Source organism: Molossus molossus, unplaced genomic scaffold (genome assembly GCF_014108415.1).
Source record: "Molossus molossus isolate mMolMol1 unplaced genomic scaffold, mMolMol1.p scaffold_m16_p_4, whole genome shotgun sequence".
Lineage (NCBI taxonomy): Eukaryota > Metazoa > Chordata > Mammalia > Chiroptera > Molossidae > Molossus > Molossus molossus.
In genome coordinates, this window is record NW_023425377.1 from 74732157 (window position 1) to 74804245 (window position 72089).

A 72089-nucleotide genomic window follows, 5' to 3' on the forward strand; every position below is an offset into this window, starting at 1 on the left:
CCAGCTTTTTTTTCCTTTCCGTTTGCTTGGAAGATTTTTCCCCATCTCTTCACTTTCAATCTATGTGATTCTTTTGTTGTGAGGTGGGTGTCTTGTAAACAACATATAGATGAGTCATGCTTTTTTATCCAACCAGCTACTCTGTTTCTTTTTATGGGAGCATTCAATCCATTTACATTTAAGGTGATTATTGATATGTACTTATTTATTGCCATTTTTGTTTAGTGTGGTTCTATTTTTCTTCCCATTTCTCTTAGTAATTACAGCAGTCCTTTTAACATTTCTTGCAGTGCTGGTTTGGTGCTAATGTATTCCCTTAGCCTTTTTTTGTGTGTGGGAAGCTCTATTTTTGACCTTCCAATTTGAATGATAGCCTTGCTGGGTAGAGTAGTCTTGGATTCAGATCCTTGTTTTTCATGACCTTGATTATTTCATGTCAGTCCCTTCTGGCCTGTAGTGTTTCTTGTGAGAAGTCAGCTGAGAGCCTTATGGGCTTTCCTTTGTAGGTAACCTGTTGCTTATTTCTTGCTGCTTTTAGGATTCTCTCTTTGTTTTTAATTTTTGACAGTTTGATTACTATGTGTCTTGGTGTGGGCCTGTTTGAGTTCTTCTTACTTGGGGCTCTCTGAGCTTCTTGAACTTGAATGCCTTCTTCCTTCACCAAATGAGGAAAGTTTTCTGTCACTATTTCTTCAAATATATTCTCTAACCCTTGCTCATTTTCTTCTTCTTCGGGGACTCCTATGATGTGAATATTATTACGTTTCCAGTTGTCCCACAGTTCTCTTAAGCTGTCTTCCTGTTTTTTAATCATTTTTTCCTTTTGGTTTTCTGATTCGTTGATTTTTTCTACCCTGTCTTCTAATTCACTAATCTGGTCCTCAGCTTCCTCTACTCTGCTTTTTAGACCTTCCAACGTGTTTTTCATTTCTGATATGTCATTTTAAATTTCCAACTGGTTGAATTTCAACATTTCTATGTCTTTACTTATGGTGCTCATGTCCTTACACATGCTGTTGAGCTTCCTCAAGATCATGGCTCTGAATTCTAGTTCTGTTAACTTGCTTAACTGCACCTCATTTATCTCATCTTCGGTAGGGGTCTCTTGTTCTTTCATTTAGCTTTTGTTTCTGTTTTTCACCATTTTGGCTATCACAGTGGGCTTTAGAGTCTGCCAAATTTTCCCTGTGGGTGTTGGTGTTTTGCTCTTTGTGACTCCCTCTTCTGGGTTTGGATGAGGCAGGGAGGACCCACTTTAACCACCACTGTGATGTCTTAACTTTCCTCTAGCTTTTTTTGCCTGGAGGCTATTAGTCGAGGTCACCCGAAGAACCTAGGTTTCTGAGTTACCTGAAAAACTCACTCAGATGCTCAGTGTAAGAGGATTTCCCGAGGGTGGGGCAGATGCTGATTGTTAATGGACCTCAAGTAGCATTTCAGTGGCCTCCAGGTGGAGTTGAATCTCAGAGGGAGGGGCCGCCACCTCTCCCCAGGGCCCTGGGAAGGAGTAAGATGACCACAGTCCTGCGTGGCTGCACTCAGCAAAAGCTCTGAGCACCCTCCAAATCCCAAGTGTCCCCACACAGTTCCAGTCCAGTCTGCCTTCCCTCTGCCGGAGCCCAACGTGAGTGGCTGCTGCCAATTTAGCCTCTGTCCAGACTCTGCGTCATGGAGCTGCCTGAGACTTTTAACCCGAGGGTGCTGCCCCCATCTAAGGGCGGCTGAGTCTGTGAGTCTGCGGCAGCAGCCGAGGGCGTGGCACCCAGCTGAGTCCCCTGGTCCCAGTCGAGTCAGCTAGTTCCAGCCCAGGCCGCTGCGGACCATGGGCTCCCGGCCCCCTCTCACGTCTTCGCAAGCCTACCACGATTGAGTCAGTGTCCCTGGTTATGTGGTCCTCCAGGCTGCCTTTCGGTTGCCCCTTCCTGACGATTTGTCTTTATTTTTGTTGTAAATCCAGTTTGGTCCTGGGAGATGGTCTGTGTAGCTCCATTCACTCCCCCGCCATTTTTTCCCCCTATACTCTTAATCTAGAATATTACTCCTGCCTTTTTTTCCCCTGCATGACACTGATATTTTATTTTTTTTGGTACGTGCCCGTAGCGGGAACTGAACCCAGGACTCTCTGGTCCACAGGCCGACACTCCAACCGCTGAGCCAAACCGGCCAGGGCCATGACACTGATATTTTAAAGAATCCATGTTAATTTCTTGCCATATGCCCCACATTATGGATATCTCATAGTGTTTTATTTTATTTTTTTTATTTTGAGGGTACATTTATTAAAGCTAGGATCCATGAAACAAGGAAGGGCCTAGGATAGAAGAAGCAGCAGGAGAGACCTAGGTGGGACTTTTTGGTTCACTGTGAAGTCAGAGAAAAGGGGACTGTGTAGTTCAGGGGGTTAGCCCAGGACCAGCTGCTGCTGCCCATTGCTAACCTGGTTGCAAGTCTCACAGGGACCTTTAGAGTTTAGAAGATACATACCTGTGGAAGGAATAAGAGGGGAAAAGGAAAAGTGTGGGTGTTCTCCCAGGAGGGAGAGCCACTCACGGTTTTACTTTAGTTTTTCTATCACTTGCATTTTCTGTAAAGTGGATGTTAAGTCTGGAGTAGTGGTTCTTAATTGGGGGTTATTTTCCCTCCTCTGATTTGGGAATGTCTAGAGATAGTTTTGGTTGTCTTGGCTATTTAACACTTCAAATGTGGCTAGTGGAATTAAAAAACTAAATTTTTAATTTTGTTTAATTTTAATTATTAAAATAATCACATGGCTCATTGCTAGCTTATTGGACAGTGTGGGTTTACAGGTTTAATAAGATTAAGGGTAAATATCTTTTCAAGACAGCAAGAGAGGAAAAAAGAAACAAAGGGATTGCGAAACAACCAGAAAACAATAAGATGGCAGTAGTAAGTCCTTACCTATTCACAATTACTTTAAATGTAAATTGATCAAATTCTCCAATCAAAAGGCACAGAATAGATACATAAAAGACCCAACTATATGCTGCTTACAAAAAACCCAGCTCTAAGGACACACATAGGCTCAAATTGAAGGAATGGAAAAAGATACTCCATTCAAATGGAACTAAAATTTGCAGGGGTAGGTATACTTATAGCAGAAAATAATAGACTTTAAGTAAACAACTGTAATAAGAAACAGATTTATAACAATAAACAGGTCAATTCATCAAGATAATATAACAACTGTAAATACATGTGCACCCTACATCAGAGCACCTAAATATATTAAGCAAATACTATCAGTACTGAAGGGACAAATAGACAACTAAACAATAATTGTAGGGACTCCAAACCCCACTTTCAACAATGGTTAGATCATCCAGACAGAAAACCATTAAGGAAGTATTGGACTTAAACTATACTTTAGATCAAATAGACCTAACAGACAGAATAGTTCATCCAACAGGAGAATATACTTTATTCAAGTGCACATGAAACAGTCCCTAGGATAGATCATATATTAGGTCACAGAACAAGTCTTAGCAAATTCAAGAAGACTGAAATCATACCAAGTATGTTTTCTGACCCCAATGGCATGAAACTAGAAATCAACAGCAGGAAAGCTGGAAAATTTACAAACATGGAAATTAGATAACATAATCCTGAACAACTAGTGAGTCAAAGAAGAAATAAAAAATATATCTTTTTTGGCAATTCATAGGTTTATTGTAGAAAACAAAGACATGTGAAAGAGAGAAATAACCCAAAATTCCATCAACTACATAAAACCACTATTAATCATTTTCCAGTGTACATATTTTATAATAAAATAAGATCACATTATGTTTTATAATGTACTTTATACAACTCACTCAGCTGTTTATGTATTTAAATACTTTAATGACATAATTTTAGTAGTTGCATTATATTTGTTCACATTAACAAGTTATATTTTACCAGTGCCCTGTTGTTAGGGACTTGTTTCCAATCTTTCTTGTTATTGTTATGATACTATAGTGAATATCATTTTAATGACACTTCTTTTTTTGAAAATGATCTATTTTATTTATTTATTTTTTCTGGTTAAAACAAAATTTATATATTTATTTTTTATTTGTATTTTTTAAAATTTAAATTAATTTATTTTTGTTACAGATGTTTCTCATTTCCCCCCCATTGACATCCTCCTCCTGATCCTATCCCCCACAGCATTGTTGTCTATGTCCATTGGTTATGCATATATGCATATAAGTTCTTTGGTTTATCTCTTCCCTCCCTTCTGCCCCCCTCCTCTTGTCATGATAAATTTTACACCTCCATTGCATTTTTTCATAAGATATATACCTAAAAGTAGCATTGCTGAGCCAAAGATATTTGTATTTTAAGATTTTCTTGTTTGATTTGCCAAATATACTTCAAAAAATAGCAATTTATATTGCAATCAAAAGTAAAAGAACTGGTAATAACAAATCTTAGCGTTACTGCATGTAAAAAATACCTTGAAAGAAACAAAAATGGAAACAAAACATACCAGAACTTATGAGATGCAGAAAAGCAGTTACAAGAGAAAAATTTATAGCCTACATTAAGAAAAAAATATATTTTTCAATGACCTAAGTTTACACCTCAAGGTACTACAAAAAGAATAAATGAAGCCCAAGGTTAGAAGAAAGAAGGAAATAAAAATCAGAGTAGAAATAAATAAAATAGAGATAGGAAATCAATAGAAAAAGATCAATGAAACTAAGAGTTGAGGGTTTTTTTTTTTTTTTTTTTTGACAATATAGTAAATTGACAAACCTTTAGCTAGACTTCCCAAGAAAAAGACAGGATTCAAATAAAATTCTAAATGAAAGAGAAGACATACAATGGACGGGACGAGATTAATTTGAACAATTATATGCCAACAGACTGGACAACTCAGAAGAAAAGTTTAAATACTTAGAAAAATACAACCTACCAGAAAGACAAATATCACATGATCTCACTCATTTGTGGAATATAATGAACAATACAAGCCGATGAACAAAATAGACCCAGAGACATAGAAGGTAGGGTACAGACTGATAAACCTCAGAAGAGGGGGATGGGGAGGGGAAAGGAAGGGATAAGCCACAGAACTTGTATGCAGGTATGTGTAACCATGGACATAGACAACAATGCTGGGCAACAGGGATGGGTGGGATCTGGAGGAGGGTGTCAGTGGAGGAAAAAGGAGAAACATTTGTAACAAAAATAAACTAAGAAAAATTGCTCCCCCCACAAAAAAAATACAACCTACCAAGACTGAATCATGAAGAAATAGAAATTCTGAACAGACCAACAATAAGCAAATTGAATGAGTAATCAAAAACCTCCCAACAAAGAAAAGCTCAAGACCAGATGAATTCTGGGCACAGGTGAATTCTACCAAACATTTAAAGCATTAACACCAGACCTTCTCAAACTCTTAAAAATCGAAGAGGAAAGGATGCTTCCAAATTCATATTATGAGGCCAGCATTATCCAGATACCAAAGTAAAAAAGATAGCACATAGTAGCAAAGGTGAAAGTGCAATTGCTCCAGCAGGCAATGTTGTCTTCCAAGCCTCCTCTATCAACTAGTGAATCCAGTTAGTAAACCAAGAGCAGTCCAGTAGCATCTCTTTCTCATTTGGAACCAAACAATCCTGTTCACTGTCCCAGTCATTTTATTACTTTGTGTGAGGTATGGGGAAGCCAGATACAGATCAAGAGAGAAACCAGAGTTTTACAGTTTTGTTCTCTTCAGTTTCCTAGGGAAAACACAGAACTCTATGCAGCACCACTTAGGGGAAGCACTGGGGTTGGTCCTAAGACAGAGGAAGGGAGCAGAACTTTGGGTAAGCACTATTATTTGGTTTCCATTGGAATGGGTAAGGCAGAGTAAACAGGCTTAGGATTGATCAGCTAGCTATATATGAAAGTGGTTCCTCTATAAAATTTATGTTCAGCATGACTGTTAGAGATTATGGTTCAGGGCTATTTAAAATCTCCAGAAGCCCTCGCTGGTGTGGCTCAGTTGGTTGGGCATTGTCCCGTTCACTGAAAGGTTGTCGGTTCCCCACTTGGGGAACATGCCTGGGTTTCACTCTCACCTCGATGTTTCTCTCTCTCTCTCTCTCTCTCTAAAAATCAATTAAAAAAAATCTCCATATGTTTTTTGGGTGAGCCAGGGTTTACACCATTTTGTAGCTATCAAAGCATCAATTTGTAGGAATTAAAAGTATGGTTATTAAAACTTACTGGCATGAAGACAGACATAGAGAGCAATGCAAAAGAGTTGAGAGTCAGGATATATGGAAAACTCATGCCAAATAGATTTTTGACAAAGGTGCCAAGTTCATTCAATGGGGAAAGAATAACCTCGTCAACAGATGGTGCTAAAACAGCTGGGTTTTCACATGAAAAAGAATGAAACTGGACTCTTCCCTCATACCATATACAAAAATTAACTCCAAATGGATAAAAAACCTAAATCTGTAAGACTCTTAGAAAAAAATGTAGGGGAAAAACTTCATGACATTGGATTTAGTGATGGTTTCTTGTCTATGACATCAAAATCACAGGCTACAAGACAAGATAAACTAAACTTTATCAAAATTACAAACTTTTGGGTATCACAGGACAATAACAAAGGAGTGAAAATACAACCCACAAAACAGGAGACATATTTGGAAATCATATGTCTGATAAAGTATTAATATCCAGAATCTCTTAAAAAATCCCAGAACTCAACAACAACAACAAAATAACCCAATTCAAAAATGGGCAAAGAACTTGAATACTTGTAGGCATTTCTTCAAAGAAGATATACAGATGGCAAATAAGCACATGAAAAGATGTTCATCATTAATCATTAGGGAAATGCAAATAAAAAAGCACAATTAGATGTCACTTCACATCTATTAGGATGGCTACTATCCAAAAGACAAAAAATAACACTTGCTGATGAGGATGTGAAGAAGTTAGAACCCTTGTACATCACTGGTGGGAATGTGAAATGGTGTGACTACTATGTAAAACCGTTCCTCAATTAAGCAGAGAATGAGCATAAAATCCTGCAATTCCACTTCTGCGTATATATCTAAAAGAACTGAAAGCAGGGACTCAAGTAGACATTTTTTTTTTCTTTGTGTGGAGGGCTGACTTTCAATAGATCATAGGGAGGGACTGCTCGGCTACCTAGAAACATCAATAGACATTTGCACAATGTTCACAGCAGAATTGTTCTTAGTAGTCCACCAGTGCCAAACTCAAAATTTTATACAATTGTTTTAAACATAGCCAAAACACACATATTTCATAGCATTATTCACAATGGCTAAAAAGTGGAAACAACCCAAATGACCATCAACTGACAGAAATATTATTTATCAAATAAAAGTAATAAAACACTCATTCACACTACAACACTGATGAACCTTGAAAAATTTATGCTATGTGAACCCTCAGAAGAGGAGGTGATGGGGGGAGGGAAGAGATAAACCACAGAACTTATATGCATGTACACATAACTGATGGACATGGACAACAAAGCTGGGTACGGGGTGGGGGGTATGGGGAGGAGGGTGTCAATGGGGAAAAAAAGGAGAAACATCTGTAACAAAAATAAATTAATAAAAAATTTAAAAATATGCTGGAGGGGTTTGGACTACTGTAGACAATGGGTCTTATTATTGAAGTGGTGTTAAGGGAGAGATTGGGGGTGGCCAGAATTGCAGCAGGAGAAGAATAGACAGGGGCTCTTCCCCAAGCAAAGGAGGGTTCTGGAGGTGCTGATGATTTCCAAAGCCTCAGAAGTTCTGATCACATTTTGCTATCAGTCCACATGGGACTATGAGTTCAGACTGCATTTAGGGCACCCTGGCTGCAGGCCCATTAAAAAAAATTTTTATGCTATATTAAAGAAACCAGTCACAGGAGGCCATAGAGTATTTTTCCCTCGTTAATTTATATGAATGGTTAGAACAGACAAATCCACAGAGACAATAAATAGATTAGTGACAGTTTAGGGCTGGATGTGGAGCTGGGGGTAATGAAATTGTTCTAAAATTGATTGTAGTAATGGTTTCACAACTCTGTAAATATTAGAAGCAGCACTGAATGTACATTTTAAATTGGTGCATTGTATGGCATTTTAATATCTCAAGACCGTTACCAAAACAAAAAAAACCAAAACCCCCCAACCAAAATCAACCTATCTGGGTTTGATGCTTTTTTTTGGTAGTTTAATGTCTTATATAATTTTTTATATCTTAGTTTGCATTGATTTTGTATTTCAAGGTTTCTATGGTTTTTTTGAGCTCAGGATTTATTTTTTATCCTCTCATTGCATTGATGTGTTTAATAAAGTGAATTTTCCTCTGATTACTGCTTAAAAGGTATCCTATATTATTTAATACCCCAAAAAAGGGAACAACCCAATGTCCATTCATGGTTGAATGGATAAATGTTGACATAAGAGATGAAGTACCAATATATGCTATAACACCGAAAGAAGCCAGATACAAAGATCACATATTGTAAGATTCCACTTATATGAAATGTGGGACTAGACAAATCCAGAGACAAAAAATGTACATTAGTAGTTGCCTTGGGCTGGGGTTGAGGGGCAGGGGTGAGGTAGGAGATTATGGCTAAGAGGGTACTGGGTTTCTTTTTTGAAAACGAAAATGTACCAAAATTGATTGTGGTGACTGATGCACAACTCTGAAAGTACGAAAAGTCACTAAATGGCACACTTTAAATGGGTTAATTGTATGCCATGAAAAGTATACCTTAAAACTAAAGGTCTAAATAAAGAACTGAGTCAATGAAAGGGATAGCCCATTTTGTGGACGAACAGGCTTATGTTTGTAAATATGCACACCTCGTTGAACGGGGTCGAAGGGATAAGGGGAAGGTCCGTAGAAGAGCGTTAAGGACCTCTCTGCCGCCGGTACACTCGCCTTAGATCGGGCGGCCCGGAACCAAGCCCTGGGTCGGCCACAACCTAAACCAACATCTCGACGTCTCTCCGCTTCTCCCTCGGGCCTCTGCGTCCCTCGGCCTTCCGGCCGGACCTGCCCTCCAGGACTGTGGAAATCGAGGGTCTGTTCTAGACTCGAGTCCTGCGGCTTCCCCTCGGGTCTAGAAGAAGCCACCACCACCCACGCAGGTCCCCATTCCGGCCTCACGGCTGGCGGAGGCGGAGCTCCGGAGGTGCCGCCCCTTACGCGGGTCGCGGTGCGGCACCGGAAGCGGAAGTGCTCGGGTCTGCGTCTCTCTCCACGTTCCTCCCTGTGTCTGGATAGGTTCTCTCTCCGGTCGGCGTCCGGGCGCGGCGCATAGGCCCATCCGCTCAGGCTGACCGGCAGTCGCGGAGCCCGGTCCCCGCCGGCACCGCGTGGCCGAGGCTTCCCGTGGCTGCTGCGATTTCTCTGAGAGCTCCGCCTGCTCCGCCCGCGCCGGGCCGGGCCGCGGGGGCAGGGCCTGTTCTTCATCCGCCGCCCGCCTCTCTTCGAAAGCTGCGAAAGCAACCTTTCTGCCTTTTCTCCAGAGGGAAAGGCGTTCACGTTCTCTGGGCAATGTCCCCGCGTCCCCCTTTCCTGACCCCCTGGCGATCGCGGCGCGTTCCGGTGAGCACGGCCAGAACTGCCTCGCTGTGGGCGCGCGGTGTTGAAGTTTGGTGACCTGTTAGGTGTTACCTGGTCGTCCATTGACCATTGGTTAATATTGTGCATATCTGCTGTATTGCTACGTCTGTCTCCATGTGTGTTTATAAATTCTTTGAGAGTAAGGAGATTGGAAGTAAGTTGCAGAAATATTTGACCTTTAATAACTTGGTTAATTGCCTCACATGTACCAACAAGGTTATGTAATAATTCCTACAGATTAATACCCAAAATAAAAACTCTGCAGAAAAACGACCCACAGGTTTGAATAGGCTCTTCAATAAAGATCATATATAAATGGACAACAAATACGTGAACAGATGCTTTATGTCAGCAGCAACCAGGGAAATACAAATAAAAACGACAGTGTGATAGTACTACACACTGAATGGTTAAAAGTAAAACTAAAAAGAGTGACAGTGCCAAGTGTTGGTTAAGATATGCCTACACTGTTAGTGGAAACACATTTTTAAAGAGTATCAACTAAGTATAATCTGTTGCACATGTGCACCCATTAAACAAAGACTATATATAGCATCATGACATGGAATAGCCTAAAGTGGAAATAACAGTGGATGGAGAGAAGAATGGATGCACTGTGGCATTTTTTTCCCCTATGGTATACATTTCAGCAAAGAGAAAGACCAAATCCCAGGTAGATATAACCAAATTCCAGGTAAAATAACTTGGATGAACCTCAGAAATATAATGTTGAATAAAAACCAGACACACACAAAAATGCATGCTATTTGAAACTGTTTCTTTAAAATTCAAAACAGGGCAGGAGCCTAGAATGTTAAATGTCCAGATAGTGGTTGCAACTGGGAGGCATGGAGTTAGTGATTTGGAAAAAAAAGACAAGGAGTGTGTATGAGATGCTGGATATGGATATGTTCTATTTCTTGACCTGAATGCTGCTTACCTGGCCCTGATCAGTTCTTCACAATTCACTGAGATTTTTATTCATGATTGCCTCCCTTATTGTATATATGTAATCTAAGTTCAAGAAATGGAACTAAGTGTACTACCTCATAAGGCTGAGTGAGAAATATAGAAGTAGATACAATGTACAAAACGGATGAGTAAAGATAAAATCAATACTTAATGGAAAAAAGTAGAACTGATCAGTAATATGAAAAGGTGAAAAAGATGACATATATATATATATAATAGTTTTTGTAGTTAACTGTGAGATAATATGGAGGACTTCAATTACAACATAAACAAGAAACAGTACTATGATTCAGACCCTGTTGGAGTGGCTAACATGAGAAATGTATTTTGAATTTTTTCTAAAGTCCTGATATTCAAGTTTGAATGTCTTTCTGTCAAAATTGGAGCATGAATTTTTTGAGTAAGTGAGCTATCAATTAATTACCAGTCTTCTGAAGTGATTATTTCCCTATTCAATGTTTATCTTACCCCTATCCAGTCCAGTCTCTATATCAAGGTTATATTTGTGTATGTGTGGTGCTCTTTATGCTTCAGTGGGATTGATTATTTATACTGCTCATCACCAACTGATATCAATTAGTTATGACCTGCATTGCCCACTTGAACTGTGAGATCCTTAACTGTTTCCTCTTCAGTGGCTAGTATCTGGCCTGGCACAAGTAAGGCTCTTACTAAATATTTGCTGAGTAAAGGAAGAAATAAGGAACCGAGGGAGGAAAAGGTTCCAAGTCTAACCAAGCTCCAGCAGGGGGTACTCAGGAAACCTTCTGATTTCATAAAACCTTTTGTACTTCTCCTCTTCATTATGCCTAGCAGAGGGTCTGGACTGAATTCTGGTCACATCAGGAATAACGACAACCACAGGAGATCAGGTGCTTAACACACTAACCTGTGTCTACTCCAGGCTCATGCTTCCTAACTGGTGATTTTGGGTCAAGTTATTAATCATGTGTGAACTTTAATTTTTCCATTTATTTATTTTTAATCTTCACCCAAAGATATTTTTCCATTTATTTTTTAGAAAGAGTAGGAAGGAGAGAGGGAGGAAGGCAGGAAGGGAGAGAAAAAGAGAGAGAGAGAGAGAGAGAGAGAGAGAATCATTAATGTGAGAGAGACACATTGATTGGTTGCCTCCCATACAATACTGACTGGGGCTGGGGATCAGACCTGCAACTGAAGTATGTGCCCTTGACTGGGAATCAAACCCATGACTCTGGTCTGAGGGCCCATGCTCTAACTGCTGAGGCAAGCCGTCTAGGACAGTTTTCTCATTTATTAAATGACAGTATTAATACCCAATTTGGAAGGTTGTTCAGATAACTAAAGGAGTTTATATATGTAGAACTACTTAACAGGTGCTCAGTAAATGGCGATTTTTACTAATATTTGTGTAGTATAGTATTAGTTTTTAATGACTGTCACATGTTTCATCTATAGAGAGATGGCTAAAGAGTGATCTTTGACAATTGCAAAATGTCTGTTGCTTGATGATTGATGTGAACCAGCAACCCAGACACTCTAGTATATGAAAATAAATTGAGCTCAACCTCTTAATTTAAATTCAAAAGCTTTTCTGATGTGATCTGCTGAACAAGAAGTGCAACGTTCTGGGAAATCTCACTGTCAGATTCACAGTGTGCCAGCCATCGATCTGACTCGTGAATGGTGAGTCCTTTTTGATGCTTCTCAAATCATCGACTTTACATAGTTTCTTCATAAATGGCACATACAGTGCTCAGGGTCTGAGTGGTCATGCAGTGGGCCATGTAAGCGGGATTGAAATGGCCAGAGTGTTTATAAGTCAGGCTCCTGGAATTTGGGATGCAAGAAGGTGTGTGTGTGCTTTTTTGGGGAAAAATGTTTATGAATCTTATGTCAGACAGCTCTGCCCCTCTGTACGTTAATTTGTGTACTCTGAGATGGAATTTTTAACCTGTTCCTCATGCGTAGCAAAAGACTGAAAACCATTTTCTTGCTCCAGGTAAGTCAAGGCGCTTTCGTCATATTATGGAAGTACAGTGATACCTCGGTTCTCGAACGCCTCGGTTTTCGACCAAATCGGTATTCGACCAGGAGATTCGAGAAACTTTTGTCTCGGAATCCGAACAAATATTTGGAACTCGAACTTCCGAGATGAGCCGAGTTGAGCCGAATGGCGTTCATTCGGCCCAGCGCGCCTTGCTTGCGTCATCAGTGTGAGTGCAGAGAGAGAGTCACGCTTTGTGGAGAGAGTCACGCTTTGTGGAGAGAGTCACGCTTTACACTGAATTTAACCCTTAGACATACTGTACACTTTTATTTCTTGTTGAGACTTATGTTTTTCTACATATTATATACAAATTAGGCCAGTAAATAGGCATTTTCTGGGGCTTGGAACGAATTAATCCAGTTTCCATTATTTCCTATTGGTTTCATTGCTTCGGTTCTCGAACAATTCGGTTCTCGACCGTCCTCCTGGAACGAATTATGTTCGAGAACCGAGGTATCACTGTAGTATGTTTGTGGTGCGTTATGTGCATGGCATGGAACAGCTTATAGGCATGTGATTGTTGGAATTGAACTGGCTTAGAAGTCCATGCTATTCTTCTCTTTGAGGTCATCGTTCTTGGGATCCTTTCTGTCTTCGTGAGAGGAAAATTGAGGCAAAAATGGTTGCTGGGTTACTAATGGATTCTTCTAAGGTGAGTAGAAAGTTGACTTTTCTTCCAAATGTCATGCTTGTTTCTATCTGGTAGCCATGGTCCCAAGCTTCTTAAAGCAATTATGACACTACTTAAGGAATGACTCCTGGTGAATTTCTCCAGGACTCATGCTATCTCAGATTATACACAGATTACACTGGGAATGATTATTTAAAAATATATGTTTTTAAATTGATTTTTTTTTTTAGAGAGAGAGGTAACAGAGAGAGAGAGAGAAAGAAATATCAATGTGAGAGCAAAACATCGATTGGCTGGCTGCCTCCTGCACATCCCCTACTGGGGATTGAGCCCTCAACCTGGGCATGTGCCCTGACCAGGAATCAAACCGGCAACCTTTCTGTGCACAGGATGATGCCCAACCAACTGAGCCACACTGGCCAGGGCTGGAAATGATTCTTTAATCTTAAAGAATTTACTGATTCTTTCTGATCCTTAGTTATGCTTATTGTTTTACCCTGTATTAAGACAGATCTTATGGAAGGAAAGGAAAGTATCTAATCTTTTAAAATTTGTGTCACTGTGGCAATAATTCTTTTGGTATTAGATTTTACAAAGTGCTGCATTATGTTCAGTGCTAACCACAGCCTATAAATAGAGGAGAAATAAAGCAAGAAGAGCCCATGGTAAACTTGTGGTAAGATAAGTTCAGTTTCATGCCAGTGATACTGGTAAATCCATGTGACTGGATGTAATCATCACGAAGTATCTAAAGCTAGAGAGAAGTCTGGGCCTAGGAATACTGTAGGTTTCCCATCTACCTTCCTCAGTGCCTCATGAATCTTTCTGAGACCATCACCGAAGGTGGTACTTAGCTGAAGCCAGCATGTGTTTGATGGTTTAGCACTTACTGACCTTTGAGGATGTGGCTGTGGACTTCACCCAGGAGGAGTGGACTTTGTTGGATCAGACGCAGAGAGATCTCTATAGAGACGTGATGTTGGAGACCTATAAGAATCTCATTACTCTAGGTAAGTCTGACATTTTTTCTTTTTTTTTTATTCTCACCTGAGGATATTTTTCCATTTTTTGTTCAGGTAGAGTGGGAGGGAGAGAGAGGAACAGAGAGAGAGAGAGAGAAACATCGACGTGAAAGGAACACATCGAGTGGCTGCCACCCGCACAACCGACCAGGGCCGGGGACATACTGCAACCGAGGTACGCGCCCTTAGCGGAAACCGAACCCGGGTCTCTCAGGACCGCAGGCCGACGCTCTAACCGCTGAGCCAAACCGGCCAGGGCTGACATTTTTTCTTTACTGAGTCCTTTATGAAGCGAAAGTTTCTTAAGGACCTTTGCTATCAAATGGGAATACTGTGATAAACAACACTGACATAGTCCTTGGCTTCATGGCCCTTTACTTTCTAGAGGATTCTCTATGAAAATGAAGATCTATGTAAATAAAAGACTATTTCCTTTAGGCACCAAAAACCTTAAGACTTTAAATATGGATTAGGTTGGACATGGTTTTCAGGTCTGAGAGATCTCCAGGCATTTGAGGGTACAGGGAGTGAATGTGCTTGGATTTTGGTTCCTTTTAAAATCATTTTATTGGATTTATTTGAAAATTTGGTCGATAATTTTGCAGTTTGTAAAGTGAGACTTTACTGTCTTGAGCAACCCTGAAGGCTAAAAGGTTGGTTCTTGATTCAAGGACATGTTTTTCATGTCTTGCAAGATTCTCTTCATGTATTTTTCTCTTATTCAGGGTATGAGTCTTGCAAACCCAGTGTCAGCTCTGCACTGGAAGGAGCAGAAGAGCTGAGGACAGGAGCCAGAGTTCTGCAGGGTGAGTTCACAAGCAGATACAGTTTTGTGAAGAGCAGTGCTAGCCTGGGAAAGCAGTACATTTGCAAATGTCACTTGGCAAACTTTTAAAGGCATACTCTTTTTCTGAGAAGACTTAGGCCACTTGGTTTTAGGGTTTCCTCAGGAACCATCTACTTCCCTGTACCCTTAATTTCCACTGATCTCAACCTTTTTTTGTTCTCTCAGAAAGACTTGTTTGGCTTATTTGAAAATTTCATTACTTGCAGGTAGCTCTTTTCCCAGTACTACAGTTTTGACAGCAAACCCTTATCATTGCCAAATTCCTAACACAGCCAAACTCTTTGTGTGCCCTCTTTCTTTTTGTTTCACCATTTTTATTATGTTTCATTTATATTTAGACATACATGTGTGCCATATGCTTTATTTTGAGATAAAATACACATAAATTAATGATTTCAGTGAGTATAATACATTGATATTAAGTACATTCACATGGTTAGGCAACCATCAGCTCTTTTTAATTTCAAAATATTTTTATCACCTCAAAAAGAAGCCATGTACTCATTAAGCAATCAATCCCCGTGTATCCTCACCCCTAATCTCTGCAACCACTTTCTGTCTCTATGGATTTACCTATTCTATAGATACCTTATAAGTGGAATTATACAAAATGTGAGCTTTTGTGTCTGGTTTCTTTCACTTAGCATAATGTTTTTAAGGTTCATCCAAGTTGTGGTATGTATCGGCACTTTATTCCTTTTTATGGCTGAGTAATGCTCAGTTTTCTGACTATATTATATTTTGTTTGTCCAGTTATCCTTTGATGGACTATTTTGCACCACTGGCAATTGTGAATACTGCTGCTATGGACATTTGTGTACAAATATTTGAATACCTGTTTTCAGCTCTTTTGGGTACATAAGTAGGATTGAAATTACTGGGTCCTACAGTCATTTTGTTTTAATTTGATACCAAACTATTTTATACAGAGGCTGTACCACATTACAGTCCCACCAGCAATTAGTGACTTTTCATCCATTACTTTTGTATGTTCTACATTTTTTGTAGTACAGCCCCTGAAACGTGTGTTCTGTTAGCTTAGTTTTCAGAAATTTCTTAAATGCCTGGAGTCAAGAGAAGAAAACTAAAAATTATCTAAAACACTCTCTTGGTGATATACAGTGGCTTCTTTCTTTCTTAAGTGTTCCTTGGATGTTGTACCTATTGACTAGATTCCAAATTTGGCAAGAGTTGGTTCTGATAGTTTTTGTAGGCTTGTTAGTTGTTTTCTGGCTGGAAGGAGCCCTGGAGTTCCCTATGCACCATATTTTGTGAGGTAATTTTCTGTGCCATATGTTTTTAAACAACTTTATCTCACAAATTTTCTCCAAACTTTAATTTTTTTATGTTCCTTCAGAATTGGATTTACAACTCAAAACCAAAGTTTCCACACCTCTTCAAGATATTTCTGTGGGAAAAACACCAAATGGAATACAATTGGTAAGACCTCCAAGAAGTAACTTTTGTCCTCCACATCAGGACCACAAATACAAAATCCATGCAAATGATATGAGATAAATGCCATTTACCCAGAGAAAGCAGAGTGAGTCTATGAAAAGATTCTCTGAATATCAAGAATTTCAGGAGCACTCTAAACTTACTTCAGATCTGTTTCTCCACAGAGATCTCACAAGTAAACATCTACGTATATGTAACTCTGTTATTCAGATTTACATGTATATAAATATATGTAAACACAGTTTAGTCTAAATAATTATCAGAAAAACTCTCTAAGGTACTCTGTAAAAGTAGAGAATATACTCCAGGGTCCTGGCCTTATAGCTTATTCAACTTAAAATAACTAAAAAATAGGGCAGGAACTCCATACACTTAATGGAAATAGGAAAAAAATTGATTATGATAAAGTTTCTAGTGCATAAAAGTTGTGATGGTGACATTCTGTTAATATAATGAATGTGAAAAAGTTTTTAATGATCATTTATATCTTAACAGGAGGGAAGCAATGCTGGAGTGAAACAGTATGGTTCTAACCAATGTGGAAAAATATTTAGTGAACACTCATTTCTTATGACTCACATTAGACAGAAAACTTCTAAAGGTTATCAGAATAGAAAAGTATTCAAAAAGGACTTTGATCAAACCTTCAAGGAAATCCACTTTGGGGAGAAAACTTATGTGTGTGTTCAACATGAAAAGGCCTCTTGTCAGCTTTCAAATCTTACTGGGCACAAAAAAACTCAGACACAACAAAAATTGTGTGAATGCAAAGATTGTCAGAAAACATTTGTTAATCAGTCATCCTTAAAGGTACATATGAGACACCATACTGGAGAAAAAACATATGAATGTAAAGAATGTGGGAAAACTTTCACCCATTCCTTATACCTTACAGATCATATAAAAATTCACAGTGGAAAAAAGCCCTACGTATGCATGGAATGTGGGAAAGCCTTTACTCGATCCACAGGACTTATTTTACACATACGAATTCACACTGGAGAAAAATCATATGAATGTAAGGAATGTGGAAAAGCCTTTATTCATTCTTCGTACCTTATGAAACATGGAAGGATTCACAGTGGAGAGAAGCCATATCTTTGTAAGGAATGTGGGAAAACTTTTACCCGTTCCTCAGGACTTGTCTTACATATGCGAACACACACGGGAGAAAAACCCTATGTATGTAAGCAGTGTGGGAAAGCCTTTAATAATTCTTCAATGCTTAATCAACACATAAGGACGCACACTGGAGAGAAACCATATGAATGCAAGCATTGTGGGAAAGCCTTCACTCAGTCATCAGGCCTTACTACTCATGTAAGAACTCACACTGGGGAGAAGGCCTATGAATGTAAAGAATGTGGAAAAGCATTTGCTCGTTCCACAAATCTTAATATGCACATGCGAACGCACACTGGAGAAAAGCCATACAAATGTAAAGAATGTGGGAAAACCTTTAGATATGCCACATGCCTTAATATTCACATGCGAACGCACACTGGAGAGAAACCATATGAATGTAAGGAATGTGGGAAAACCTTCACTCAATCTTCAGCACTCACTAAACATCTAAGAACTAAGGCATGTGAAAAACCCTGGAAATCTTCCTCAGACCTTAGTATTCACATCTAAACTCATCTGGATAAAGACCTTATGAAAGCAGCTCATTCTTCAGTGAGGCACCGAGCAGCTTCCCCAGCAGATGCAGAGAAGCATGTCTTTGTAGAGACTCTGACTGGTGAGACTGTAACCCTCAAGGTCATTTCTAAGTGACACCATTGAGAATGTCAAAACTGCCCTGGCCAGTTTTTCTCAGTGGTTAGAGCATTGATTCCCTGACCAAAGAGTCACAGGTTCAGTTCCAGTCAAGGGCACGTACCTCAGTTGTGGTTTGGTCCCTGGTCCTGGTCGGGGTCATGTGGGAGGCAACCAATCAATGTTTCTCTCTTGCTCTCTCCCTCCCACTCTATCTGAAGATAAGAGAATATCAAAACTAAAATCCAAGACAGGGAGGGCATTCTGCCTGACCAACAGCATTTGATTTTTGCAGACAAACAGCTGGAGGGTGGTTGCAGTGTCTCAGACTATAATATCTAGAAAGAGTCCACTTTGCACCTAGGGCTTCCTTTGCAGGGAGGAATTGTCGAGCCCTCCCTCTGCCAGCTTGCCCAGAAGTACAACTGCAACAAGACAGTGTGATGCAAATGTTATGCCACCTACACCTCTGAGCTGCCAACTGCTCCAAGAAGAAGTACAGCTACATCAGTAACCTGCATCACAAGAAGAGGGTCAAATAAGGCCTCTCCACCACCTTCTCAGCCCACAGGGCAGCCTTTTACATGAATCTTGGCTCTGGAGCCTCAATGAAGTTTATCATTGGGGGAAAAAAAAGACCTTATGAAGGTAAAGAATGTTAAAAAAAACAACAACTTTAGTCAGTTTTCATCCTTACGCAACATCTGAGAACTTACTTGGGGCAGAATTCCCATTCATATGAGGTATATGGGAGAGCAGTAATTGTTCATACCTTACAGAACATATAAGAACTCACACCTGAGAGAAAACCTGGTTATAAGGCATGTGAGGAAGCATTTTTGGTTAATTTTTGTTCTAACATTAATTTTACATATCTAAAATTGCCATAAATGCCATGTGAAGGTGAGAATAACATACAGCCTTAAGCAATTTCACATTCTTTAATAACAGCATGTGACAACTCACATCGGGGAAAAACCATCTGTGTATAATGAATGTAGTATTAAACTATGTAATGTTGAGGCCTTAATATCCACATGAGACTTCAAATTGGCATAAAGCCCTGAGGGTAGAAGATACAGGAAGACCTACACTTGCTTCCCATATCTTTTAGGAACTCAACACTTAAAAACTTGTAGTGGAGAGATGCCCTTCATATGTAGGAAATTTGGGAAAACCTTCAGAAATTATTTGAAAGTTTCAATGTGCAAGAATTCTCACAAATGTAAGAAATGTTAAAAATTGTTCAAGTGGTCTGAGTAAATCATAACATGCAGTGATACTTTATGTGGGAGGTACTATATGTGGGAGAGCTTTATTTCTGCCTCATGTTAATGTTCTTTGGTAATCTTGCAGAGACAGAAAATGTTACGAATGTTAAACTATAGGAATGCCTGTGTGTGTATGTGTATTTTTTGGCTTTCAACCTTTAGTAAAATGGTAATTCACATTGGAGAAAAATTGTGATTGATGGGCACATGGGAAATGATGTATACATTGTATAAATCTTACACTACACACAAAACTATGCCCTAGAAAGAAGCTATATGACTATAAAAGTGTGGGAATTTTTTTTTTTGTTAATATATATCCCTTTATAGATTTGTAAAGTAGTTCTTGGAGGGATAAACTATGGATGTGAGGGATTTTGGAAAGCTTTCAATACTGTTCTTCACGTACTTTACACAAGAGAATTCTTCATGGAGGAGAAATTGAAGTGATATGAAAATGAGGTTGTCTTTCTGTGTGTCTTAATCTCAGGGAAAGCACCCAGTCCCTTAATTCTCTGTGGTAGTTTTGTATTATAAAGTTTAATTGCTTTTAAAGACACTCTAGAACAGTGGTTCTCAACCTTCCTAATGCTGTGCAACCCTTTAATATAGTTCCTCATGTTGTGGTGACCCCTAGACAAAATTATTTTTGTTGCTACTTCATAACTGTAATTTTGTTTTCTGATGGTCTTAGGTGACCCCTGTGAAAGGGTTGTTTGACTCCCCAAAGGGGCCGTGACCCACAGGTTGAGAACCGCTGCTCTAAAATGTCTGCTCTATGATATTTCATATACTGTAATGGTGTTTTCATTATGGTTTAGCTTTAAAGACTTCCTCATTTATAGTAGACTATGAAATATTTGGATATTGGTGATGTAGGGGCATTTTATAATTTTGGGGGGAGTACTGATTTCTAATGTATTTGCAAGTGGGTCATAAAATGGGCTATTTATGATATGCTTTTTTGTTTATAGGAAAATGATCTCTGGCTTTGTATGGCAAGCAGTATCTAGTTGTCTCTTATGTATTCCTTGTCCTTTGGTATCTTATAAATAGAATCCAGGTTATCTCCAGGAGGTTAAAAACATTCCACTTCTTAGTTTTTCTTGGATTTATGGGAGGCTATATTTCACAGTTCTGGCTAATAAGAAGTAGGCAGAAGTCATTGGTATGGATTCTGGAGAAGCTGTTCATCTAATACAGTTATTTCTCTTTAATTATTGCCCTTTACCCACCTCCCCCCTTCCTCAAAATCACCTTTCCTGGATTTTGGGTGATAAATTTTGTGCTGTAGGGACAGAAACCACAGACAAATATGGTCTGGTTAAAAAACACAGGCACACTTTCCCTGCATTAGTGTCTTTGCATGAGTCATTGAACTGCCTGTTTCTAGACTTCTTGGTACATGAGAAAAACCAGTTCCTTATCAGGCTGAGCACTTAGACATTTGAGAGTCATCAGTGTATAGATGGCACTTAAAACTATTAGGTTAGATGGTTTTACTTGAGGATTGGGGACTTTTCTTTCTCACACTGGAATGCTAGGCTGAGGGGCCTGATTGGAGCTGCCTCTTGCTCCACAGGGGGTACCTCTGCAGTTGTCGAGATATCCCTCCCAGATTTTATCTGCCACATGTGGGCAAGGGACTAGCCTGTTCCTTGTCCCCACCCCTCATACTAGTCTCTCTGAGGCTTCTTTAATTCCCTAGTTGTAGGACTTCAATTCAGCCAAATTTCAGGTGATTCTGAATGGTGGTTGTTTGGCAGTTTGTTATTTATTTCTGTTTAATCCTTACCCGAAGATATGTTTTTATTGATTTTAGGGAGAGAGGAATGGGGGTGCGGTGAGAGAAACATCGATCTGTTTCCTCCTGTATGCTCCCTGAACCAGGGATCAAACCCACAACTTAGATATGTGCCCTGACTGGGAATTGAACCTGCAACCTTTTGTGTATGGAATGACACTCTGACTGAGCCACCTGGCCAAGTCTGTAGTTTAGTTGTAATTTTGATGTGGTTGTGGGAAGAAGCAAGTACTACATTTACCTATGCTGCCATCTGACAGTCTTATGGGAGCTCCCTTGTATGTAGCTAATTGCCTTTCTCTTGATTTTAATATTCTCTCTTTGTCTTTTTGCATTTTAGTTATGATGTGTCTTGGTGTGCGTCTCTTTGAGTTCCTCTTGTTTGGGACTCTTTGTGCTCCCAGGATTTGTATGTCTATTTCCTTTATTAGGTTAGGGAAGTTTTTAGTCATTATTTCTTCAAACAGGTTTTTAGTTTGTTACTTTCTTTTTTCCCCTTCTGGTACCCCTGTGATGTGAATGTTGTTATGCTTGATGTTCTCCCAGAAGTCCCTTAAGCTATCCTCAGTCTTTAAATTCTGTTTTCTTTTTGCTGTTCCAATTGGATATTTTCTGCTACCTTGTTTTCCAAATCACTGATTCATTACTCTGGTTCATCTAATAATCTGCTGTTGATTTCTTCTAGTGTGTTTTTCATTTCAGATATGATATTCTTTATTTCTGACTGGTTCTCTTCCATGGTTTCTATGTCCTTCCTAATTCTTACTGTCTCTTTGTGAAGTTCTCATTAGCATCATCTATTCTTCCCCTGACTTGAGCATCCTTATCACCAGTGTTTTAAAATTTGTATCTGGTAGATTGTTTGCCTCCATTTCATTTACTTATTTTTCTAGTGTTTTCTACTTTTTTTTTTTCATTTGGGATAGTTTCTTTGTCTCTTCATTTTGGCTGCCTCCCTGTGTTTGTTTTAATGTATTAGGTAGATCTTCTATGTCTCTCAGACTTGGCAGAGTGACCTTAGGTTGTAGGTGTATTGTGGGGCCAGTGGTGCAGTCTCCCTGAGCCAGGTGCCTCATCAGCATCCCTTATTTGGGTTGTGTGTGTGCCTTTCTGTTGTAGTTGAGTCTTGATTGCTTTTGGCATGTCAGTGGGTGGTGTTGACTCTCATGCTGGCTTTGAGGATTGGCCACAACCACAGGATATGAACTGCTATGTGTAGGCTGACTCTGTGGTGTAGAATTTGCCCCAGCAGGGGTCTAGTGCCTGCTGAGATGACTATTTGTGTGTGCTGCTTGTTGAGCCAATCAGGTGGTGCTATGTTTTGGTCTGAAGTTGGCCACCATGTATTGGGCCTGGGGCCTTTTGGTCTGGTTCAGGTCCAATTCAGTTGCTCATTTTGACTGGCCTAGAGCTACCTGCTATGAGCTACAAAGCACTCTGCAGTTGGTAGCTGCCTATGCTGGGCCTGGAGGTGAAACTGTCTCAGGCAGGATGCAAGTTGGGCGAGTTGGGATCTCAAGAGTTTAGTAGGGTGGGCAAGTTGTATTCACCAGGTTAGTGCAGCTTCAGATATAGTGTCAGTGCTGAGCCTGGGGCCACTCAGCAAGAGTTACAGTGCACACTAAGGCCTGCTGCCTGCCTGGATCCTGTGGACCGTTGAGAATCCTTAAGAAAGACTTCAGGGTGGGCCAAGGCTAGTCTGCCACAGAAAGAGCCTTTATCAGTGTTTGGGCCGAGGTTGGCTGCCTTCTGATGAAACCTCTGGTGGTGCGCGGGTTGGTTGGGGCAGTGTCCTAGGGAAATGCTGGGGTGGAGGTGGGGGAGTGGTGTTCACCAGGTTAATGGAGATTCAAATTTGTCTTTGTGGGGAGAGAGCTCAACACAGGTGAGATGGTGTCCACCTGCTGGCTGTGTAGGAGGATGACTTAATACAGGGACAATGGAGGCTGTCTCTCCAGCCCTCAGACTGAAGCCACATGACTCATATTTCCCTCTATGTCTTGGGTGCCCTCTGGTATGCCTTCTCTCCCCTGGAGCCCAGTGTGAGTGCCTGCAAGTGAGTGAGTCTGTGCACCAGCCCTTTATTGTGAGAATATACCCTGAATAATTTTTGCACTACAATAATTAGTACATAATATTATTGTCTCTCAGGATGGTGACTGTATAATTTTTATTTTCCTGGGTGTGCTGCTGACATGGTAAGGAAGATGAAAGTGTGAATTTGTCAAAGAATTTACTTATTCATAAGCATTTACAGGTGTCTTCAATTTTTAGTACTGTGCTACAAGAGGGAAATAAACAAGAAGAGCTTATAGGTTTGTTGTATTGAGATAAGTTTATGTGCTATAGGTTCCATTAAAGCCATAACTGAAGGAGATCGACCATGAGTGAATGTAAATAGAATAATACCAAGGACCACTGTACCCTGATGGAGATGATCAGAGATCTTATATTCTCTATTTTTATTGGGTCCTCCGCCATCATTTCCAAGTGAACATTGGTGGAGATGTTATTTTGCTGAAGCCAAATAGTGTGTGATGGGTTAGGACTCAGTGACCTTTGCTATGTGGCTGTGAACCTCATTGAGGAAGAATTGAGTTTATTGGGCATAACTCAGAAAAACATATACAAAGACATGATGCTGGTGAATTGCAAGAACCTGCTCACTGTAGATAAGGCTGCCATCATTCCTGCAGTGTCTTGCTACACACACACACACACACACACACACACACACACACACACAGTTACTGAGTTGCAGGATAAGTGGTGTTAAATCTGAATCTAATAAAACTAACAGACACTAGCCTGTACTCTAGTGGGTTTTAATCTGGGCGGTTTCTTTAAAGATGTGGTTCTAGGGCCCTGGCCATCTAGCTCAGTTGGTTGGAGCACCGTCCCACACACCAGAGATGCAAGTTTGATTCTTGGTTAGACACATACTTGGGTAGCAAGTTTGATTTCCACTGGGGCACATATGGGAGGCAACTGATCGATGTTTCTCATATCTATATTTCTTTCTCCTTTTCTCCCTCTCTAAAAATCAACAAACGTCCCTGGGTGAGGATTTAAAAAATGTGGTTCTAGGACTTACAGAATCACCATCACTCTCTTAGAAATGTGTTTTCTCAGCCTCTACCATTGACCTACTTGGTCAGCTCTGGCATTGGGGCCCAGTCATGTGTACTTAATGAACACTAAATATTTCTTATGGATATCAAAGTTTAACAGTCACTGGTACAGTGGTTTCTTTGTGAGAATGAACACTTTTTGTATTTACTTTATTTCCCATTTCAATAAAAGCCTTAATGCATTATAAATCAGTACGTATATCTTAACATGGGTTTCAGAGGCCAGATATAAATGATCTTCTTGTGGCATAAAAAGAGGTAATATTTCCTTTTATTTTTTTGTTTTTGTTAATTCTCACTTGAGGATATTTTCTGCATTGATTTCTAGAGAGAGTGGAAGGGAGGGGAGGGGAGAGAGAAACATCGATGTGAGAGAGAGAGAGAGAGACATTGATTGGTTGCCTCCCAAATGTATGGGATTGAACCTGTAAACCAGGTACATGCCCTTGACCGGGAATTGAACCTACATCTATTCGGTCCTCAGGCCGATACTCTTAATTGCTGAGCCAAACTGGCAAGGGCCAGCCTATTTTAAGACTGGACTTGAGGCAGAAGGATTCACCATTCAACTTAAATAAACAAAGCTGGAGATATATGAATGAATGGAAATGGCAAAAATCATAATCATTGTATTGATATTTTGATTTTGAGATGAGTAGGATTAATGAATGAATCTGAGAAATCATGATCATTTATGTATTCATCAACATGATAGAATACACAGTGGGTGGGAACTTTGTGACTATAAGCACTGTGGAAAAGACTTCAAAAACTCATGTCATAGGACACAGAGGTGATCTCAAAATATAGGGAACACTCATGAGGGTAATCATTATGGAAAAAGCTTCCTTGCTCTGCAGAAGAAAACCTCTGCTGGAGAGAAATTTTCCATATTTAATCAGTGTGGAAAAACTGTCAGCCTGACTCCAAACATTGGGTACTAGAAAACTAGCATGCAAGAGAAAGCCTTCAAATGTAGTGACAGTGGGGAAGCCTTTGTTAATAAAGCTTACCTTTTGGCACATGAGTAGTCAGAATGAGAAAAACTATGAATGGAAGGAATGCAGGAGAGCTTTTATTAACTCCATAAACATTGGTGTCACTGTAGAAACTCAACCTGCTAAGAGATGTTATAAATGTAAGGAATGTGGGAAAATCTTCTGATATTCATATTTTAAGTTCACATGGCAATCTACACTGGAGGAAACCCTATAGATGTAAGGACTGTGGAAAACCTATCTTCAGTCTTCTCATACGAAACCTTATACTGGAGAGGCACTCTCCATATTCAGAATATATTCTATCTACCTTCACATTACATGTGAACCCTTATTTGAGAGAAATCCTATGAAGGTAAGGAATGTGGGAAATCCTTCACTGCCTCCGTGAGCCTAATTCGGCATGTAAGAATACATACTAAAGTGAAACCTTATACATGTAAGGAATGTGGGAAAGCCTTGTAAAGACATACAAATGCACAGTGAAGAGAAACCTAAGAATTAAACAATGTGATAAAGCTAACGGTTTTTCAATTCATTTTACATACATTAAAATTTTACCCTATAAAGATGTAAAAAGTGTGGGAAATTCTTCTGTTCTCTCAGTTCCTTTTGGTTTTATGACAAATGTGAGTCACAGTCAAAAGGAAGTGAATGTAGGAAATATAGGATATGCTACCCTGGGTCTAAAATCTAAGGGTTTGTTGAGATGCATAGAGATCTGGGTTGTCCTATAGATCTATTTAGTCATTAATGATTTGGCCCTTACCATTCCTGTGCATGATGTGCTTATCTTTGCACTGATAGCCAAGCCAGAACAGTCTAGTTGCTATACCTTCCAGGTTGCAATTTGGGCAAAAATGGGCCTACAGGATTGACTTTTAACCATCTTCTAATCACCTGGATTCTCTGGTTGGGTTAATAGGCATTTTTATAGGGTAAAATTGTAAAGACAGTGACTGCTTCACTGTCTATACTGCTCACTGAGTCCATTTACATTGAGTCACTCTGGCCAAGGCAGTGTGGGAGGGCCTCCCTTGCCAGAGGCTATGTTTGACAGGGACGTCGATACCCTATGGGGAAGTGTTCAGTGACATAAAAAAACAGTGAACTGAAAGCACTCTCATGGTTAAAAATTGGCTGCCTCCTTAAGGGAACATAGCAGTGGGGACTGCATGATTGCCCTACTGTGAACAAAACTTAGTAATGATGATGGGGACAGGTGCGCTCCCACTATTCTCCAGCTTTGCCTGCGTCATACAGACTTCACATTGTCCTGTTCCATCCCAAATGAATTTGGTCCTGGCTGTCTCCCTCAGTCCCCAGTATTGCCATCCACTGAGGCTCCCATGGGAATTGTCCCTTGATCTTTTGGTGACTACTGCAGTCCGTGCAGCTCTGGCCCTTCACTTTCAGCCCAGACCTGCCTCTCTCACAGACCATTGCCTTATTTTCACCTCTTCTATTTCCTTGAGTCCTCTGCCACTTCTCACACAAATGGTGTCTTGTAGGTCCCTGGGGAGGTGGACTTTGCAAAGGAAATTGCTGCCACTAAGCTGTGTGTCTTTTCCACAGGATACAACAGCAGGAAGGCATCCCTTTAGTACAAGAGCCTTGAGGTGGGGCAGAATTTTATTCACTGGAGCTGAGGAGAACAGGGTCAGCTTTTGCATTTGTTTTCAATCAGAGGGAGAGAACATACTCTTCACCAGGTTAACTTCTGACCCTTTGGAACATAGCTCTTTTCATTACTACCCTTCAATGAAAAAAAGAATCACTTTTATTAGTGGAATCAATGTCATCATTTTTACTGAGTGGAATTGAAAAGTTAATGGGACTGGTGGAGAAATTCCATTTCTTTACTATCAGTCTGTGTGTCTTTCAATCTAGAATGAATCTCTCACAGGCAACATAGAGATGGGTTTAGTTGTTGATTCCCAATATTGAATGCCTTTCACCCATTTCCCCTGGTTTTTCTTGATACTGTGGAATGAGTGTTGTTTTTTTTTAAATCGTCACCCGAGACGAGAGAGAGTGGGAGGGAGGGAGAGGAAGCACGCATGCGTGGGCAAGAGATCTACGTGAGAGAGACACATTGATTGGTTGCCTTCTGCCTGCACCTGAGCAGGGTGGGGATTGAACCTGCAACCCAGGTATGTGCCCTTGATTGGGAATTGAACCCTCAACCTTTTCGTGCACAGGCTGATGCTCTAACAATTGAGCCATATGGGCCAGGGCTGGAATGAATACTTTTGTTATTTAAATCTTCTCAAGATACTGTAAAGAAACCCCTCCAAGGCCATGCAAATCCAGTGTCTCAGAATAAACTTAACCTTAGAGAATTTCTCTGAGTTTTACAGGTGCCCAGGGGACCTCTTGCATGTAAATGGTGTGATTTACTCTGCTGGCTACTGCCCAACCACAGGAGTTCCACCAAAGGACAAGGTAGAATGGGACCAGATAGCCAAACACTGGCATGGGACAAAATGACCCGATCAGTAATCAACACTGTCTGTGGACAGGTTTGATCAAAAGGGGGAAATATGAAACCTGAGGAGAAATATGTCTGTCATCACAGACTTCTTGCAATTAACTGGGCCCAAATTTATAACCAGAGTCTAGCAGCCATTGCAGGGGCCTCCCACATATTCTGCATTTTAGGAAAATCCACAGAGTGAGCTTTCACCCTCCTGTATTATGCTGTTGACTGTTGCCTTTCTGAGTCGACCACTTCAGGGGAGCCCTGGTTTTGTCTTTCAGCCAATGGATTGAGACCTGTCCCACCCAATCAGGACTATGTATGTGAATTGTGTCCTCATTTGCATCTATACCAACCAATTAGAGCACACTTTAGACCAATCAGAACTGCATAATTTGGAAACTTCATTTACATAAAATTGAGAACTTGGGCAGGAACTTTAAAAAAATATGTTTTAATTAATTTATTTTTTTTAGAGAGAAGAGATAGAAACACCGATGTGAGAGAGAAACATCAATTGGCTGCCTCCTGCACACCCCCTACTGGGGATTAAGCCTACAACCTGGGCATGTGCCCTGACTGGGAATCGAACCAGGACTTCTCAGTCCATGGGATGATGCTCAATCCACTGAGTCACACCGGCTGGGCAGGAACTTTTTTTTTTTTTTATAAAAGACAGCTTCCTCTTTGTCTTGATGGAGCACAAGTTAAGTTACTAACTGAATCTGTGTTTCCCAGGCTGCAGCTCCTTTGTATCAAATAAATACTTTTATTTTTATTAGAGTCTAATAGGAACTTGTTTTACAATATACAGAAATAACCACACTTTTGGCAACTAAGAAAGTACTTTATCTTTCTACCTGTATATGATTAAAATAAAGAACAGGTAAAGGAAAAGACAAATTTTCAGATGACAATATTCTCAAATGAGAACACACAAAAAGAAGAGGCCTTATGCGTACATAAGAAGAGGCCTCAACCAACTTCCCCTCAGTGTTCACTGGAACACTCCCTCCAGGTCCATGAGAACTGGTGGCCTGGGAGTTGGAGCAATGTGACTCACACAGTGGACTTTCTTTTCCTGGAGAGAAACCACAGAGGTTACTTAGAAGGTTCCTGAAGAGAGAAGCACAATGGATGAAAAGCCCCACAGATGCACCCTCACCACACTTTCCAACCCAGCTCAACATGGGGCTGAGGGCCTGGCTGTCACAAGTGAAGGGAGCCAGGCCTGTCTAAGAAGGCCACTCCAAGGTGGGGGCCAAATCTGTCTTTTTAATGTCCTCCTTGCACCCCAGGGCCCTCCCTTCACACAGGCCTCCCTCAGAATGGGCTCAACTGCTCAAGAACCAATGTGAATCACTCCAAGGGGCTGATGCTACTTCCAATCCTTGATTTCTAGGCCCATAATTTCTATAAACTAGAGATACAGCACATTATTATTGTCATTGATTGAAGGTGTATTTCACATCCTGTGAATTATGTGGCCAGATGTCCTGTGTATTCTAATGCTTGCACCAAATATGGTCTGCATCTTTGAAATTACATGTGTTTCTATAGCATCTATTAAAGAAATGTTAAACTCTCCCATTCTCTGTACTTCCTTTAGGGTACATTTTACCCTTGTTCTCTCCTTCCTTGACAGACTGTATAGGTGATTTATATTTGTAACCTATATTTATTTCCCAAATACTCTTCCACCAACTTTAGCTGAGTTATTTCTACCCCTACACCTCAATATAGAGGTAATAAATGGAGCTCCCCCAATATCAACAAAGGCTTTCATGTCACCAGCGAAGGTTAAGGGATGTTTTTCAGTCCCTACTTGGTTAGTCCTTTCAACAGAATGCCAGCTATTAACCTCTCTGCTTTTCTTCAGAAAGGACCTCTTTGCCTGCACAACACCATGGACACCAAATTATTCTTAAAATCTCAGGTTCTTCAAGGTGAGAACATCATAGCAAGTTAGTTTCTGGGTTTGGTTCCTGAGGAAATTAAACATCCCTTTGGAGACACCTTGTCACTTTTAAGTTTAACCAAAGAGAGAAAGAATTCCTCCTTGGAGAAAATACCTTCTTTCCCCACTGTGCATAAACAGAGCACTGGCTGAAAATTTTCCATTCTGTTATCTTTGTGCCCCAAGGGAGCTGTGTTATTTGGAGAAAGTAAAGTCAACAGAACAATTTATTTAATAAAGAGCTCTGAGACTTCAACCATTGAGATGATAGTAACATATCCCTTTTGCCCATTTCCTAAAATTCTTTGATCTCAACCTATGTGAAAACCCAAATGGGCTTCTCTGGGACAGACCTCAAAGAACAGAGAGCTTCAGTGATAACCATTAAAGAGGGTCATTGTGTCCTAGTGAGGGCTGGCAGAGTAAGAAGAAAAAGTGGAGAGAGAGTGCATACTGGTCTTTACCTCTATAATGAGACAAGAAAACGCTACAAAGGTACAGTCTCTGTAGTTTTAAGGTACTTTAGTTTCTATGGGAACTGGTCTTTTCCAACTCTTATTCTGTTTTCTTCTCTCTCTTTGTGGACTCTAGAGACTCTCTATAATGAGAGTTACTTCCCAGAGAATCTCCAATTCTTCTCAACTCTTTCCCATAATCATAGGCTCTTCTCGCATATTCTGTGTCCAGTTATTTATTTATTAACTATTCATGGAGATCCATTACGTATGAGGTATTGTTTGTTTTCTTCCTCATGTAATTGTATTTTTCTGTTATATTCCCTATTTTTGCAGCAGAGTGGAGTTACTCATAGAGCTTAATAGTTTTTACTGTGTAGTGTCCACAATATTATTGACACACAATGTACTTGTTTCTGATGTTCAGTACTCAGACTAGTTTCTTTTTCTCATCTTACCAATCTCTTGAATGTTCTTGTGACCATCGATATTAAAACGATTGGTGTTGGAGACTACTGATTCAGGAATAACTGATGCTGGAGCAGACTGCCTTGGCCTTTTCATGAATTTAACTCAACTATTTAGTGTAGAATATACTGTTTGCTGCAGCTTTAAAACAACTGCTTTACTGGGTTAAGAAATTGTCCTCAGTTTCCTCACTTAGTGAGAGGCTCTGTCCTGGTTGTTAAGCACAGTAATGGCTGCTACGTTTTCCCAAATACATTGTCTATCGTGATTATGGTTAAGAACCCCCTCTTTTTGGTGAGTTATGTTAGCAAACATTTTAGTGCTAAACCAACTTTTCATACCTAGAGTGGGTACTACTTATTCATGATATATTATTCTTTTAAAATAGATACGAATGCATTCTAGTCAACTTTGCTATTTTGTGTGCATATGCAGGCATGTGATGTCCTTTGAAGATCACTTTTTTTGTGTTATAATTGATGTTTTGGTCTCAATCTTTATTATGTATCTAACATTTGTATGTGTTGAGCACCTATGCCAGGCACTATGCAAGTCCCTGGAAGGCAATGGTGAGCAAACCTGTCATGACATCAGATCCACAAATAAACATAAAATTGCCAGCATGAGAGGCACCTCAAGGAATACTTCAGGATGCTTGAGAAATGGGCCTCACACACTCTGTCCCCCTGACCCTCACCCTCTGTTCTCCATCTCAGTAGCCCTGCAAATCTTTCATTCCCAACCTTATTGACCCACAGGGCAAAAATGGATTCTGTCCTCTCAGCCCCAAAGGAGCCCTTTCCTTATTTTCTCTGATTAACAATTACCCATCCTTCTTCTCACAGTTCAAATATTTACATCAGAGAAGCCTTGTCTACCCACCTCCCCAGACTAAATGGTCCTCAGTGATTTCTTTCTCTTTGTAATTAACTGCTTTCTCTAGGTATTTATAATGCCCATCTTTTTTTCTTTTTTCTTTTTCTGTCATGGTGAATGTAAACATTTATTTGCATCTTAAATTTGCCATTTAATCTTTTAGGGATGCTTTGATTTATAGAAGCTTTGAATATTTTTAATCAAAGCTATCAATACTTTTTTTTTCTTACAATTAACTGCTGATTTTTAAAGCAACATGTGTTTACTCAAGAGCATGTATATACTCACACACTTGCTTTGTATTTTATTTTAGTGGTTTTGTGATTTCTGTTTACCCTCCTTATCTATGCAGTCCTCCTGCCTCCCCCTATCCTTGGAAGAATACATCTGGCAGGCAGCATCTGAAAGAGAAGCCACAAGGATTGTCACTAATTAGAAGTGCTGCATGGTGACAAAAGAGGTAACAGATTTGTTGTTTTTCTAATGATCAGACTTCCATCTTTGTTGGCTGACCCAGTTTAAGGGGATTATAGATCAGTGATGGCCATGAAAGATAGATTTGTTGTGACATTAGGAACAGAAGTTCACATTTATCAGGTGTCCATAGTATATCACAAGAACCACACTACAAAATAACATGCATCATCTCATTTAAATCACTCATTAGTCTTATAATGTAGAAAATATTTATGACTCTCATTTTAGAGAGGAGGTTATATGCAGCTAAGAGAGATTAAAGAACTTTGTCAAGGTTACACACATAGGAAGTTGGTGGACCAAAATTCTGTTCTAGGAAGTTTCACTCAAGATCCCATTTTCTGAATCACATCTCTGCACTGCACTTTGGGAGAGTTATATATCAAAGATTGTTGTAATAAAAGGAATAGGTTATCATTAATAATAGCTATAATTTACTGAGATCATACTGTGCACAAAGGCTTTTTTTAATACATAGAAGACAATATCAGTAACAACATTTTTAGAAATAAAATAAGGCACTTGAGAGTTAACTGTCACATCAATGGAAAACATTAGTTCATAGAATTAAGGTTGTTTGAGTAGAGAATCCAGGAATTAATGTCTGCTATAGAGCTATTTAAATGTACTTGCCTCCTCCCACAACCACATCAAAATTACAACTAAACTACAGAACAACCATCATTCAGAAGCCCCTGAAATTCGAGCTGAATGGAAGTCCTAGAACTACAAAATTGAAGTAGAAGCCACATTGAGACTGGAAGGAGGGGCAGAGATGCAGATGGGCTGGTCCCACACCCATATGTGGTGGGTAAAAATGAGGAAGGACACCTTGGCTAGGAAGGTCCTCTTTGAATGAGGGGTCCCCGTCCCACACCAGGCTCCCAGCTCAGGGTTCAGTGCCAGGAAGAGAAGTCCCAATACCTTCTGGCTGTAAAAACCAGCAGAAATTGAGGCCGAGGGAGGCTGAGGATTCTGGAGCCCCAAGCAGCACCTCTTAAAGGGCCCGCTCACGGACTTATTTGGACTTGTACCCTCTAGGCTCCAGCATGGGGGAGGAAGCTTGAAGGGCACCAGAGACACACAGGAAAGAACTGAGTTGTTTGGCATCAGGGAAGAAACTGGAGAGGCAGCTTTCTCTCAGACAGATGTACTGGCAGAGGCCATTGTTCCTTTGGTGAGCCCTTCCCCCACAGGACTGGCAGACGGGTGCCATATCTGGGACTCCAGCAACCTGGTTCACACTGTTTGCTCTGCCCTGGTGATTTCCTGAGGCCCCGCCCCACCCAACTTTCAGGCCCACCCAAGCTCTTTCTGTGGCTTTACCATAGAATTGGCCTGTCTTGGCTTCTGCTTCAGATTTTTCTAAATTCTTTCAAACAAGCAGCATCTGGCCTCAGTGAGCCTCATACCTCTTGCTAAGTGGCTGCAGGCCCAGCACTAGAAGCGGTCAGCCTTGGTTCACAGCTTGGCTTTGCCTGGGCACCTCCAAGCCCAGCACAAGAAGCAGCCATCTGTAGATCACTTTGTAGCTTATGCCTGGTTGCCCTGGGTAGAACATAGGCAGTGGCTGACCCGGCCCCAGAGCCAGCACACCCAGTGGACAGCTTCAGACCACTTCAAAGCACCACCACCCAACCACCTCCAAAAGTGACACACTCAAGGAGTGAACTCATTGGGTGTCAGAGCCTTGCTGAAATAAGTCTTTCTCTGTGTGGTGGGCCCCTGCACAACTGATCATCCAAGGTAGTTAGAGGTCAGTGGTCACTGGGCACAGCCAGTCCTTGCAGCCAATCAGCCTGAGTAAATCCCTCCCATTGACATGTCAACAGCAATCAAGACTCAATAATAACAGAAGGGTGTACAGTCCACACTAGGGGTACACCTAGAGGGCCCAGAAGGGATGATCAGGGAGGCTGTGCCACTGGACCCTATAGGATACCTACAACAATAGGTCACCCTATGAAGCCTAGGAGACATAGTAACTCTACCTAATATATAGAAACAAACAGAGAGGCAGCCAAAATGAGGAGACAAAGAAACATGTCCCAAATGAAAGAACAGAACAAAACTCCAGGAGAACTAAATGAAATGGAGATAAGCAATCTAACAGATGCAGAGTTTAAGACATTGGTTATGAAGATGCTCAAGAAGCTTAGTGAGGACCTCAAGAGCATAATAAAGAACCAGTCAGAAATGAAGGATGCACTAACTGAAATAAAGAATAATTTACAGGGAATCAATAGAGTATGTGAAGCCAAGAAACAAATCCAATCAGAACAGCAAAAAGAAAAAAGAATAAAAAAAAATGAGGATCATGTAAGAAGCTTCTGGGACAACTTCAAGCATACCAATATTGGCGTCATGGGGGTGCCAGAAGGAGAAGAGAGCAAAAAATTGAAAAACTATTTGAAAAAATAATGACAGACAACTTCCCTAACTTGGTAAAGGAAACAGACATACAAGTGTAGGAAGTGCAGAGTCCTAAACAAGATGACCCAAAGAGGCCCACACCAAGACACATCATAAAATGCAAAAGGCTAAAGACAAAGAGAGAATCTTAAAAGTAGCAAGAGAAAAGCAGTTAGTTACCTACAAGCTCCCATAAGACTGTTGGCTGATTTCTCAAAAGAAACTTTGCAGGCCAGAGGGAGTGGTAAGAAATATGCAAAGTGATGAAAAGCAAGGACCTACAACCAAAATTACTCTATTTTGCAAAGCTATCATTTAGAATCCATGGACATATAAAGAGTTTCCCAACATGAAAAAACTAAAGGAGAGCATCACCACCAAACCAGTATTATATAAAATGTTGAAGTGTATTCTTGAAGAAGATAAAAAATATGAACATAAAATGGTAATAAATACATATATATCAATGACTGAATCTACAAACAAAATGAACCTGCAAAACAGAAACAGACCCATAGATACAGAGAACTTTTTAAAATCCTGACCCGAGGACATTTTCAGGTAGAGCAGAAGGGAGAGAGGGAGGAAGAGAGAGGGAAACATTCATGTGAGAGAGACACATCGACTGGTTGCTACCTGCACAACCCCAACCAGGGCGGGAATGAACCACAATTGAGGTACATGTCCATAGTGGGAACTGAACCTGGGACTCTCTGGTCTGCAGGATGACGCTCTAACCACTGAACCAAACTGGCCAGGGCAATAAAGAGAACTTTTTGTTGGTTGCCAGATGGGAGGGGGATTGGGAGGGTGGGCAGAAAAGGTGAAGGTATGAAGAAGTGCAAATTGTTTGTTACACTGATGAACCTTAAAGGGAAGGGTGGGGAATGGGAAGAAATAAACCAAAGAACTTATATGCATATATGCATAACCAATGGACACAGACAATAGTGTGGGGAAAGCAGGAGTGGGGAGGAGTGGGATCAATGAGGGGAAAAGGGGGGGACATCTGTAATACATTCAACAATAAAGATAAGTTTAAAACAATAAAAAAATAAAGTTTGTTTAAAAAAAGGTTATTGATAATTTAAAACAGGCTAAATAATTACATTTAAAATGAAAATGGCTACCATTCGTCTGAGTGAATCACTGTCATTGGAAGAACTAATTGAGGGAGAAGAATGTCCTTGCAAAGGTAAAATCTAAAGGTGACAACTAGCTGATGTGCCAGTTGGCAGTTCACTAAACACTGCTTTTGCATTTTTCTCCAGCAGACACACCAGCTACATGGAAGTAGAAAACCACACTAAAGTATCAGAATTTTTCCTCCGGGGTCTCTCAGAGGATCCTGAACTACAGCCCTTCTTCTTTGGAATGTTACTGTTCATGTACCTGGTCACTATACTTGGAAACCTACTCATCATTCTGGCCATCAGCTCTGACTCCCACCTGCACACCCCCATGTATTTCTTTCTTGCCAATCTGTCCTTTGTTGACATCTGTTTCACCTCCACCATCATCCCAAAGATGCTGGTGAATATCCAGGCTCAGAGCAAAGCCATCTCCTACGCCCAGTGCTTCATTCAGGTGTATTTTTTTATGATTTTTGCTGGAATGGACAATTTCCTCCTGACTGTGATGGCCTATGACCGCTATGTGGCCATCTGCCGTCCTCTGTACTACACAGTCATCATGAACCCACGGTTCTGTGGCTTTCTGGTTCTGATGTCTTTGCTTCTCCTTTTCTGGGTCTCCTTGCTTCATATTTTATTGATGAGGCAGCTGACCTTCTGTACAGGCACTGAAATTCCACATTTCTTCTGTGAACTAGCTCAGATGCTCAAGGTGGCCTGCTCTGACACTCTCATCAATATCATCTTCTTGTATGTGGCAACTGCCCTACTGGGTGTGTTTCCTTTTGCTGGAATTCTCTTTTCTTACTCTCAGATTGTCTCCTCTTTAATGAGAATGTCCTCTGCAGTGGGAAAATATAAAGCATTTTCCACCTGTGGGTCTCACCTCTGCGTGGTCTCCTTGTACTATGGGACAAGCCTGGGTGTCTACCTTAGTTCTGCTGTGACCCATTCTTCCCTACACAACTCAGTTGCCTCAGTAATGTACACAGTGGTCACCCCCATGCTAAACCCCTTCATCTACAGCCTGAGGAACAAGGATGTCAAGGGGACCTTGGGAAGGCTCCTTAGGCAAGGAGCCCCTTGTCTGTGATGGGTCATTCATCTCAGAACTAAGTGGACATTGAAATCCCCAAAGGCCTATGTTGTGGATTTAAATCTGTTTTTTTTTTCTCTTTCTTTCTTGAAACACATGCTTCATTTCTTCTATTCTTAAAGCACCCAAGACTTTGTTTTTATTTTATTTTTCAATCACAGTTTACATTCAATATTATTTTGTATTAGTTTCAGGTGTATAGCACAGTGGTTAGACAATCATGTACTTTACAAAGTATTTCTTCTGCTATTTCCAGTACCAACCCAGCACCATGTTATTGACTATATTCTCTGTGTTGTACTTGACACCCCCATGACTGTTTTATAATTACCAATTTGTACTTCTCAATGCCTTCACCATTTTTACTCAGTCCCTCATCCCCCTCTCCTCTGGCAACCATCAATCTGTTCTCTGTATCTATGAGTTTGTTTCTATTTTGTTTACTTTGTTTTTGTATTAGTTCCTCCTCAATAATCTCCTTTTGTATTTTTCTTCTGTTTGCAGCCCATGAAGTTTATTTTTTCTTATCACCATTCCTGAGATTTCCAACATTATATTTGAAGCACTTACAGGAAGTGCTGACATGGTCCCCCTCCCCCGCCAATTATTCTCTCAAATGTTGATTTTCTTCACCTTAATTTGGTTGTGTGTTTGTTTTTATCTTGGAGAAATGGAATAAAAATCACACAGTAGTCATAAAAAGTGCTTACTTTGCTTTACTTTGCAGGACTGTGCTCTTTGCTTTACACCTGCAATTTTCAACTGGTGTGCTGCAAGAATTTTTAAAACATGCAATATCCCACTGCTTAGTCAGGGGCACTGACCTCTCTTCCCTTAGACTGTCAAATAAAAAAGTGACAACAGCCAACGCAATAGCTGTCCAGCATAAATGAATCAAAATTATACCTATTTTTTTGGTCAGATCGGCAAAAAATATTTTTTGTTGTGCCATCAAATTTTAGTAATTATGTGCCGTGAGATGGAAAAGGTTGAAAATTGAAGCCTTACATGTATGACTTTATGTGGTCATGACATTTCTTTGAGCAATTTCATCTTATTTACCCCACTTTTCAGAGAAAGAGATTGGAGTTGGGATGGACTCTAACCTGACACTGAGCCAACACACCTGAGCTATCACACCTTTCCCATAAACAGTGATGTGATTTTTAACTTCAAGAATAGGAATCTAAATTTGAAAGCTAGTTTGTTCAGGTGATTAATTTTATTACTCTGCACAGGATAACTCTTAGATATTGCTCCAGTCTTTGTCTTTTTCTTCCTTCCTTTCTTCCTTTCCTCTTCCCTCTCCTTGTTTTCTTGGATCTTTTTCCCCACCATTGTGGTTTTAAGATACACTCCAAGATCCTAAGACATGTACTAATGAATACAATAGAGTAAAACTTGTTGTGTTAAGTGGTTTATCTTTGGGGGAAGGTACTCTCTGGAGGCATGGTAGTTACATGTTGTGGAACGTATTCAGAACTTAGTTCACTTTTTGAGAAGAATGCTAATAGAATTAAGTTTGTAGTGAAGGGTGGAGTAGTAAAATTTGTCAGCATTTCTCCTATGTTTTCTGAGATCCTTTCAGTATCTGCATTGCATACCAGACTGACGGCCATGGTCAGCCCCAGGTGGAGCCTGCTTTTCTGAGTGCATGATGGCAGAAGTGACAGGGAATTGTGCTCCATCAGGGACAGCTCTTGATGAAGAGATGTGGGCTACCCCATTATCCTTCACACCTTAGCTGGGATAATTCTGAAGTCTGGATCTTGTGTCACTTTCTAGAATTTCCCTACAGGATGAAAACTCAGCTTACTTGTTGTGGGAACTGACATAAGGTAAATTTTATTGGATGTATTTTCTTCCCTGTATCACATCTTGTCTGTCTAACCCATGTGCCATATTCCTTGCTCCTTCCTATAAAGTACTTACACATGAGTCCTTGGCTCAGCTGTCCACTGGCACAACTGAACATAGGGCTCAAACACTGTGAGGATTTCCTCTCAGATGATCAGCTTTATATTCTCAGACTGGTTACCTCTACATAAAAAGAGACATGGGAAACAGCTGATCTCACTAGTCATGTCTGATAACTTCACTGCTTAATAGAAGCTAGATTTATGTAAGCTCCTCTATGTAAAAAAAAAAAAAAAAAAAAACTTAGAAAAAAGATTCTGACTGGCACAGGCATGTCTTCTTTCCATGTTGGCCAATCATCTGTGATCAGGAGACAGTGTTACAGGCATCCTCTTCAGAACCACATTTGTTTATTCAATACATCAAACCTATTTTTACTGATTATTTACTATGTGTCAGTCATTATTTTGGGGTCAACTACCACAGGATTAAGAGAATCACGGGCATGGGAGCGAGCAGGTCGTCATATTAAAAATGGTGGTCTTCATAAATCTCATTGAGAAAGTTACATTGTGAAGATGGTGAATGATTTAGGTGAGTGCATATCTGGGGAAACAGTGCCCCAGGCAAGGGTGACATTAATACAAAGACCCTGAGGTGGGAGGTTTCCTGAGGGCAGTGTGGCTGGAGCAGAGCCAGTGAGAGGGAGCACAGCAGCTAAGAGGACAGGAGCCTGGCCATTGTGGCTCAGTGGATAGAGTGTTGTCCCATGGACTGAGACATTGTGGTTCGATTCCCAGTCAGGGCACATGACTGGATTGTGGGCTTGATCCCCAGTAGGGGGCATGTGGGAGGCAGTCAATTACTGTTTCTCTCTCACATCTATGTTTCTTTCTCTCTGTTCCTCTCTAAAAAATCAATAAAAACATATTTAAAAAATAAATAAAAAACCAATAATGCTAATGGTAAATTAAAAAAAAGGAGGACAGGTATCAGGGATGGTCATGCGAGGCTTTCTCTGCCACTGAAGGACTTTTGCTTTCATTTACTATGAGTGACTGGGGAGTCATTGCAGGGGTTTGAGCAGACACGGGACATGATCTGACTTAGGATTTTAAAAAATCATTATGGCTTTTGGGTTAAGCATGGATTGTAGGGTGTGAGGTAGCCTGCTTGAAGCTGACTTATGCTATCCAGGTGTGACATAGGTAGTTAGGACCAGGTTGGGGATAGCAGCGTAAGAAATGGTCAGTTGGACCATATTTTAAAGGTAGAGGCAAGAGGATTTGTTGTTAGTCAGGATATGAGTGTAAGAGAAAGAGAGAAGCCACTAATGTCTCCAGAGTTTGGGCCTGAACAACTGGAAGAACGGAAGTGCCTCCACTGAGACGGGGAGGCTGTGAGTGGGGCAAATTTGGAAGGAAAGGGAACATTAGAAGTTCAGGTTTTGAAATATCCAAATTAAGATATTCCAAATTGATAAATATAAGGTTCCCACTTATGTTAGATAACAACAGCAGTCAAATTCACTAGACAGAAAGGTTAATATAGGTTACAAGGGGATGGGGGGGGGTGAGGAGTTAGTGCTTAATGGGTACAGATTTTTCTTTGGGGAAGATGAAAGATATCTGGAGATGAATGGTGGTGATGGTTATACAACAATGTAAATGTACTTAATGCCACAGAACTGCATACTTAAAAACAGTTACAATGGTGTATTTTAGGTCATGTATATTTCACCACAATAAAAAATATGGAGATGTTTGTTTGATATCCCAGTGGAATCTGCAGTTTGTGATATGGTCTGTATTGAAGGTAAAAATTGGAGGGTCATGGCACATAAATGGAACAGACTGACAGATCTCAGAAGGGAGGAGTGTGGGGAGAACGGGAAGAGATCAACCAAAGAATATATACGCATGTACATATAACCCATGGAGACAGACACTAATGCAGCGAAGGCCTAGGAGGGACCGAGGAAGGGTGCAGTGAGGCAATGGGGGAAAAGATGGGGGACAACTCTAATAGAATCATCATCATCAATAACAAAAAAATTGGAGGATCATAGACACACAAGCAATATCTGAGGCCAGGAAGCTGGACAAGATCACCAAAGGAGCAAGCGTGAATATGAAGGGCCATGGACAAGCACTGGGGTACTCTGCATGAGGAGGAGACTACAGAAGACTGGGCAGGAAAGTAGGAGAGCTGGTGTTTGGAAATCTAAGTGGAGAGAGTTTATCAGTAAAGACACCAGCAATTCTTCTCAAGAAAAAAAGGTGTGACCGCTTACGAGGTGCATGACCTTCCAGACAGAGCCAGAGTTGTGCACTGCAAACATAGAGACCACCTGGTCAGAGGGACCTTAGTTTTTTTTTTTTTTTATCCTTACCCAAGGACATTTTTCAATATTTTGTTCAGATAGAATGGGGGGGGGGGAGAGAGAGAGAGAGAGGGAGAGAGAGAGAGAGAGAGAGAGAGAGAGAGAGAGAGAGAGAGAAAGATCAACGTAAAAGGGACACATCGAGTGGTTGCCACCCACACGACCCAACCAGGGCTGCGGACAAACTGCAACTGAGGTACATGCCCTTAGCGGGAACCAAACCCAGGTCTCTCTGGACCGCAGGCCAACGCTCTAACTGCTGAGCCAAACCAGCCAGGGCGGGACCTTAGATTTTGTTGAACATGTTTCATTCCCAAAGCCGTGGAAGTCTGGCAGAATTCCAGGTATTGTCAGAAAGCTTCCATAAAGATTTTATAAAGCAATGTTTTAGACTGTTTTCCTAGTCTCCTCCAGTAACTACCACCTTTCCATAGCCAGGTAGGAAACAGACACATAGGTGAGAGCCACGGTGATCTTGTCTTTGTTTCTTATCTACTCTCATAGGGAATGCTTTATTAAAACAACCCCAGAAGTTCTGGATTTATTAAGACTAGTTGTCTAAAATTTAGTTATTAGTGCAGCTGCTTCATAGTGGTATTTGGGGAAAAAAATCGGTGTCCTTGAATAACACAGGTTTGAACTGTGGGGGTCCAATTTATATGCAGATTTCCCCCCATTAATACCTCTACTGTTTTCAATCTTTGGTTAGAAGTCTGTGGATGTCATGGACTGATTGTATGTATTGTTCTATACCATTTTATATAGGGAACTTGAGAATACATGGATTTTGGTACCCACTGAGGATCCTGGAACCAATCCCCATTGATTACTGAGAAACAACTATGTTTTGGGGGAGTCCAAAGTTATACACAACTTTTTGACAGCATGGAGAGTTGGTGCCCCTAACCCCTGCATTGTTCAAGGGTCAACTGCAATTATAATAATTTAACTGGAGTAGAATATCTGTCGTATTTATTTTCTTTCTTTCTTTCTTTCTCTCTTTCTTTCTTTCTTTCTTTCTTTCTTTCTTTCTTTCTTTCTTTCTTTCTTCCTTCCTTCCTTCCTTCCTTCCTTCCTTCCTTCCTTCCTTCCTTCCTTCCTTTCTTTCTTTCTCTTTCTTCTTTCTTTCTTTCGCAGTTTTTCTGTTATCTATTTCATTTTTTAAAAAAATTCTTTATTGTTGAACGTAGAATGTATTACAGATGTTCCTCATTTCCCCCCCCTTGACCCCCTCCTCCCCACTCCTGTGCCTCTCCCACCTTTTCCCACACTATTGTCTGTATCCATTGGTTATGCATATAAGTTCTTTGGTTTATTTCTTCCCATCCCCCAACCCCTTTCCCTTTGAAGTTTGTCAGTCTAGCAATTAATTTGTACTTCTTAATCCCTTCACCTTTTTCACCCATTCCCGCAACCCCCCTCCCATCTGGCAAGTAACAAAATGTTCTCTGTATCTATGAGAATGTTTCTGTTCTACCTGTTCATTTTGTTTGTAGATTCCATTGTCGATAGATATGTATTCATTGCCATTTTGTTTGTTCATATATTTTATCTTTTTCTTCAAAAAGACCCTTCATCATTTCATATAATAATGGTTTGGTGGTGATGAACTCCTTTAACTTTTTCTTGTCTGGGAAAGTCTTTATATGGCCATCGATTCTAAATGACAGCTTTGCAGGATAGAGTAATCTTGGTTGTAGGTTCTTGCTTTTCATCACCCTGAATATTTCTTGCCACTTTCTTCTGGCCTGCAAAGTTTCTTTTGAGAAATCAGCTGACAGCCTATGGGAACTCCCTTGTAGGTAACTAGCTGCCTTTTCTCTTGCTGCTTTTGAGATTCTCTCTTTGTCTTGAACCTTTTGCATTTTGATGATGATGTGTCTTGGTGTGGACCTCTTGGGGTTCATCTTATTTGGGACTCTCTGTGCTTCCTGGACTTGTGTGTCTGTTTCCTTCACCAAGTTAGGGAAATTTTCTGCCATTATTATTTCAAACAGGTTTTCAATTTCTTGTTCTAGCTCTTCTCCTTCTCGCACCCCCAAGATGCAAATGTTGGCACGCTTGAAGTTGTCCCAGAGGCTCCTTACACTGTCCTCATTTTTTTGGATTCTTTTTTCTTTTTGCTGTTCTGATTGGGCGTTTTTTGCTTCCTTATATTCCAAATCGATAGTTTGCTTCTTGGCTTTACCTACTCTACTATTGAATCTGTGTAAATTATTCTTTATTTCAGTTAATGCCTCCTTCATTTCTGACTGTGCATCCATCATTTCTGACTGGTCCTTTATTATGCTCTTGAGGCCCTCTCTAAGTTCACTGAGGTTCTCACTAAGTTCATTGAGCATCCTTGTAAGCAGTATTTTGAACTCAGCATCTGTTAGGTTGCTTATCTCCATTTTGCTTAGTTCTTTTCTTGGGGTTTTGTTCTGTTCTTTCATTTGGGACCTGTTTCTTTGTCTCCTCATTTTGGCTGCCTCTCTGTGTTTGTTTCTGTGTATTACTTAACGAGAGGTATGGGGCTATCTGAAACCAGATGCTGCTGGTTTGAAAGAATTTAGAAAAAACCTGAAGCAGGATCTAATACAGGCCAATCTTATGGTTAAGCAAGTGGCAACAGCTTGGGTGGGCCTGAGAGTTGGGTGGGGCAGGGCCTCAGGGAGTCACCAGGGCGGGGCTACCAGTGTGAGCCAGGTTGCTGGAGTCCCAGATATGGCGACTGTCTGCCGCTCTAGGGAAGGCTCACGAAAGGAACAAAGGCCTCTGACAGCACGTTTGTCCTGGAGAAAGCCCCTCTCCAGCCCTTGCTCCAGTGCCAAACAGTTCAGTTCTCCCCTGTATGTCTCTGGTGGCCCTTGAGCTGCCTCTCCTCCAAGCTTAGAGGGAGAGAGTCCGATAAGTCCGTGCGAGGGCCCTTTAAGGAGCTGCCCGGGGCTCCAGCCGTGTCAGCTTCCCTGAGCCTTAGTTCCTGTTGGTTTTTCCAGCCAGAATTATGGAGACTTCTCTTCCTGGCACTGGAACCCTGAGCAGGGCACCTGGTGTGGGAAGGGGACCCCCTCAGTCCTCAGGAAGGACCTTCCCAGGTGAAGTATCCTCCTGATTTTTACCCACCACATGTGGGTGTGGGATCAGCCTGTAGCGCCTCTGCCCCTCGCGCCTCTTCCCCCCCTACCAGTCTGGATGTGGCTGCTGCTTTAATTCCGTAGTTGTAGGACTTCCATTCAGCTTGATTTCAGGCAGTTTTGAATGATGGTTGTTCTGTAGTTTAGTTGTAATTTTGATGTGGTTGTGGGAGTATGCGATACTGCATTTACCTACGCTGCCATCTTGACTGGAAGTCTGTCATATTTATTTTCAATCTTTTGAAAAAAGCATAGGTTTTTAGAAGACTGCTCCATTCATTTTATACAATAAAGATTTATTGAGAACCTACAATGTTTTAGGTGCTAGGAACATGGTAGTGAAGCAGTCTGTTATCATATAGCTTACTTTCCAGTGTAGTAAAAAGAAAACAAAGATGTGAATCAATAAAAACGGTTCCACTGTGAAAGATGCTATGGAAAAAAAATTAAGTAGTATGAGGCAGGGAATCAAACAGATATTTCTATGAACACTCACGTTTACAGCCACAATACTGGCAATAAATAAAAACTGTGAGCAGCCCTGGCCAGTTTGGCTCAGCAGTACAGCGTTGGCCCACGGACCAATGAGTCATGGGTTTGATTCTGGGCAAGGGTACGTACCTCAGCTGCGGTTGTCCGGGGCCCTGGTCAGGGTCGTGCGGGGGACAACTAGTTGATGTTTCTCTCTCACATCGATGTCTCTCTGTCTTTCTCTTCCTCCCTCCCACTCTATCTGAAGATAAATAGAAAAATATCCTCGGGTGAGGATTAAAAAAAAAAGTGTATGCAACCCAAGTATTCATCAGTGGGTGAATGGATAAACATACAATAGAATATTATTCAGCCTTACAAATGAAGAAAATTCTGACACATGTATAATATAGATTAAATTTGAAGGTATGCTAAGTGAAATAGGACAGTTCTCAAAGAACAATATTGTATAATTCCAGTTATATGAGGTACCAACAGTAGTCAAATTCATAGAGACAGAAAATAGGATGGTGATTGGCAGGGGCTGGAAGAAGGGAGGGATCGGGGAGTTCATGCTTCATGGGTAGAGTTTCAGCTGGGAAGATGAAAACGTTCTAGAGATGGATGGTGGTGATGGTCGCAAAACAGTGTGAACGTTTGTACTGTCACATCACAGAACTGTATGCCTAAAAATGATTAAAATGGTATATTTTATGTTATGTATATTTGGCCACAATAAAAAAACAGAATAGCACAAAATAATGGAGCAAGATTGTGAGATTTCTTTCAGATAATATTTTCAATATCATTATAAAATAATAGACAGTGGTTGGGATTTTTTCAGATAAAAATGTTAACATTAGTTCTCAAGAGTCTGTTAGGATCTCTAATCCATGACAATATTGACATTTTGGTCTATAAAACTATTTGTGATCAGAGGCTGTCCCATGTACTGTGAGATTTTTAAGAGATCCCTGTCAACTTCCAACTATATACCAGCTCTGTATTGTGATAACCAGAAGCATCGCCAGACATTGTCAATTGTCCTGCAGGGGGCGAAATCAGCCTGATTGAGAACCACTGGAGAACAGTTCCATGGGTGCCAGAGTTCAAGGTGTTAGCTTTTACAGTGATGGTAATAAGAAGAAAAGCAATGTTTTAGGGAGGATAAAATATCAATTTAATCTTGAGTGGAGGGGCCTACAGGACACCTGCTTGGTGCTGTTACCTCAGAGGTCAGTTATGCTGGTGTGGTATTCATCAGTCTGCATGGGTGGCAGTATAAAAGAAGTTGCTGCTTCGGGAGTTGGGAGTTAGACAAGCTGATGCTTGGCTAAATCTTACCCATGATTCTTCACTTCTCAGTTATAGGGTCCCCACTGGATATATGCTTCCACTGGAAAATATGCCATCACATTAGCCACCATTGTCATTCAGTAATTATTTGTATAATTATTTTATTGACTGCCTCTTAAACACCTCCACCTGAACTTTGAATTCCATCACTTCTAAATGTTTCAGGGAATTAACATTATCACTTTTTCCTTCCTCATCCAATTTTTTCCAAAGTCTGCATGCAATATTATCATGTCCAATGTCATGGGAATCTTCTACATTCCCATATTTTTCAGTGAAAATGAAACTTACTCTCCTTTGGGTATTGCTCCAAAATTTTGGATATTTTGGCTGTTAAGGAGAAAACCATAGACCTCAAATGGGGTCACTTGTGCTAAAGACCTTGATAGCTAGATTAGTGCCAGTAAAGTAATCTGCATGATAGGGTTCCTGTGGTTCCCTTACCCCAAAAAGAAGATGGCCTGGCTTGAAATAATGCCCCCTCTTTTTTTGCTAAGGACTCACTTGCCCCACCCTTCTTCCTAATAAAAACCTTCACTTGTACAACCCTTCTGGTTGCTGGATGAGGTGCTGGCTGGTTCATGTATCACTCAATACAGTCATTTAGTTTTTCAAATGTACTTAGTGAGATTTTTTATTTTTTATTGTCTTTTTAAAATTTAAATTAATTGATTTATTTTTGTTACAGATGTTTCTCCATTTTCCCCCACTGATTCCCCCCTCCTCCATCCTCCCCGCCCTCTCCCCAGCTTTGTTGTCCATGTCCGTTGTTCATGCACACATGCATATAAGTTCTGTGGTTTATCTTCCTCCCCCACCTCCTCTTCTGGGGAAGTCAGTCTGTACCCCGCTTCCACATCTCTGGGGCTACCCCATTCTTCAGACTGTGATGTTCATTATATTCCACAAATAAGTGAGATCATATGATACTTGTCTTTCTCTGTTTGGCTTATTTCACTTAGGATGACACTTTTCAGGTCCCTCCACGTCGTCTCAAAGGATAAGAGATCTTTCTTTCTTACAGCTGCACAGTACTCCATTGTGTATATGTGCTACTGCTTTTTTATCCATTTGTCTACTGATGGACACTTAGGCTGTTTCCAGATCTTAGCTATTGTAAATAGTGCTGTTATGAACATGGGGGTACATATATTCTTTCTGATTGGTGTTTCAGGCTTCTTAGGGTATATTCCTAGAAGTGGGATCACTGGGTCAAATGAAAGTTCAATTTTTAATTTTTTGAGTTAACATCATATTGTTTTCCATAGTGGCTGCACCAGTCTGCATTCCCACCAGCAGTGCACTAGAGTCCCCTTTTCTCTACACCCTCGCCAACACTTGTTGTTTGATGATTTGTTGATGGCGGCCATTCTGACAGGTGTGAGGTGATACCTCATTGTTGTTTTAATTTGCATCTCTGATGATGAGTGATGTTGAACATTTCTTCATGTCTCTTAGCCATTTGTATGTCCTGTTTGGAGAGGTGTCTATTTAGTTCCTCTGCCCATTTTTTAAATGGGTTCTTTGTCTTCCTTTTGTGGAGTTGTATGAGCACTCTATATATATTGAAAATTAACCTGTTATCTGATATATCATTGGCAATTATGCTCTCCCATACAGTGGGTAGCCTTTCCATTTTCATGATTGTATCTTTTGCTGTGCAGAAGCTTTTGAGTTTGATGGAGTCCCATGTGTTCATTTTCTCCTTTGTTTCTGTTGCCTTAGGTGATGTATCACTGAAAATTCTGCTGCGTATGATGTCTGAAATTTTGTTGCCTACAGTTTCTTCTAGGATTTTTATGGATTCATGAGTCACATTTAAGTCTTTTATCCATTTTGAGTTTATTCTTGTGTAGGGTGTAAGTTGATGGTCTAGTTTCATTTTTCTGCATGTAGCTGTCCAAGTTTTCCAACACCATTTATGAAAGAGGCTGTCTTTACTCCATTGTATGCTCTTGTCACCTTTGTCAAATATTAATTGAGCATATTGCCTTGGGTCCATTTCTGGGTTCTCTGTTCTGTTCCACTGGTCTATATGCTTGTTCTTGTGCCAGTACCAGGCTCTTTTGATTACAGTGGTTTTGTAGTATAACCTGAAATTTGGTAATGTGATCCCTCCTACTTTGTTCTTCTTTTTCAAGATTGCTGTGGCTATTCGAGGTCTTTTTTGGTTCCATATAAACTTTTTTTTTTTTAATCCTCATGCGAGGATATTTTTCCATTTTTTGTACAGATAGAGTGGGAGGGAGAGAGAGGAAGGGAGAGAGAGAGAAACATCGACGTGAAGGGACACATCGAGTGGCTGCCACCCGCACGACCAACCAGGGCTGGGGACAAACTGCAACCGAAGTACGTGCCCTTAGCGGGAACCGAACCCCGGTCTCTCCGGACCGCAGGCCAACGCTCTAACCACTGAGCCAAACTGGCCAGGGCTCCATATGAACTTTTGAAGTATTTGTTCTAGTTCTGTGAAGTATGTCGTTGGTATTTTGATGGGGATTGCATTGAATGTATAGATTGCTTTGGGTGTATGGACATTTTAATGATGTTAATTCTTCCAATCCATGAACAAGGTATGTGCTTCCACTTTTTTATATCTTCCTCTATTTCTTTTTTCAATGACCTGTAGTTTTCTGCAAAATAGGTCCTTTATTTCTTTGGTTAAGTTTATTACTAAGTATCTTAATTTTTTTGCCGTAATGGTAAATGAGATTGTTTTCTTAGTTTCTCTTTCTGTGAGTTCATCACTGGTGTATAAGAATGCCATCGATTTCTTGACGTTAATTTTGTATCCTGCTACTTTGCCAAATTTATTTATTAAGTTTAATAAATTTTTGATGGAGTATTTTGTTTTTTTTATGCATCATGTCTTCTGGTTGCTGGATGAGGTGCTGGCTGGTTTATGTATCACTCAATACAGTCAATTAGTTTTTCAAATGTACTTAGTGGGATTTTTTATTTATTTTTTAAACAGGTCTGTATTTGCCATTTACATGTCCATGCTTCTCACTCTCTACAGCTCACTTGGCATCCTTCTACCTCCATCACAATTGTTCTCCTTGAGGTCAGCAGTGATACCATGTACCCAAGAAATACCAAGGAATATTTTTATCTGCCAAAGTGCTTGATTTTACAGTAGCAACGTCATTAATGAAATTGTCATTGCAATGTCTCTTTCTATGGGAACCTGTTAGGACTCACACAGGCAATATAATCCTAATAGCCATTTTGCAAACCTCCCCGCCCCAGGAGTACAAAGACCAAACTTCCTGTCACAGGAGAACTGGCGAGACAAGAAATGCAACTGGACACCACGAACCAAAGAAATACCTAACTGCACATCTGAATTCCTGTAGACCCAACACCCTGCCCACACCCACCCCCAAACCTACTGACTGACAAAAGCTTCCTGCCAGTGGCTGCATGTAAGGACAAAACTCCAGCTCCTAGCGGCTGCCAGCATCGACCCAATACCCCATGGCTTGTTGATGTGTATCCCTTCCCTTTCTACCATCCCCCAGCCCCTTTTCTTTAAATAAACCCAATTTTTCTATATTCATCATCTGAGATTGCTATTTGGCATGCCCCCACACCATGAACTACTGACTTACACCTTTCAAGACCTTTCTCATTAATTTCATTTTTGTTACTCTCTGACTCTGAGGGTCAAGGGTTCTTATAACAACACACCCCTCAGGAAGAAACTCCTAACTTTGAAGCCAACAAGAAAAAAAATTTATATGTTCTAAATTACATTACAATGCCAGAGAGAGAGAGAGAAAACAGTTGTTAGCCTGTTACTGGCTGGGGCCCCGCACTGACAAAAGGCCCCCCACATTCATGCATGTCTGTTGGAACTCTATTAACTTCGATGCGGCTATTTCCACTATTATCCAAAAGAGAGGACAGCCAGACACCAGTGAACCCAGGAGCCTCCACTTCTTATTTACCATGCACTTTCCAGTCTGCTGCCACAGCCAACCCACAGGCGCCGATGCTTCCTTGCCAATGCTGTGCCTATCCCACAGGTGGCCCAGCACTGAAGTAGACTGATCCATTTCAGCATTTTTCATGTTGACTCTCCCTCTAGATAAAGATATACATTTTATGGTGAACTATTTGAGGGTAAGTTGTGTGGACCCTGAGAAAGAACATACCTAGTAAGAAGGACTCCTGGTGGCTTAACTGAGATTAATTTAAAAAAAAAACACCAAAAAACAAAAACTGAGTCGCTCTGGTCAGGTGGCTCAGTTGGTTAGAACATCATCTCCTACATCAAGACTCAATTCCTGGTCAGGGCACATACTGAGGTTGTGGGTTTGATGCCCAGTTGGGGCACATACAGGAAGCAATAGATCAATGTTCCTCTCTCACACTGCTGCTTCTCTTTCTCTCTCTCCCCTTTTCCTCTCTCTCTAAAAATCATTGGAAAAAATATTCTCAGGTGAAGATTAAAAAACAAAAAACAGCCCGGCCGGGGTAGCTCAGTGGTTGAGAGTCGATCCATGCATCAGGAGGTCACCAGTTTGATTCCCGGGTTGATTCCTGATAGGGTGGGGCACATGCTGGGGTTGTGGGCCCCGTCCCCAGTGGGGAACATGCAGGAGGTGGCTGATTGATGTTCTCTCTCATCAATGTTTCTGTCTCTCTCTCCCTCTCCCTTCCTCTCTCTCTGTAAAAAAATCGATAAAGAAACAAAACAAAGCAAAACAAAAACAAAAAACAAAACAAAAATGTATCCTCAATGTGAGAATTAAAAAAACACCCAGAGCCTAGCAGTGATTTCTAAATAGTGCCCTATCGTGCAAACCACATTTTCAAGAGAACCCTAAGCTGCCTGCTCTGCACTGGACTGCCTTCTTGCACTGTTTCTGCTATCTGAGCCAGTCTTTATAGATGAGTTCCTGGAATCCTGTTTCAACCAACAGGACTGAGGCTTCCCTGTCCAATTGGAGCTGTGCAGCCATATCCCCATAAACATCTTCACTAACCAATTAGAGTAGCTCCATTGTGACCAATCAGGGCAGCGCTTTTTGGACCAATCTATATGCAAGGATTTGGAGTCCTCATTTGCATGAGGACAGCTCAGTCAGGGACCAGAGGCAGAGACTTCTGTTTATATGTCAGCTCCCCTCTGCCTCTCAGAGCTCACTTTTCTATTCCACCGAAGACAATACTGTGTTTCCCTGGCTGGAGCTGAAATGTGAAAAATGTCTCACTGGAGCTGAGCGAGGCAGAACAGAACAGAGCTGCTTAGCCAGAGAGGGACCTTGCCCCACAGCTGCCTCACTCCAGGGCCTCTTCACAGCTGTGCTGCTTCACAGTTGAGCTGTTTTGCATTGAATAAAGTTTCCTTCTTTACTGTACCTCATACTGAGGACTCCTATGGGCATAATTGGCACCAATGACCACTGGTTGATCAGGAGATAAGGTTTGTAATAATACAGATTTAATAGAGTAAGATTTATCCATCAGATAAATCTATTATACTCGACAATTACAGAATATACATGGTTTTCAACCGTACTTGAAGGATTCATAAAACCTGGCAACATAAGAGATCTATCATTTGAGACTAAAATCCATTGTAACAGAATCTTCCCACAAGAGTGGTTTAAACCCATTTAGAGTTTTTTTCATGTTACATGAAGTCCAGAAATAAGCAACCCAGGGGTGGTACAGCCAAGTGATATTGTATGTCCCTGTTGTATAATCAGTGGCCTCTGACTGTCATCCTTTTGGTTTATTTTCTAAGAAACAAGAAGAAATAAGATAAAGGGAAATGTTAAAGAGAAAATGTTAGACAGGATGCTTTCATTTCCATGGGTTTCTTTAAAACCACAAGCACTGATCTCTCAACTCTTTCTCATTGGCCGGGACTGTGGGCTCATGGGAACTCATAGCTGCAAGGAATGCTAGGAGATGAGTCCTTAAAAAACGGTCCACATTACCAACCTGAACATAATGGAAGATCTGCTACTTTAAGGAAGGAAAAGAGCAATGGATTTTGGGACAGCAAATTATTGTATTTGACATATTAGGCCACAAAGCAAATCAACAATTTTCTGTCTGAATCTGTGTCATTTAGAATCTATATCATGAAGACCATATATTCAATGCACAATGCAATTAAATTAGAAATCTATAATTAAAAGATAACTAAAATATGCAGAGTCTGCACATTAAAGAACACATTTCTACCTTGGCAGGTTTGGCTCAGCGGTTACAGCATCAGCCCACAGACTGAAGGGTTGCGGGTTTGATTCCCAGTCAAGAACACATGGTTGGGTTGCAGGTTCAATCCCCGTCCTCAGTCCGTCATGCAGGAGGCAACCAATACACGTATCTCTCTCATATCGATGTGTCTCTCTCCCTCTCTCCCTTCCACTCTATCTAAAAATCAATGGAAAAATATCCTCGGGTGAGGATAAAAAAATAAACAACTAAAAACAAACCAAAAAACCCCCACATTTCCTTTTTTTTAAATCCTCATCTGAGGACATTTTTGCATTTATCAGATAGAGCAGGAGGGAGAGAGGGAGGAAGAGAGAGAGAAACATCAACGTGAGAGAGACATACTGACTGGTTGTCACCCACATGACCCTGACCCCAACCGGGGCCAGGGACAAACTGCAACCAAGGTATGTGCCCTTATCAGGAACCGAACCCGGGACTCTCTGGTCTGCAGGCAATGCTCTAACTACTGAGCCAAACTGGCCAGGGCTCCCCACATTTCTAAATAACCTATAGGTCCGAGACACCTTGATGAAAATTGGATAATATTTAGTACTAAGTTACAATGAAAACATTATCAAAACTTTTGTGATGCAAATCAAGGAAAATTTAGAGTGCTATATTACATTTAATACTCATCAATTAATGAGTTGTTGAACTTTAAGGATGAAATACTCACTGATAAAGACAGTCACAGAACTGTAACACTTATAAGGTTGGTCCCAGTATAATGTAAGTCAAGAGCTGTGCCTAAAGGCTTTCAACATTGGTCACAATAAGGTTTCTTTCCAGTGTGAGTTCTACAATGCGGAGGGAGCTGTGAGGGACCACTTACGGCTAGCCCACAGTCCTTTCATTCAGCAAGCTTTTGCCCGGTATGTATTCGCTCGTGCATTATAAGGTTAGTGCTGGTGCTGAATGCTTTTCCACAATGAATGCATTTATAGGGCTTTTCTCCTGTGTGAGTTCTCACGTGTACCCGCAGGCAAGAGGAATTCCTAAAGGCCTTCCCGCATTCTTTACATTCATAGGTTTTCTCTCCAGTGTGCGTTCGCTTGTGCACAATAAGGTAAGAGCCTGTGCTGAAGGATTTTCCGCATTGATTACACTCATAAGGTTTCTCTCCAGTGTGAGAGCGTCGATGTTTCTTCAGGGATGACTGATCCATAAAGGCTTTCCCACAGTCACTGCACTCATAGGGTTTCTCCCCAGTGTGGGTTCTCATATGTTTCTGAAGAGAGGAAGGAACAGTGAAGGCCTTGCCACACTCCTTACAGTCATACGGCTTCTCTCCAGTGTGAGTTCTTTTGTGCACATTAAGATGAGAGCTCTGGCTGAAGAATTTCCCACAGTGATTACACTCATAAGGTTTTTCTCCAGTGTGTGACCTCACATGTTTCTTAAGGGAAGAGTGAAAAATGAATATTTTCCCACAGTCACTACATTCATAAGGTTTCTCTCCAGTGTGAGGTCTCACACATTTCTGAGGGGACAAGGGGCCAGTGACAACCTCCCCATGTTCATTACAGGTTGAGCTGTCCTCCAGAGTACACGGGTTTTTGTGCACACTAAGGGAAGATCTTTTCCCATCGTCACGGCATTCACAAAGCTTCTCCCCAGCAGGTTTTTGCACATGTGCTGCAAAAGAAGAGTGTAAGCTGCAGGACATAAGACACTGATTACACTCATAAGATTTCTCTCCTGTGACAGTTCCTAAGTGTTCCCCAAGGGAGGACTCTGGATCGAAAGCTCTGACACAATCATTACATCCCGAAATTTTCTCTTCAGTGTGAGCATTCATATGGCTCCTAAGAGTTAAGAAATGGCCAAAGTCTTTCCTGTATTCTTTATATTTGTAGCATTTCTTTCCCTTGCAGTATCTTGTACCAATAAGGTGATAGTTCTTTCTCAAGAATTTTCCACAGTGATCGAGTTCCCAGGGATTCTCACCAGAGTGAGTTGCCGCCTGTTGAATAAGGAATAAGAGGTGACCTAAGGCTTTCTTACTTTCATTACACTTACGAGAATTCTTTTCCATGTGGATTCTGCCACATGTAGGAAGTACATTATCATGACTGACATTTTTACCAGTCGTAGGGCACATGTATGATTTTTGCCCTAGTAATTCTTTCAAGTTGAATGCTTCCCAAGGCTCTATTGTATTCCTTTAGACCAAAAGGCATCCTAAACACAGAGTTTTTGTAATAATAAGGGAAAAATGAATTACGTATTAAAAACTTAATAACAAGATCACGCTTAAGCAAATGTTTGCTCTTCGGCATTCTCTGTGAAGGTGCTCACTGTGAGGAGCACGTGGTGAGGTAGGGTAGAGGTCTCTCAGTTCTGTGGACTCACAGTCTTTCCTGAGACAGCTTCCTGCCACGTGCCTCAACTCTCTCTTTGTGTGGTTGCTGCGGCTGTTCTAATTTATTGAAATTCACAGGCTTCTCCTACTAGAAAAAACCAGAAATGATCCCCAGTGAATCTTACCATTTTTATGCCATTGGAAGTTTCTTCCTCAGGAACATTCTGCATAGGAATTGCATGTTTTGATTTAAGTTGAGTAGCCCTGTCTGAAACTGAAGAAGGAAAATTTTTATAACTATTGGGAGAAAAAGTAGGGATAAAAGAAAAAAGAAGGCAGGCACCCTATCGATTTGTTTTCAAATAATAATACTAAACATGGAAAGAAAAATGTGAAAGAGAAAATGAAACCAATGACCAGAGTAATTGTTTTAAAACTTGTGATAAGAACAAGCAATGGAAATGGGAGGTATGCTACTTAGAATGGATTCTGGAGGTTTGACACAGTATGAGAAGATATTACCTGGAAAACAACACAAGGAGAACTGAACAAAAGGTACTCAAGGGAACGTGAAAGCGAACGAGGCATTAGAAGTCATTCTCTGAGACCAGGTTAAGACAGGAATGAATGGTGAGATGGAAAGAGGGAAAGCTCACAGAATGGCCTCGGCCTCCTTTCCCCACACTGACATTTGCAAATGCACCCCCCCCCCCCCCCAGCTATGGATGCTCCACACAATGACTCCTTTCTGCCTGGGGCTCACCTGAACAGGTGCCTTGGAAAATTCTTCTCTCCCTGGTCCTCGGTTCTTCCTGCTCCACCTCAGTGATCAAACTGTGTTTGCAGAGGTGAGACCCTAACCATGGCAAAAGACATGTGATTTTGGGGCACTGTGAAGGAGGCAAGAGATCTTTCCATAAAACTGATTCCAGTGCTCTGGTCTGTAGTAGACAGGCAAGTGGAACTCGAGGAGCAGCAAAACAGGTCAGATCAGAGATCTTTCACGGGCCCCAAAACAAACACCCGCACTCCATGTCCCACATGGGGCTGACCCTTGCAATCTAAGCCCAAGCTCAGATATGCAGTGCATATTAGCTAAATCTTTTAATGATAAAGAAAACGAAATCAGCCCATTTCCACGGGAAGCCATGAGACTGCCCCACAAGGGTTGGGACCATCCATTTTGTGTTCACTGCATTTTGTTATTCTTTTCACAGATCCTAGAACACGATATGTGATCCACTATTTTCAGTGGAAGAAATGAAGAAATGAGGCCAAACTTACCCACAGAGGCCAGGTTCCTAAAGTTCTCCATCATCACATCTCTGTACAGGATTTTCTGAGCAGAGTCCAGCAGTACCCACTCCTCCTGGGAGAAGTCCACTGCCACTTCCTCAAAGGTCACCAAGTCCTAAAACATCACACATTCTTGCTCAGACAGCCATTCTTCATTCACTGAACCCGGAGAACGGTGGGTGAGGCTGCCAGCACGGGGGAGGAAACTCAGTGCACAGGAAGCTGACACGCTCTGGAGGCCTCAAGACTCAGCTCTCAGCTCTCCTCTTTCTCTCCCACTCCCCGGATCATCTCATCCAGGCTCATGGTTTGAGCAGTTTTTCTAACACAGGGTTGACCTGATATTTCCACACCTATGTTCTGAGGATGCTTCCAGTCTTATTCCAGATCCAGTACAGACTCAGTGTACAAAGGGATGAGAAAACATATTTGGAAAAGGAAGGGATGATTTTCCTAGTGAAGGATCTCCCTTTTCCTTCATAGCACCCTGCAGAATATGGAATTAATACTCAACCTGGAGGGCTATCTAGAAAAAAAAAAAAGAACAAATGTTAACAGTGATAGAAGCCTTTCCTATGGAGTTTTCTCTCGCATTCTAAGAAACCCAGAGAACTGGGGAAGCCTGAGGTCAGCCCAGTAGGGCTGTGAGCTGTGGGTCATGGGCAAGATGTTATGTCCTTTGAGAACAGTAAGGTTGTTTTGGAAAGAGAGTAATTTCCCACATACCTGTGACCAACTTGTCACCAATCCTGCACCCATTCTTCCTCTTCTTTGTTTCCCCGCTGACCTGGCAGAGTTCTGAGCAAGCAGAACTGGCGAAAAAGAAAGAAGCCATGAGAGTCTTAGCCTGACAGACAGATAGTCAACATGTATAGACGTGCAACTTCCTCACGCTAGCTTCAGAGTAATTACACACACATGCACATATACATACACACAAAGCACACAGTTCACTCTTTTTATCTCCCTACTCAAGAACAATTAGGAATTGGGAATATAGTATGCACTTATTATGGCTTTTTGTTTTTAAACTTTTTCCCTAAACTGAACCACAGAAAAGTACCTCGAGTCAGTAACAACTCAAGAGCAACAAGCCCTTCTAGTGCCAAAATGCTTCTAAACATGATTTGCCTATGAAAGAAACCAGGATTCATTTGGGAATTGGCTGAGTCCAGCGTAAAACGGGAGATGTTCAAGATGATCTTGGAACATCTTACACCAGAAAGCAAGGAGCCTATCACAGATTGATGGGGTTGTGTCAAAAAGGGATCCCACTGGCTTCGGATGGAACAATTTAACAAAGAGTAATTACTGCAGTCAATTGAAATGTATCAAATATAAAACAAAATCATGAGTCTGTAATGGTACTTAAAAAAGCCCTAAGGGATTACTATTGAAGGTGACCAGAATAGGAAGTCATTATTCTGAAAATTCATAAAAGGACAAGAATCAAGCATGTATCGCCCTCCTTTAGGAACAGTATTTTAAGGTTACTAAAAGTTGTGATAAAGGAAAGTTCTTTATACAGAACCATAGAAGCTTCATCTATTATGAAGAAAATGCTAGAATTAGAAAGTGGTCATTCTGCAACCGTTCATGAATGAACAATCTAGGCAACAAAAACCAATGGCTACTAAAATATTAGGTGAAAAGTGAATAGGGATGTTTATTTTCAACTTTTAATTTTGAAAAAATTTCAAACTCAATGAAAAGCTGTAAGATTACGGAGAATGTGATCAGCTTTCATATATATATATATTTTTTATTCTCACCTAAGGACATTTTTCCATTTTTTTTTTTTTTTCAGATGGAGTAGGAGGGAGAGAGAGGAAGAGAGAGAGAGAGAAACATCAACATGAAAGGGACACATTGAGTGGCTGTCACCCACACAACCCAACCAAGGCCGGGGACAAACCACAACCATGGTACATGCCCCTAAAGGGAACCAAACCCGGGTCTCTCTGGACCACAGGCTGATGCTCTAACCACTGAGATAAACCAGTCAGGGCGCAAATATATACTTTTAAAAAAAAATTTTTATTATTTTTTTTTAAATTTTGTTTTTGTTACAGATGTTTCTCCTATTTTACCCCATTGACACCCTCCTCACCATTCCCCCCACTCCGTCCCTGTTGTCCACGTCCATTGGTAATGCATACATGCACATAAGTTCTGTGGTTTATCTCTTCCGACCCCCAACAGCCCCTCTTCTGAGGGTTGTCAGTCTGTACCCTACTTCCGTGTTTCTGGGTCTACCCTATTCCTCAGACTGTTATAGTCATTATATTCCACATATAAGTAAGATCATGTGTTATTCATCTTTTTCTGCTTGGCTTGTTTCACTTAGGATAATACTTTCCAGGTCCCTCCATTTCGTCTCAAAGGATAAGAGATATTTCTTTCATACAGATGCATAGTACTCCATTGTGTATATGTACCACAGCTTTTTTATCCATTCGTCTACTGATGGACACTTGGGCTGTTTCCAGAGCTTAGCTATTGTAAATGGTGCTGCTATAAACATGGGGGTATGTATATTCTTTCTGATTGGTGTTTCAGGCTTCTTAGGATATATTCCTAGAAGCATGATCACTGGGTCAAATGGAAGTTCAATTTTTAATTTTTTGAGGTAACACCATATTGTTTTCCATAGTGGCTGCACCAGTCTGAATTCCCACCACCAGTGTCCTTTTCTCCACACCCTCACCAAAACTTGTTTGATGATTTGTTGATGGCGGCCATTCTGACAGATGTGAGGTGATACCTCATTGTTGTTTTAATTTGCATCTCTCTGATGATTACTGCTGTTGAGCATTTCTTCATATGTCTCGTGGCCATTGGTATGTTTTGTTTGGAGATATGTCTATTCAGCTCCTCTGCCCATTTTATAATTGGGTTCTTTGTCTTCCATTTGTTGAGTTATATGAGTACTCTATATATTTTGGAAATTAACCCCTTATTTGATGTATCATTGGCAATGATGCTCTCCCATACAGTGGGCTGCCTTTCCAGTTTGATGGTTGTTTCTTTTGCTGTGCAGAAGCTTTTCAGTTTGATGGAGTCCCATGTGTTCATTTTTTCCTTTGTTTCTGTTGCCTTATGTGATGTATCAGTGAAAATTCTGCTGCATATGATGTCCAAAACTTTGTTGCTTACATTTTCTTCTAGAATTTTTATAGATTCAAGGGTTACATGTAAGTCTTTTATCCATTTTGAGTTTATTTTTGTGTATGGTGTAAGTTGATGGTCTAGTTTCATTTTTCTCCAAGTAGCTGTCCAATTTTCCCAACACCATTTATGAAAGAGGCTGTCTTTACTCCACTGTATGCTCTTGCCACCTTTGTCAAATATTAATTGAGCATATTGCCTTGTGTCCATTTCTGGGTTCTCTGATCTGTTCCACTGGTCTATATACCTGTTCTTGTGCCAGTACCAGGCTGTTTTGATTACAGTCATTTTGTAGTATAACCTGATATCTGGTATTGTGATCCCACCTACTTTGTCCTTCTTTTTCAAAATTGCTGTGGATATTCGAGGTCTTTTTTGGTTCCATATGAACTTTTAAAGTATTTGTTCTAGTTCTGTGAAATATGTCATTGGTGTTTTGATGGGGATTGCACTGAATCTATAGATTGCTTTGGGTAATATGGACATTTTAATGATGTTAATTCTCCCAATCCATGAACAGGGTATGTGCTTCCGCTTTTTTATATGTTCCTCTATTTCTTTTTTCAATGTCCAGTAGTTTTCTGCAAATAGGCTCTTTACTTCTTTGGTTAAGTTTATTCCTAGGTATCGTAATTTTTTTGCCACGATGGTAAATGGGATTGTTTTTCAGTTTCTCTTTCTGTGAGTTCATCATTGGTGTATAAGAATGCCGTCGATTTCTTGATGTTAATTTTGTATCCTGCTACTTTGCCAAATTCATTTATTAAGTCTAGTAGATTTTTGATGGAGTGTTTAGGATTTTCTATGTATAATATCATGTCATCTGCAAATAATGACAGTTTCACTTCCTCCTTTCCAATTTGGATCCCTTTTATTTTTCCTTCATGTTTGATTGCTGTGGCTAAGACTTCCAGTACAATATTAAACAAGAGTGGCAAAAGTGGACATCCCTGTATTGTTCCTGTTCTTAAGGGAAATGTTTTTAGTTTCTGTCCACTGAGTATGATGTTGGCTGTAGGTCTTTCATATATGACCTTTATTATATCGAGATATGATCCCTCTATTCCCACGTTGCTGAGCGTTTTTTTTTCTAATCAGACATGGATGCTGTATTTTGTCAAATGCTTTTTCAGCGTCTATTGATATGATGATGTGGTTTTTATTCTTCATTTTGTTTATGTGGTGTATCACATATATTTTTTCGAAAATATTGTATCAGCCTTGCATCCCTGGGATGAATCCCACTTGGTCATGGTGGATAATTTTTTTGATGTATTGCTGGAATCGAATTGCTAGTATTTTGTTCAGAATTTTGGCGTCTATGTTCATCAGGGATATTGGCCTGTAGTTTTCTTTCTTTGTGGTGTCTTTTTCTGGTTTTGGAATTAGAATTATGCTGGCCTCATAAAACGAGTTTGAAAATCTTACTTCTTCTTGAATTTTTTGAAATAGTTTGTGGAGAATGGGGTTAGTTCTTTTTCGAATGTTTGGTAAAACTCCCCCGTGAAGCCATCTGGGCCTGGGCTTTGGTTTGCCGGGAGAGTCTTGATTACCTCTTTAATTTCCTTAGTTGTTATTGGTCTGTTCAAGTTTTCTATCTCTTCTCGATCCAGTTTTGGGAGACTGTGTCTCCAGAAATTTGTCCATTTCTCTTAGATTGTCGAATTTGTTGCCATATAGTTGTTCATAGTAGTTGTTAATGATCTTTTGTATTTCTGTGGTGTCAGTTGTTACTTCTCCTCTTTCATTTTTGATTTTGTGCATTTGGGTTCTCTCTCTTTGTTTCTTGGTGAGTCTAGCTAAGGGTCCATCAATCTTGTTTATCTTTTTAAAAAACCATCTCTTTGTTTCATTGGTCCTTTGAACTGTTTTTTTTTTCCTCTCTATGTCATTTATTTCTGCTCTGGTCTTTACTATTTTCTTCCTTCTACTTGCTCTGGGGTTTTCTTTTTGTTTGCTTTCTAATTCTTCAAGCTGTGAGATTAGATAGTCAATTAGAAACTTTTCTACTTTCTTGAGGTAGGCCTGTAGTGCTATGAACTTCCCTCTCAGAACTGCTTTCGCTGCATCCCATAGATTTTGTGTTGTTGTGTGTTCCTTTTCATTGGTTTCCAGGAAGTTTTTAATTTCTTCCTTGATCTCCTCGGTGACCCATTCATTGTTTAATAACATGCTATTTAGCCTCCATGTGTTGAAATGTCTTTGCATGTTCTTGTTGCAATTGATTTCTAGTTTCATGCCATTGTGGTCTGAGAAGATGCTTGATATGATTTCAATCTTCTTGAAGTTGTAGAGACTTACTTTGTGCCCTAACATGTGGTCTATCTTTGAGAATGTCCCATGTGCACTTGAGAAGAATGTGAATTCTGTAGTTTTGGGGTGTAATTCTCTGTAGATATCTATTAAATCCATTTGGTCTAGTCCTTCATTTAGCGTCTCTGTTTCCTTGCTAATTTTTTGTCTAGAGGATCTATCCAGTGATGTTAGCAGGGTGTTGAAGTCCCTTGCTATGATTGTATTGCTATCAATTTCTCTTTTGAAGTCCTCCAGAATATTTTTAATATATTTTGGTGCTCCTATATTGGGTGTATATATGTTTATCAAGGTTATATCTTCCTGTTGGATAGATCCTTTCAATATTATGTAGTGGCCTTCTTTGTCTCTAGTTATGGCCTTCATTTTGAAATCTATTTTATGAGATATGAGTTTTGCTACCCCAGCTTTTTTTTCCTTTCCATTTGCTTGGAAGATTTTTTTCCAATCCTTCATTTTCAACCTATGTGAGTCTTTTGTTGTGAGGTGGGTCTCTTGTAAACAACATATATGTGAGTCATGCTTTCTTATCCAATCAGCTACTCTGTGTCTTTTTTTTTTAATTTATTTTTTTGTTACAGATATTTTAACTTTTTACCCCATTGGCACCCCCCACCCTACCCCACCTCCGCCCCGTCCCCGGCTTAGTTGTCCATGTCCATTGGTCATGCATACATGCATATAAGTTCTGTGGTTTATCTCTTCCCACCCCCCACCTCCCACCCCCTCTTCTGAGGGATGTCAGTCTGTGCCCTACTTCCATGTTTCTGGGTCTACTGTATTCCTCAGACTGTTATGTTCATTATATTCCATATATAAGTGAGATCATGTGGTATTTGTCTTTTTCTCCTTGGCTTCTTTTACTTAGGATAATACTTTCCAGGTTCCTCCATGTTGTCTCAAAGGCTAAGAGATCTTTCTTTCTTACCGCTGCATAGTACTCCATTGTGTATATGTACCACAGCTTTTTTATCCATTCGTCTACTGGTGGACACTTGGGCTGTTTCCAGATCTTAGCTATTGTAAATAGTGCTGCTATGAACATGGGGGTACATATATTCTTCCTCATTGGTGTTTCAGGCTTCTTAGGGTATATTCCCAGCAGTGGGATCACTGGGTCAAATGGAAGTTCAATTTTTAATTTTTTGAGGTAGCACCATATTGTTTTCCATAGCGGCTGCACCAGTCTGCATTCCCACCAGCTGTGTATTAGAGTCCCCTTTTCTCCACACCCTCGCCAACACTTGTTGTTTGATGATTTATTGATGGTGGCCATTCTGACAGGTGTGAGGTGATACCTCATTGTTGTTTTAATTTGCATCTCTCTGATGATTAGTGATGTTGAGCATTTCTTCATATGTCTTTTGGCCATTTGTATGTCCTGTTTGGAGAGGTGTCTATTCAGTTCCTCTGCCCATTTTATAATTGGGTTCTTTGTCTTCCTTTTGTGGAGTTGTATGAGCACTCTATATATATTGGAAATTAACCCCTTATCTGATACATCATTGGCAATGATGTTCTCCCATACAGTGGGTTGCCTTTCCATTTTGATGATTGTGTCTTTTGCTGTGCAGAAGCTTTTGAGTTTGATGTAGTCCCATGTGTTCATTTTCTCCTTTATTTCTGTTGCCTTAGGTGATGTATCAGTGAAAATTCTGTTCTGTATGATGTCCAAAATTTTGTTGCCTACATTTTCTTCTAGAATTTTTATGGATTCATGGGTCATATTTAAGTCTTTCATCCATTTTGAGTTTATTTTTGTGTATGGTGTAAGTTGATGGTCTAGTTTCATTTTTTTGCATGTAGCTGTCCAATTTTCCCAACACCATTTATTAAAGAGGCTGTCTTTACTCCACCGTATGCTCTTGCCACCTTTCTCAAATATTAATTGAGCGTATTGCTTTGGGTCCATTTCTGGGTTTTCAGTTCTGTTCCACTGGTCTATATGCCTGTTCTTGTGCCAGTACTAGGCTGTTTTGGTTACAGTCGCTTTGTAGTATAACCTGATATCTGTTATTGTGATCCCACCTACTTTGTTCTTTTTTTTCAAGATTGCTGTGGCTATTCGGGGTCTTTTTTGGTTCCATATGAACTTTTGAAGTATTTGTTCTAGTTCTATGAAATATGTCGTTGGTATTTTGATGGGGATTGTAGTATGGACATTTTAATGATGTTAATTCTTCCAATCCATGAACAGGGTATGTGCTTCCACTTTTTTATATCTTCCTCTTTTTCTTTTTTAAATGACCTGTAGTTTTCTGCAAATAGGTCCTTTACTTCTTTGGTTAAGTTTATTCCTAGGTATCGTAATTTTTTTGGCGCGATGGTAAATGGGATTGTTTTCTCAGTTTCTCTTTCTGTGAGTTCATCATTGGTGTACAAGAATGCCGTCGATTTCTTGATGTTAATTTTGTATCCTGCTACTTTGCCAAATTCATATATTAAGTCTAGTAGATTTTTGATGAAGTCTTTAGGGTTTTCTATATATAATATCATGTCATCTGCAAATAATGACAGTTTCACTTCCTCCTTTCCAATCTGGATCCCTTTTATTTTTTCTTCATGTCTGATTGCTGTGGCTAAGACTTCCAGTACAATGTTAAATAAGAGTGGCGAAAGTGGACATCCCTGTATTGTTCCTGTTCTTAATGGATATGTTTTTAGTTTCTGTCCATTGAGTATGATGCTGGCTGTAGGTCTTTCATATATGGCCTTTATTATGTCAAGATATGATCCCTCTATTCCTACATTGCTGAGCGTTTTTATCAGAAATGGGTGCTGGATTTTGTCGAATGCTTTTTTCAGCATCTATTGATATGATCCTGTGGTTTTTATTCTTCATTTTGTTTATGTGGTGTATCACGTTTATTGATTTGCGAATATTGTACCAGCCTTGCATCCCTGGAATGAATCCCACTTGGTCATCGTGAATAATTTTTTTGATGTATTTCTGGATCCGAATTGCTAGTATTTTGTTTAGAATTTTGGCGTCTATGTTCATCAGGGATATTGGCCTGTAGTTTTCTTTCTTCGTAGTGTCTTTTTCTGGTTTTGGAATTAGAATTATGCAGGCCTCATAGAACGTGTTTGGAAGTCTTCCTTGTTCTTGAATTTTTTGCAATAGTTTGAGGAGAATGGGTGTTAGTTTTTTTTTGAATGTTCGGTAAAACTCCCCCGTGAAGCCATCTGGGCCTGGGCTTTTGTGTACTGGGAGAGTCTTGATTACCTCTTCAATTTCCTTAGTTGTTACTGGTCTTTCAAGTTTTCCATCTCTTCCGGGAATAGTTTTGGGAGACTGTATGTTTCTAGAAATTTGTCCATTTCGCTTAGATTGTCGAATTTGTTGCTATATAGCTGTTTATAGTAGTTGTTAATGATCTTTTGTATTTCCGTGGTGTTGGTTGTTACTTCTCCTCTTTCATTCCTGATTTTGTGTATTTGGGTTCTCTCTCTTTGTTTCTTGGTGAGTCTAGCTAAGGGTCCATCAATCTTGTTTATCTTTTCGAAAAACCAGCTCTTTGTTTCATTGATCCTTTGAATTGTTTTTTTGGTCTCTATGTCATTTATTTCTGCTCTGATCTTTACTATTTCCTTCCTTCTACTTGCTCTGGGGTTTTCTTTTTGTTTGCTTTCTAATTCTTTAAGTTGTGAGGTTAGACAATTAGAAATTTTTCTTGTTTTTTGAGGTAGGCCTGTAGTGCTATGAACTTCCCTCTCAGAACTGCTTTCGCTGCATCCCATAGATTTTGTGTTGTTGTGTGTTCCTTTTCATTGGTTTTCAGGAAGTTTTTTTTTTTTTTTATCCTCACTCGAGGACATTTTTCCATTTTTTTGTACAGATAGAGTGGGAGGGAGAGAGAGGAAGGGAGAGAGAGAGCGAAACATCGATGTGAAGGGACACTTCGAGTGGCTACCACCTGCACAACCAACCAGGGCTGGGGACAAACTCCAACCGAAGCACGTGCCCTTAGCGGGAACCGAACCCGGGTCTCTCCGGACCACAGGCCGACGCTCTAACCGCTGAGCCAAACTGGCCAGGGCAGTTTCCAGGAAGTTTTTGATTTCTTCCTTGATCTCCTCGGTGACCCATTCATTGTTTAATAACATGCTATTTAGCCTCCATGTGTTGAAATGTCTTTGCATGTTCTTGTTGCAATTGATTTCTAGTTTCATGCCATTGTGATCTGAGAAGATGCTTGATATGATTTCAATCTTCTTGAACTTGTAGAGATTTAGTTTGTGTCCTATCATGTGGTCTATCTTTGAGAATGTCCCATGTGCACTTGAGAAGAATGTGAATTCTGTAGTTTTGGGGTGTAATTCTCTGTAGATATCTATTAAATCCATTTGGTCTAGTGCTTCATTTAGAGTCTCTGTTTCCTTGCTAATTTTTTGCCTAGAGGATCTATCCAGTGCTGTCAACAGGGTGTTGAAGTCCCCTGCTATGATTGCATTGTTGTCGATTTCTCCTTGGAAATCCTCCAGAAGATTTTTAATATATTTGGTGCTCCTATATTGGGTGCATATATGTTTATCAAGGTTATATCTTCCTGTTGAATAGATCCTTTCAATATTATGTAGTGGCCGTCTTTGTCTCTAGTTATGGTCTTCATTTTGATATCTATTTTATCAGATATGAGAATTGCTACCCCAGCTTTTTTTTTTGCTTTCGATTTGCTTGGAAAAAATTTTTCCATCCCTTCACTTTCAACCTATGTGAGTCTTTTGTTGAGAGGTGGGTCTCTTGTAAACAACATATAGATGAGTCATACTTTCTTATCCAATCAGCTACTCTGTGTCTTTTTATGGGAGCATTCAATCCATTTACGTTTAAGGTGACTATTGATATGTACTTATTTATTGCCATTTTTGTTTAGTGTGGTTCTATTTTTCTTCACATTTCTACTGCTAATTACAGCAGTCCTGTTAACATTTCTTGCAGTGCTGGTTTGGTGCTAATGGATTCCCTTAGCCTTTTTTTGTCTGGGAAGCTCTTTATTTGATCTTCTATTTTGAATGATAGCTTGCTGGGTAGAGTAGTCTTGGATTCAGATTCTTATTTTTATGACTTTGATTACTTCATGCCATTCTCTTCTGGCCTGTAGTGTTTCTTGTGAGAAGTCAGCTGAGAGCCTTATGGGGTTCCTTTTGTAGGTAACCTGTTGCTTATCTCTTGCTGCTTTTAGGATTCTCTCTTTGTCTTTAATTTTTGGCATTTTAATTACTATGGGTCTTGGTGTGGGCCTGTTTGGGTTTTTCTTACTTGGGACTCTCTGTGCTTCTTGAACTTGAATGCCTTCTTCCTTCACCAAATTAGGGAAGTTTTCTGTCACTATTTTTTTGAATATATTCTCTATTCCTTGCTCATTTTCTTCTTCTTCGGGGACTCCTATGATGCGAATATTATTACGTTTCCAGTTGTCCCATAGTTCTCTTAAGCTGTCTTCCTGTTTTTTAATAGTTTTTTCCTTCTGTTTTTCTGATTGGTTGATTTCTTTTACCCTGTCTTCTAATTCACTGATCCGGTCCTCAGCTTCCTCTACTCTGCTTTTTAAACCTTCCAATGTGTTTTTCATTTCTGATATGTCATTTTTTATCTCTTCTTGTTGGTTTTTAATTTCCAATTGGGTTATTTTCAGTGTCTCTATGTCCTTACTCATGCTGTTCAGCTTCCTCAAGATCATGGCTCTGAATTTTAGCTCTGTTAACATGCCTAATTGCTCCACATTGATCTCATCTTCGGTGGAGGTCTCTTGCTCTTTCATTTGGCTTCTGTTTCTGTGTTTCACCATTTTGGCTATCACTGTGGGCTTTGGAGCCTGTCAAGTTTTCCCTGTGGGTATTGGTGTTTTGCTGTTTGTTGCTCCCTCTCCTGTGTTTAGATGAGCGAGGGAGGACCCACGTTGAACACCACTGTCAAGTCTTACTTTCCTGGTTTAAGTTGCCAGCCCAGGAAAGGTACTGTTATCCTCTAGCTTTTTGCCTGGAGGCTAGCAGTTGAGGTTACTTGATGAGTTTTGGGTTGTCAGTTGATTGAAAAGCTCCCTCAGGTGCTTAGCACAAGGGGATTTCCCGAGGGTGGGGCAGATGCTGGTGGTTAGTGAGCCTCAATTAGCACTTCAATGGCCCACAGGGTGGGGTTGGCTCTCCGAGGGAGGGGCTGCTGCCTCTCCCCAGGGCTCTGGGAAGGAGCAATGTGGCCACTGTCCTGGATGGCTGCACTCAGCCAAAGCTCTGAGCGCCCTCCAGATCCCGAGTGTCCCGACACAGCTCCAGTCCAGTCTGCCCTCCCTCTGCCGGAGCCCAAGGTGAGTGGCTGTGGCTGTGGCTGTTTTAGCCTCTGTCCCGGCTCTGTGCTGTGGAGCCACCTGGGAGTGTGATCCGAGGGCGCCGCTCCCAGCTAAGGCCGCTGCCGAGCTCCCAGCCCCCGCCTCGTGCCCTCGCAAGCCTACCGGGATGGAATCAGTGTCCCTCGTTGTATGGTCCTCGGAAGCTGCTTTTCTGTTGGTTTTTCCCGTCGATTTGTCTGTGTGATAGTTGTAATTCCAGTTTGGTTCTGGGAGACGGTCTGTGTAGCTCTGTTCACTCCGCTGCCATTTTTCCTCCTGCTCTGTGTCTTTTTATCGGAGCATTCAGTCCATTTACATTTAAGGTAATTATTGACACGTACTTATTTATTGCCATTTTGGTTTAGTGTGGTTCTATTTTTCTTCCCATTTCTCCTGGTAATCACAGCAGTCCTTTTAACATTTCTTGCAGTTCTGGTTTGGTGCTAATGCATTCCCTTAGCTTTTTTTTTTTGTCTGGGATGCTCTTTATTTGACCTTCTATTTGAATGATAGCCTTTCTGAGTAGAGTAGTCTTGGATTCAGATCCTTGTTTTTCATGACTTTGATTATTTCATGTCAGTCCCTTCTGGCCTGTAGTGTTTCTTGTGAGAAGTCAGTTGAGAGCCTTATGGGGTTTCCTTTGTAGGTAACCTGTTGCTTATCTCTTGTTGCTTTTAGGATTCTTTCTTTGTCTTTAATTTTTGGCATTTTAATTACTATGTGTCTTGGTGTGGGCCTGTTTGGGTTCTTCCTACTTGGGGCTCTCTGTGCTTCTTGAATTTGAATGACTCCTTCCTTCACCAAATTAGGGAAGTTTTCTGTCACTATTTCTGTGAATATATTCTCTAACCCTTGCTTATTTTCTTCTTCTTCGGGGACTCCTATGATGTGAATATTATTACGTTTCCAGTTGTCCCACAGTTCTCTTAAGGTGTCTCCCTGTTTTTTAATAGTTTTTTCCTTTTGATTTTCTCATTGTGTTTTTCTACCCTGTCTTCTAATTCACTGATCCGATCCTCAGCATCCTCTATTCTGCCCTTTAGACCTTCCAATGTGTTCTTTATTTCTGATATGTCACTCTTGATCCTTTCTTGTGGTTTATAATTTCCAATTGGTTTATTTTCAGCATCTCTATGTCCTTACTCATACTGTTGAGCTTCCTCAAGATCATGGCTCTGAATTTTAGCTCTGTTAACATGCCTAACTGCTCCACATTGATATCATCTTCGGTGGAGGTCTCTTGCTCTTTCATTTGGCTTCTGTTTCTGTGTTTCACCATTTTGGCTATCACAGTGGGCTTTGGAGCCTGCCAAGTTTTCCCTGTGGGTATTGGTGTTCTGCTCTTTGTGGCTCCCTCCCCTGGGTTTAGATGAGCGAGGGAGGACCCACGTTAAACACCACTTTCAAGTCATACTTTTTTGGTTAGAGTTGCTAGCCCAGGAATGGTACTGCTATCCTCTAGCTTTTTGCAGGAGGCAAGCAGTCCAGGTTACATGAAGAGTTTTGAGTTTGTCAGTAGATTGAAAAACTCCCTCAGGTGCTAAGTATAAGGGGATTTCCGAAGAGTGGGGCAGGTGCTGGTTGTTAGTAACCCTCAATTTTCATTTCTTTTTTAATTTTTTACTGATTAATTTTTGTTACAGATGTTTCTCCTTTTCCCCAACTGATTCCCCCTCCCGCTCCCTCGCCGCCCTTTCCCCAGATTGCTGTCCATGTCCACTGTTCATGCCACATGCATACAAGTTCTGTGGTTCATCCCTCCCCCACCTCTCCCCTCTTTAGGGGATTGTCAGTCTGTACCCCGCTTCCGCGTCTCTGGAACTACCCCATTCCTCAAACTGTTATGTATATTACATTCCACAAATAAGTGAGATCATATGAAACTTGTCTTTCTCTGTTTGGCTTGTTTCACTTAGGATGATATTTTCAAGATCCCTCCATGTAGTCTCAAATGATAAGAGATCTTTCTTTCTTACCGCTGCGTAGTACTCCATTGTGTATATGTACCACAGCTTTTTGATCCATTCATCTACTGATGGACACTTGGGCTGTTTCCAGATCTTAGCGATTGTAAATAGTGCTGCTATGAACATGGAGGTACATATATTCTTTCTGATTGGTGTTTCACGCTTCTTAGGGTATATTCCTAGAAGTGGGATCACTGGGTCAAATGGAAGATCAATTTTTAATTTTTTGAGGTGACACCATATTGTTTTCCATAGCGGCTGCACCAGTCTGCATACCCACCAGCAGTGTACTAGAGTCCCCTTTTCTCCACACCCTCGCCAACACTTGTTGTTTGATGATTTGTTGATGGCGGCCATTCTGACAGGTGTGAGGTGATACCTCATTGTTGTTTTGATTTGCATCTCTCTGATGATTAGTGATGATGAGCATTTCTTCATATATTTCTTATCCATTTGTATGTCCTATTTGGAGAGGTATCTATTTAGTTCCTCTGCCCATTTTTTAATTGGATTCTTTGTCTTCCTTTTGTGGAGTTGTATGAGCACTATGTATTGGAAATTAACCCCTTATCTGATATATCATTGGCAATTATGCTCTCCCATACAGTGGGTAGCCTTTCCATTTTGATGATTGTATCTTTCGCTGTGCAGAAGCTTTTGAGTTTGATGTAGTTCCATGTGTTCATTTTCTCTTTTGTTTCTATTGCCTTAAGTGATGTGTCAGTAAAAATTCTGCTGCGTATGATGTCTGAAATTTTGTTGCCCACAGTCTCTTCTAGGATTTTTATGGATTCATGAGTTTCATTTAAGTCTTTTATCATTTTGAGTTTATTCTGGTGTAGGGTCTAGTTTCATTTTTCTGCAAGTAGCTGTCCAATTTTCCCAGCACCATTTATTAAAGAGGCTGTCCTTCCTCCACTGTATGCTTTTGCCACCTTTGTCAAATATTAATTGAGCATATTGCCTTGGGTGCATTTCTGGGTTCTCTGTTCTGTTCCACTGGTCTATATACCTGTTCTTGTGCCAGTACCAGGCTGTTTTGATTATAGTGGCTTTGTAGTATAACCTGAAATCTGGTATTGTGATCCCTCCAACTTTGTTCTTCCTTTTCAAGATTGCTGTGGCTATTCGAGGCCTTTTTGGGTTCCATATGAACTTATGAAGTAATTGTTCTAATTCTGTGAAGTATGCCATTGGTATTTTGATGGGAATTGCGTTGAATCTATTTATTGCTTTGGGTAATATGGACATTTTAATTATGTTAATTCTCCCAATCCATGAACAGGGTATGTGCTTCCACTTTTTTATATCTTCCTCTATTTCTTTTCTCAATGACCTGTAGTTTTCTGCGAATAGGTCCTTTATTTATTTGGTTAAGTTTATTCCTTGGTATCTTATTTTTTTTGCTGCAATGGTAAATGGGATTGTTTTCTTAGTTTCTCTTTCTGTGAGTTCATCATTGGTGTATAAGAATGCCATCGATTTCTTGACGTTAATTTTGTATCCTGCTATTTTGCCAAATTCATTTATTAAGTCCAGTAAACTTTTGGTGGAGTCTTTGGGTTTTTCTATGTACAGTATCATGTCATCTGCAAATAATGACAATTTCACTTCCTCCTTTCCAATTTGGATCCCTTTTATTTTTTCTTCATGTCTGATTGCTGTGGCTAAGACTTCCAGTACTATGTTAAATAGGAGTTGCAAAAGTGGGCATCCTTGTCTTGTTCCTGTTCTTAAGGGAAATGCTTTTTTTTTTTTTTGGCCATTGAGTATGATGCTGGCTGTAGGTCTTTCATATATGGCCTTTATTATGTCGAGATATGATCCCTCTACTCCCACACTGCTGAGCATTTTTATCAGAAATGGATGCTGGATTTTGTCAAAGGCTTTTTCAGCATCTATTGATATTATCATGTGGTTTTTATTCTTCATTTTATTTATGTGGTGTATCACATTTATGGATTTGCGAATATTGTACCAGCCTTGCATCCCTGGGATGAATCCCACTTGGTCATGGTGGATAATTTTTTTGGTGTATTGCTGGATTCGATTTGCTGGTATATTGTTCAGGATTTTGGCATCTATGTTCATCAGGGATATTGGCCTGTAGTTTTCTTTTTTTGTAGTGTCTTTTTATGGTTTTGGAATTAGAATTATGCTGGCTTCATAGAGCGAGTTTGGAAGTCTTCCTTCTTCTTGAATTTTTTGAAATAGTTTGAGGAGAATGGGTGTTAGTTCTTCTTTGAATGTTCTGTAAAACTCCCCTGTTAAGCCATCCGGGCCTGGGCTTTTGTTTGCTGGGAGAGTCTTGATTACATCTTCAATTTCTTCTGTTGTTATTGGTCTGTTCATGTTTTCTATCTCTTCCTGATCCAGTTTTGGGAGCCCATGTGTTTCTAGAGT

The 72089-nt window shown here is 40.4% G+C and overlaps 3 protein-coding genes across 3 annotated transcripts; 2 read left to right on the forward strand and 1 right to left on the reverse strand.

Annotated features, from left to right (window-relative positions):
- The first annotated feature begins 9496 nt into the window (after positions 1-9496).
- Positions 9497-18375, forward strand: ZNF846 (zinc finger protein 846). The gene is made up of 7 exons (XM_036239876.1): positions 9497-9599; positions 12158-12254; positions 13185-13270; positions 14133-14259; positions 14997-15077; positions 16476-16558; positions 17072-18375. The coding sequence occupies exons 3-7, from the start codon at positions 13238-13240 to the stop codon at positions 18209-18211; spliced, it is 1464 nt and encodes a 487-aa protein (XP_036095769.1). The 5' UTR covers positions 9497-9599; positions 12158-12254; positions 13185-13237; the 3' UTR covers positions 18212-18375.
- A 17571-nt stretch (positions 18376-35946) lies between these two features.
- On the forward strand, positions 35947-36888 carry LOC118615209 (olfactory receptor 7D4-like). Its single transcript, XM_036239883.1, has one exon. The coding sequence runs from the start codon at positions 35950-35952 to the stop codon at positions 36886-36888; it is 939 nt and encodes a 312-aa protein (XP_036095776.1). The 5' UTR covers positions 35947-35949.
- A 16273-nt stretch (positions 36889-53161) lies between these two features.
- On the reverse strand, positions 53162-56717 carry LOC118615201 (zinc finger protein 177-like). Its single transcript, XM_036239877.1, has 5 exons — positions 56636-56717; positions 55898-56024; positions 55377-55469; positions 54799-54881; positions 53162-54274 (listed from the first exon to the last, which is right to left on the reverse strand). The coding sequence occupies exons 1-5, from the start codon at positions 56666-56668 to the stop codon at positions 53162-53164; spliced, it is 1449 nt and encodes a 482-aa protein (XP_036095770.1). The 5' UTR covers positions 56669-56717.
- Between the last annotated feature and the right edge of the window lie 15372 nt (positions 56718-72089).

Excerpts from the sequence above, each read along its gene's own strand:
- ZNF846 (XM_036239876.1), top strand. The coding sequence starts at position 13,238 with ATGGTTGCTGGGTTACTAATGGATTCTTCTAAG. Across the intron at positions 13,271-14,132 it reads TACTAATGGATTCTTCTAAG|CACTTACTGACCTTTGAGGA; the intron begins GTGAGTAGAAAG and ends TTGATGGTTTAG. Across the intron at positions 16,559-17,071 it reads CACCAAATGGAATACAATTG|GAGGGAAGCAATGCTGGAGT; the intron begins GTAAGACCTCCA and ends ATATCTTAACAG.
- LOC118615209 (XM_036239883.1), top strand. The coding sequence starts at position 35,950 with ATGGAAGTAGAAAACCACACTAAAGTATCAGAATTTTTCCTCCGGGGT.
- LOC118615201 (XM_036239877.1), bottom strand. The coding sequence starts at position 56,668 with ATGGGTGCAGGATTGGTGACAAGTTGGTCACAG. Across the intron at positions 56,025-56,635 it reads TGGTGACAAGTTGGTCACAG|GACTTGGTGACCTTTGAGGA; the intron begins GTATGTGGGAAA and ends GTGATGTTTTAG. Across the intron at positions 55,470-55,897 it reads TAGGAACCTGGCCTCTGTGG|GGTCTCACCTCTGCAAACAC; the intron begins GTAAGTTTGGCC and ends TGCCATGGTTAG.